Raw genomic sequence first — 72,089 nt, forward strand, 5'->3', positions numbered from 1 at the left:
ATTTTAAATTGTTGGAATGGATTTAGAGGACAAAAAGAACAGAGTGGGAACCTGGAACTATCAGTTGATTGCAAGTAAAATGCCAGTCTGAAAGTTTATCAGATATCTTAAGGGATTGAGCGCTGAGTAGGCGAATACTTAAGGTATTAAGGGAAGTGTAATCCCTGAGGAATTAGCCATGGTGGCAGTTGCTGGTGTCTTGTTAATGTAACGCGACCTAGGACATGGTGAAAGGTGAAGGATAGTGGATACTACTATTTGGCAATGGCTCAGAGAGGAAGCCAGAGAGGCTGTTGGAATTCTTAAGGCAGGAGTGTCTGCCTATCTGAAAGAATAAGGAGCTTGTGAATTGTTAAATTATGAGGAAATAAAGCTCCGGAAGGAAAGAATTGTATCTCTGCGTAATAACAGACGAGGATCTGTAAGGTGTCCAGAGAAAGAAGGGAGAGTTCGGATTCTTGATTCAGCATAAAATTTCGAAGTGGTACTAAGTGTTAGGCCAGCGGAGCCTACAAGCTGATCCCACCTTGTAGAGGTGATGACGTTTGAGTATCTATGGAATCAGGAATAAGACAATGAATTGGTCATTGTAATCTAGGCAGACCATGAGGCTTCAGCAGGGTTGCGGTGTAAACGAGAGGCTATCGAGTGTATGGCCGTTAGACAAGATCTTGTGGGGCAAGATTGTTGCGCCTGGAAGAGAGTTGTTGGAAACTAAAGTAAAGGCGGTGGACCTTGGGATTCAGGGTCAGAGTTGCGGGTTTGCTGACTGATGTGTTTGGATAAATTTCGAGGACGAAATTTTTATGAGGAGGGGATAGTTGTAACGACCCAATTTCGCTAATAAGGCTTAAGGGCCTTTATTAGTGTGCCAGGAGGGCAGGCTGGGATTTATGTGTGATTTTATGAGTTAAATGCATGGTTATGATTTAAAGCATGTTATTTGGCTATTTGTTTAACTGAGATGCATGGCTATGTTTACTAGTATGCATGTAGGCCCGGATCGTGTTAGAAGGGCGTAATTGTAATTTTGGCCATGTTGGGCATAACTGTACTGATATGTGATAATTGTATTCTGTGAATTGTACCACGTGGGTGTGGTTGTATTATTGTGATGCACGTGCCGAGACGGTCCTAGAGAGCTAGTTAACTTAAAAGTCACAACGGGATTTCTATACCCGGCTCGGGAGGAGCCTAGGGGTATCTCGGGAATTTTATGGCTAAGTTGAGATTTAGCGGGTAATGGTTATTGGAGATTTAGTAACCTGGGTAACCATTAGTTACTGCTGTGGGTAACAAGTTTTAAGGTAAAAAGTGGTAGAAATGAAATAGAAATGAAAAGACTTAAGTGTCCTTTGAGGTTTAGCTAAGGAGGATTAGTAGGAAAGGGTAAAATGGTCATTTGGCAAGGGTTATAGGCAATTCTCAGCTGGGTTTTTAGTGGGTCACGGTTTGGGCATTTGGGATATATGTTGGCTTTGCTAAAATGAAGAGGAGGAGAGTTAGGGCAAGGAAGAGAAGAAGAAGAAGAGGAAAATGGGCTGAAGTGGGAGCTTAGGAGGTGAATCAAGGGAGCTTGTTGGGTGGATTCTCCACTTGAGGTATGGATTTTATGAGCATTTAAGTTTGATTTCTGCTTTGAATTGTGAAATCTAGAGCTTGAGTTAGTGTGTTTGAGTTTTTGGTTTGAGATGCTGAAATTAGGAATCAAGGGGTGGATTCTTGAGTGTGTTGATGTTTTGGTCTTGTATCTAGTGCCTATAGGTTGTTAAGTTGTTCATATGAAGCTTGAAATTGGTTTTGGGGTTTGGGTATTGGTTTGGTATGATTTGGGAAGGTTTTAGCTCGGAGAAAACGCAGGAGAAAACCCAGAATTCTGGGTTTGCGATGGCGTGCCGCGACACAGGTTTTTCGTGCCGCTGCAAGGGAGCCCCTGTCTGATGGGTGCCGCAGCACAAGAAAGTTGTGCCGCGGCACAAGGCAAATTTCAGGTTGACATTTTTGGCAATTTTAGGCCTTTGCTCCGGGGGTTCGGAGGATGTCTCCGGGGTGTTGTTTTAAGGTTTTAGAGGTCCCGAGAGTGCGGGATTGGTCCCGGGAAGTGGTTTTGGGTTGATTAGTATTGAGGGATGTTTCTTGTGTGTTGTGACTAGGTTGTTGGTGAGGCTCGTGCTAGAGGACCGTGCTCGCGGCTTTAGTGCATCAGGAGGCTCGGAATTCAGGTAAGAAAACTATAACACCCGTAGGATAGGGCGTGGGCCCATAGTATGATTGCGGGGGCGTGGCCCTATATTGCATCACATGTTAGGGTGCAGACTTAAATGAATTAATATTTGATTGCATATTGTTGCGTTATATTATATGTGTGATTATGATGAAATGAACGGCAAGGGCCGAGTACGGCGTAGGCCGGGGCGGCCGTGGGCCGAAAGTAACACCTAGCACATGGGATGCTATATTCAGAGTGGGACCCAAGGGATACATGAGTTATCCTCGCGGTGAGAACCGATACCCCAGGGCTTTGGTAAGGGTCCTGGGGCGGCATGGCCGTGTTTGCTTAGTCTAATGATTGACTTGTTTATTTGTGGATTATCTGTTATGATAAACTGTATACATTGCATATGTTATGTTCTGCATGAGTTTTCTTGCTGGGCTTCGGCTCACGGGTGCTCTGTGTTGCAGGTAGGGCAATGACTGAGTCAACCAACCATGAGTACGGAGATCGTGAAGCGACGCGTACATGTTTGGCCTGCCCGACTGCTTTGGTTGGGGGTTTATTTGAAAATGGCTGTAATAATCTATGATTTTTATGATTTATCAACTGTGAACTCATTTTTAAGATGTAAATAGTTTTCAACCCTTATTTTGGGATCCCAATGTTTAATATTAGGAGTTTTATTGAAACAACGCATTTTTCTAATATTACAGCCTTAACTTTTAATTAGTCACACTTTCGTTTCAAAACCTCGGTTAGCGAGATCTTTGCACACTGATTTGTCTTAAAACTCACTAAGTAACGGCTCTAAGGAAGTAGGGTGTTACACCCCAGCTTTTCCACCAGCTAGCTTCAATGCAGTGCTTTTCAGTCTGCATTTAGTGTTGGAACAACAACTCCAACCTAATCAACGGTACCCATCGAGACCCCTAGCGGGAGAAAATGTGGGGAAAATGGCAAGGGTAAGAAGTCCAAGATAATTGGAGAAGCTCTCGAAGATAAGTATGCTCCCCAATACTCTAAGTGCACAGACTTGGTGGATACTCAGGAGAAGTTTCCTTAATGGGTTTCACTGCGGTGCTAAATGGGAAAAATATCTTAGTGGGCTCTCTGCCAAGTGGGGCACCGCTGCCCTTAGTGGTGGTCGTCGGCCTCTCGGCCTTGTGTGGGTTCGTGGCACAGGTGCAGGGTGTCGCGACGTTAAATGGGATATTTTTGAATATGTTGAGTTTTGGTTTTGGGAAACCCAAATCAAAGGGCTTGAGAATGATTCCACTCCCAGATTTAGTGGAATTCAAGGTTCCGAGGGCTAGGGCTTGGTCTTGAAGCCCTCCGTTGATTTAGTTCTTGATGATATTCCTTAATGTGTTGTGACTAGGGGATTCTCCTAGGTTACCCATCGTGTTGAACGTGGGGTTGGTTAGCCATCGAATTGAGCATGGGGCTAGTCAGCAAGCATGTGGAATGTAGGCCGTAAAGGCAAGTTCATTTGAGGGTGCAATCCCCACTTGCTCAGCACAAATCGTGAGCCGAATGCCTGAGTTAACATCTTGCTCGGTTGGGTCGCTCGATAAGCCTGTTTTCCTGGGCTGTGTAATTTATTATGTGATTGAAATGAATACCTTTGTAAATCGTGGAGCGTGTTTACAAGTTATATAATTGTAATAAATGCATTAGATGTTTGTGAAGCATATGTTTATTGCTTTTGAATATTTGGGACTATTGTTATGTCTTGTGAAGTTTTCTTGCTGGGCCTCGGCTCATGGGTGCTCTATGGTGCAGGTAAGGGCAAAGAAAAGTTGAACCAACTATGAGTTGGAGAGCTTCGGGGGTGATGTGTACATATGCGGCCTACATGAGCACCACGATCGAGACTTCTTTTGTGAATCTAGAGTTATGGGATGTTTTGCCCCTTAGGACGAACTTTATACTTTATTATTATTGTATTTGTTCATAAACTCTTTTCAAGGATCCCACGTATATACTGAGCTCTTTTAATGAAAAGTAATATTCTTTTGGCCAAAAAATTTAATACCTAACCCTTTAATTACACATTTAAGTCCAAATAACTCGACTATCAAGTTAGGCACTATTTGTAAACACACAGTGTAGAAGTCCCTGATTAGTAGGGCAATATAGTAATTATGTTTTAATTAACTCTTTTGAGATCCCATATAAATCTTTTACAACCCTCATGAATTTTTTTTAACCTTTTGACCAAAATTTTTAGTTAATAGACATTTACTTTAATTACACTTTTGGGTCCAAATGACTCGCTTAGCGAGTTAAACACTATTTTAAATACATGGTATAACGGTTCTGGATTAGTAGGACATTACAACTATGTCATCTTAGCGTGCTATATGGTGATGATATGTTGATTTTGAGTAATGAGATGGGAGGCATAATAAAAATGAAGAGGTTTCTATCTTCCACTTTCAAGATGAAGGGCCTTGGAGAGGTTGATCCCATCTTGGGTATAAAGTGAGAAGAAATAGTGGGAGTTATGCCTTAAGTCAAGCTCACTATGTTGAGAAAGTGCTTGAAAAGTTTAGTCAACTCAAAATCAAAGAGGCAAGTACACCATTTGTATCAAGCACAAAGCTTGAAAAGAATAATGGTAGAGCAGTGGCTCAACTTGAGTGTGCAAGTGAATTAGGGAGTCTAATGTACACCGCCCATTGTACAAGAATGGATATTGCATATGCGGTTAGTAAACTAAGTAGCTTTACTAGCAATACAAGAATGGAATATTGGAAAGTAATTGAGAGAGTTCTAGGGTACCTTAGGAGGACTAAGAAGTTAACCCTCCAATATTCAATGTTCTCAAAGATAGTTGAGGGATATTCCAATGCAAGTTAGCTATCAGGTGTGGGAGACAATCTCTCCACTATTGGTTGGGTGTATATGCTCGGAGGAGGAGAAGTTTCTTGGGGTTCCAAGAAACAAACATGTCACAATCAACACATGGAGGCCGAGTTTGTAGCTCTAGCGGCAACCGGCAAAAAGGTGAAGTGGCTTAGAGATCTCATGTTGGATATCTGTTATGAAAATTATATTATACACAAGTGTACATAGTCAACAAAACAAGTGATAAAGTAATAAATGAGAATCGTCTCCATAGGGATTGAATTAGCAACAAATTGGGAAAAATCAACACTTAACAATTTGGGCAAAAAAAAATGGGCGATGGTTTGATTTAAACTAAAAACTAAGAAATAATGTAAATAAAATAAAGAACAAAAGCGAGCAATATAATAGTGAATGTAGTGTCCCAGAATTTTACTTAGCTAGATAGTAGTAGTAGTTAGCATAGTTTGTAGTATGTTAGTTTCCATGGATTTTGGTTCAAGTTTGGACTTAGTTGGAAACTCATAGCAACAGTTATGGATTTTATAAGTTTAATCTATAGTTTACAAATATTAATTATAACATAAGGTTTGATTAATATTTCTGGTCCTAGAAATATTATTTATTATAATCTAAGGTTTAGATAGAATTATTAAGAGCATGACACTTGGCATAATCATGTTTATTAATGAGTTAAGTATTTTTTATGAATAGTTTAAATAAAAGAAAGATCTAGAAGCTCTAGAACCTTCCACAAGCTGTTAGGATTTCGTTTTGACTCAGTCAAAGCTGTTGAATAAATTCAAAATATGCTGAAAAAAGTGCAAATACGTGTTTGATATATCAATGATGTCGATATACCGCAGCTATAGGGGCCGATATATTGCTTACAGGAGATACAGAAAACATGTCGACTTTGCACGAACGAACAAACTGGGCTCGGGAAAATGGTCTAGGCGATATATCGCCCCTGACACTTTTTTTTTTTTTTAAGTTTGTGGTTTTTAATTTGAAAATAGCCTTAACCACTTGCACCCGCCTTTGAATGATTTTGACCGAGTTTTGGGCATTTGTTGAACAAAAATTCAAATCTTTTTCATTTTATATTCATTTATTTATTCAAATTAAAAGGGGTTAGTTTCACTCCTTAAATTCTATAAATAGGATCTAGTACTCAACCATTTTCTTCATTCTTCAAGCATTTGTTCAGAGCCTCCAAGTTGCTAAGGTTATTATAGAGAGAAACACTTGGGTTTTTGGGTTAAAAGCTTTATCATTCTAAGCTTTTCTAAACACTTGGGCAGTGAGATATAGTGTTATTTCAGTATCGAGGTATAGATCAAGTCATAGTTATCCAAGGTATTCTTATATTTAAGTTCAATTCTTCATGGCTCTTTAGTTTTCTTTTATTTTCTTTCAGATCCTAACTCTTGTTTATAATTCTTGAATAGGTGTTTAAGTTTCTTAAAACTTAAGATTCTTTTCGGTAAGTTTCTACTCGGATGGTTTAGTTTTCTTTTCATCTCTTTTTATTTAGAAACTCACCATTCTTACTGTTGGTTTTAGGAGTGTTCCAAATCCCGTTCTTGTCTCCATATCCTGGTTTTTTGTAAGGAAAATAGGTTAGATTATATGTGTTTGTATGTTCATGTTATGATTTATGATATGATATGTATATGTATAAATATGTTGTAGTCCTTGGGCATATGACTAGCTTAGATTTCAAGCCCCAAGAATATGTTTTGTAGTCGCTTGGGCATATGACTTTCTTAGATAGCAAGCCCCAAGAATTTTTATCATTTTCATGGTTTAGAGTTATGATTTACCGTACCTAGATTTGTAGATAGAGGACCTAGACGGGTTATCATATACTACCATGTGATCTAACCTACCTCGATTAGTAGACAGAGAACCTAGATGGTTTATCACATGCCATGTTAATGAGTTAATGGCCATTAATATTGTAGTCCTATATGTTATAAGTTTTTATAGTATATGTATATGATATAATCTTATGTTTATGATTTATGATATATGTTGTTAGTAGATTTTCCTTGCTGGGCATTAGGCCCATTCCTTTATTTTTAACTTGATGTAGGAAAATGAATATGGAAGGCGGAAAGATTCATGGCAGCTTGGCTTGTGTGTTGAGGATAAATGGATTGAAGGGACTGCGTGAACAATCGAGGATGACGTTATTTTTAAGTCTTTTGAATTATGTTTTGATGTATTTCTGTAATTAGTATATATTTAATTTAAGTTTTTTATATGTATTAAACAATGGGTACCCATACTGTATTTTATATTTCATATTTTACTTTGTATTTTGCACAATATTTATTTTGGGATTTTAAATAAAGTTATGTTATTTCTTATGTATGTTTCCCAAAATAGTAGCAATGTCTAGTAGTTTTAATGGTCCAAGGTCTTAGAAATAGGCAGCAGGTAGCAGGTAGAAGGTAGCAGTAGCAGTAGCAGTAGCAGCAGCAGAAGTAGGAGCAGTAGTAGTAGTAGTAAAGCGTCCCATAATTAGTAGTAGTAGGAGCAGCAGCAGCAGGAGTAGGAGCAGTAGTAGTAGTAGTAAAGCGTCCCATAATTAGTAGTAGTAGTAGTAGTAGTAGTAGTAGCAGGTAGAAGGTAGCAGCAGCAGCAGTAGGAGTAGGAGCAGTAGTAGTAGTAGTAAAGCGTCCCATAATTAGTAGTAGTAGTAGTAGCAGGTAGAAGGTAGCAGTAGCAGCAGCAGCAGCGGTAGTAGTAGCGGTAGCGGTATCGGCAGCTACGGCAACAGCGGCGGCAGCAACAGCAACAATATAGGTAGTAGTAGTAGTATTATAGGTAGTAGTAGCGATAGTAGCAGTGGGGCACATGCAGCAGCGGCGGCGGCAGCATCAACAACAGTATAGGTAGTAGTAGCGGTAGCAGCGACGGTGGCAGCGGGGGCAGCGGCACTATCAGCAGTAGTAGTAGTAGTAGCTTGTAGTATTTTAGTTTTCGTGGATATTGGTTCAAGCCGAGTAGTAATAGTAGCTTGTAGTATTTTAGTTTTCGTGGATATTGGTTCAAGCCGAGATTTAGTTGGAAACTCATAGAAACAGTTATGGATTTTATAAGTTTAACCTATAGTTTAGAATTATTATTTTTAACATAAGGTTTGATTAATATAGCTGGTCCTAGAAATATTATTTTTTATAACATAAGGTTTAGATAGAATAATTAAGAGCGGGACACTTGTAACAAGCATGTTTATTAAGGATTTAAGCATTTTGGATGAATACTTTAATAAAGGATAAATCTAGAAGCTCTAGAACCTTCCAGCAACTGTTAGGATTACGTTTTACTTAGTGAAAGTTATTTTAACAAACTTCAAATATGCTGAAAGTGTGCATAAACGTGTTTAAAATATCAACATTTACCGATATATCATAGCTATAGGGGTCGATATGTCGCCTACGGAATATACGGAAATCACGTCGACTTCGCACGAACGAAACCACAGAAGCTTAGGGCATAGGTAGGGGCGATATATCGCCCAGGGTAAGCGATATATCGGCTCTTTTAGCCATTTTTGAAACTTTGTGGATTTAAATTAGAAACAGCCCTCAACCACTTGGACTTGCTCTTGAAAGTTTTTGACCAAGTTCTGGGTATTTGTTGAACTGAAAATTCAAATTTATTCAATTATTATTTATTTATTTATTCATTTAAAAAGGAGTTTGTTTCACTCCTTGAACTCTATAAATAGGACCTAGTACTCAGCCATTTTATTCATTATTCAAGCATTCTTCAGAGGCTCCAAGCTTCTAGAGAGAAAACACTAGGGTTTGAGATTTAAAAGCATTTCAATCTAAGCTTTATAAACACTTGGGAAGTAAGATAGAGTGACATTTCGGTATTGGGGTGTAGATCAAAGTTCTAGTCTATCAAGGTATTCTTATCGTCAGATTTAGTTCATCATAGTTCTTTTATTTTCTTTCAGATCTTAACTTGATTTTATGGCTTCTTGGTTAGGTATTTAAGTTTTTGAAACTTAAGGTTCTTTGGTAAGTTTCTATCTTGATGGTTTAGATCTCTTTTTCATCTCCTTTTCTTTAGAAACTTATGACTCTTACTATTTGGTTTTAGGAGTTTTCCAATCCCGTTCTTGTCTCCAATATCTCGATTTTTGGTAAGGAAAATATGTTAGATTATATGTGTTATGATATGTTTATATGCTATGATATGTTTTGTGCTATGTATATATGTATGAATGTGTTTTAGTCGCTTGGGGCTTATAGTTGCTTAGATAGCAAACCCCACGATTTTTATCACTATCGTTGTTTAAAGTTATGATTTACCGTACCTCTATTAGTAGACAGAGGACGTAGATTGGTTATCATATATTATTTTGTGATCTAACCTACCTCGATTAGTAGACTTGGGACCTAGATGGTTTAATCACATACCACAGTAATGAGTTAATGGCCATTAATATTGTAGTCCTATATGATATACGTTTTTACATCATATGTTTTGTAGTATATGTTTTATGATATAGTGTTATGATTTATGATATATGCTTATAGTAGATTTTCCTTGCCGGGCATTAGGCTCATTCCTTTTATTTTAGATGGTACAGGAAAATAAACATGGAAGGCGTGATGGATTCGTGGCAGCTTAGCATGTGTATTGGGGATGGATTGATTGAATGTACTGCTGGATGATCGAGGATGACGTTATTTCAAGTCTTTTAATTTATGTTCTTATGTATTTCCGCACTTAGTTTTTAAACAATTAATTAAAGTTTATGTTTATGTTTTTATGTAAATAACAATGGGATCCCATATTTTTTATTCCGTACCATATTTTGGATTTTTAATAAACTTCTAATATTTTATGTATATGTGTATTCCAAAATAGTAGCTATGTCTTAGTAGATTTTAATGGTCCGAGGTCTTAGAATTAGTCGGGTCATTGCAAATAACTCTAAATCTTATAGTTATCACACCCCCAAACTTAATTCATTGCTCATCCTTGAGTGATGAACCTGAAAAGAAGAAAATAAACACAAGAAAAACTAACTCACTATAAGACACCACACACAAACAAAACAAAATAAAATAAAATAAAAGACACCACAACAAAGAGGAGATTCTTACTTAGTATTTAGCCTAACAAGGGAAATGCTCTAAGAATTTTATTGAAAATGATGATGAAATGATGCCTGTTGTAAGTTCTTTCAACTACATTCCTTAAATGTTAATGACGTTATCAAACAAAGAGTCAAGTGTTTCTCCCTAAAGTGTGCACATAGCTCTTCCAAACATTCTTAATTCTCCCTCAAAGCAAACTAAATTTTGATACTAAAGCCTAATAATTTCCTACATAGGTTGACATAATGATTCCCTCTCCACCAATGTAGACAAACACCAAACCAAAGATCAAAATGACTTTTCTAAGCTTGTCAAGTAAGGCTTAGATGAAGGTGGTTAAGAAAAGTCATTTTAGGCTCAAGTCATCCTAAAAGCGCATTAATTTTTCTAAGACCAAGTAAGAGCTCACCATCACTTTCCCAAAAGAATAACAAATCAAATTGAATATCTTTATGACCATCGTTCTTTATTAAAAACAAAGAAACAAGAAAATAAAGTAACCAAGTAACACAAATTTTTTGTTCTTCCTTAAACTTGCTTTTAACAATATTTATACAATTTGCAAACTCTATTTTTTTTCTTTCTCTTTTTTCTTTTATTTTTTTCTAGGGGTGTACTCTTTTTTTTGAATATTTTTTTTTATATTTTTGACTTTTTTTAATTATAAGTATATATACATGACAAGAAAACATTAAGATGAGACACACACTCCCCCCAAACTTAACGGTCAAAAGTTGGCTTAAATCATGTCCTTGTTTTTAAGTGTTGTCTAGGATTTCACCTCAAAGAAACCTCTAAGTAATTCTAGAAACTTAAGCTCTCCCCAAATTCTAGCTAGCCTTAAGGGTTCAAGAAATTATTGGTTGATCCATGCACACAAAATGGGGATTAACACTATCATTATGATTTTTCAAACTCCATTAACACTTGAGGACTATTAGCCTAGAGCACTAAATAGGAGGTGAGGTGATGGATTTTGTAACATCCCAATTCCCCTAATAAGGCTTAGTGCCTTGATTAGGAGGCCAAGAGGGCAATAATTGAATATTATGGGCATGTTTGTGATTATATGAATTATGTGAGTTATATTATAATATGACTATATTTGCATGTTTACGTGTATTAAGCATGCATATGGGCTTGTTTCTTATTAGAACGACATTTTTTTAATTTTGACTCGTTGAGGGCATATTTGAATATATATATATATGTGTGTGTTATATGATTGAGACCACATTATTATGTGGATGTATTTGGGTATTTGACACAAGGCGATCCTAGGGAGCTAGTTAGTGGTTTAGTCACAACCGGGAGAAATACCCGGCTCGGGGCGAGCCAATGGATATTTTGGGTGATCTAGAGAGTCACCGGAACTCATTGTAGCGTGAGTCGTATTTTGAGAGAAGTAGCAATATTTCGGGTTTAGTGGAATAATTTTGGGAGATTTGGGTATAGAGCGAGATTAGAGAGTGAAAATGACACTTTTACCCTTATGAGTGTTGAGAGAAGCAGGCTGAGTGGGGCCGTTTTGGTCATTCAAGACCATTCGAATATAAGGTTAAGGCTTATTTCATTAACTCAAGAAACACAAACCTCTCCCTCTCTCTCTCGTTCTCTCTCTCCTGTTATCTCTAAGCTCGTTGGTGTTTTTGAAGGAAACTCGAGTTTTAGAGCTTGGATTCAAGCAAGATTAAAAGCTTTATAGCATGGGGAATTAGCTAGAAAATGGTTTTATCAAAGGTAATTCGAGCTTTCAAGTTTTTGAGTTTTGGTTTTTAAGTTTCTTAAACTTTCCTTGAATTTTGTGATTTTGAGAGTGTTATGATTCGATTTTGAGTTGGGTTTTGCTGCCTGTGATGTATTGATGATGTTCTGGGACTCAATTATGGGTTTGGTAACGTTTTATGGTGAATTTTAAGAGAATTGGCTCAGAGAAAGTGTTTGAAAAACTGGGTTCGCAGGGTTGCGCTGCAGTGTTGTTCTTGGAGCGCCACGACCCTCATGAATCCAGAAGCTAGGGTAGTTCCCTGAATCGTCTTGGTGCTGCAATGTGTGTCCCCGGGATTGTTGGCTGGGGGCTCTCTAAATTGAGGCATGCCACGGCCCTTCAGGGGTGTGTCACGAAGCTAAATTGGAAAGTAAGCGATAAGAGGTTTTTGAGTGTGAGGACTCAAACCTAAGGGTTCAGGAAGGGTTCTACTACCTGGTTTAGTAGAATTCGAGGTCCCAAGGACAAGGACTCGGTCCGGAAGTCTTTATTTATTCGATATTGTTGGATATCACTTAATATGGTTGTGACTAGGGTACTGTTAGGGATAGAGACTGATCATGCTCATCAGTCATTGTTAATTAACTTGTGCTTGGACCAAAGGTAAGATTACTGCACCCAATACATGATATATGTCATTAGGGCTTTGTCAGGTTGTTAAATGTAGATATGATTGGGGCTCGGGCCCCTGTGAATGAGCATGATTATGATTATGATTATGATTATGCTTGTGATTGCTTGATTAAGCATGCTTGAATGCTCTGTATCTGAATAATTGTTAAATGATGTATGCTTATTTGCATTATCTGATTGAAAGCATTGACTTATAAGTCAAGGGTGGCAATAGCACGTTGAGCGCTGGTTGAAAGCATTGACTTATAAGTCAAGGGCAGCAATAGCGCACTGAGCACTGGTCATATGGTTAGGCCTAATTAGGAGCATGATATACACTTGACCGACCCTATGGTCGTTGGAAAATTAAAGTGTCAGGTACGCTAGGGCAGCTCTAAGGATGGTTATACAGATAATAGGGCAGTAGGCCCCGGGGTGACTCTATAGTCCCATACCATAGGGCAATGGGCCATGGTATGACTTATTAGTCATTTATTTAGGGCAACGAGCCCTGATGTGACACTGTAGTCACTTATCTAAATAGAATGCATGCATGAGTAGGGATATTACTGCTAGGCATGCTTATTATGATTCTATAATATGTTATTAACTGCTTATGAGCATGTTTAAGGTTTCTTGCTGAGCCTCGGCTCACAAGTGCTTTGTGGTGCAGGTAAGGGGATAAGAAAGTTGGACCAGCCATGAGTTGGATAGCTTCGATGGCGACGTGTACATATGTGGTTGCTCGACCACCACGATCGAGGTTTCTCAGAGGAATTAGGGTCAATCCCTATTTTGTCGCTTAGGTCGGCTGGTTGTAACTTTTGACTTTCTAATTAGCCTTGTAAATATTATTTTGGGGATCCCATGTATGAACTTAAACATTTTAATGCAATGATTATTTCTTTTAACAAAAAAATTTAACCCTAAATCGTTAATCACGTTTAGTTACACGTTTATGGCCAAGAAACTCGTTTAGGGAGTCTAGCACTATTTAAAATACACAGTGTGATGGTCTTGGCTATCTAGAGCATTACAACTTAGTATCAGAGTGTGTCAAGGTTAAGGGTTCCTAAAGACTGGATGGGCATGTACACTCGCCAGTAAAGACAAGCTCGACTCAGGGTTTGGTAACTATTTATGTGGTTATGCGTTTAACCGCTTAAATAGGATATAAATGTCTTATTAGTTTGCCTTATTATGGAGCATGAGATATTCTGATAGGGCCTAGCCCTTGACTGTTGAATGATTGATGAAGACATTCTTATTAACACTGATATTGCTTGTGAAATGTTAAAGAAATGCTTATTACCATTGCTATTTGTCTATAAATTCCAGAAAATGCTTATTAGCATTGTTATCTGCTCATAAATGTCAAGAAATGCTTACTAGCACCATGTTTGGGTATGAATATGAATCGACATGCATATTAGCATGATTGTTGAGTGTGAATGCTTGTTTATTCGGTCTTGGACTATAGGGCGGCAAGGGGTATTGTTATTGCTACCTAACTAGCTGAATTAATTATTGCAGCAAGGTATAAGCTTGGAAGTATGCTACTTGGGCAGTTAGATCTGCAAGCCGACCAAGGAATACAAGCTGAGAATAATAATCAGAGTCAAACCCCTCTGCCAGCTCCAGAGAATAGGCAGCAAATGCTTGCTGATATGCAAGTCAGATTATAGAGGCAGGAAGAAGAGATCCGCCTCCTAAGACAGCAACAAGTTCCTGCATGGAATGTTCAACCAAAGGTGCCACCTGCATTGGTGCCAGCAATAGTATAATCGTCAGAGGCTGGGAATAGATGGGAACCTCTCTATGAAAGGTTTAGAAAGTAGCACCCTCCAGTTTTTTAGGGCAGCGCAGATCTGGCCAAGGCCGAACAGTGGATGAGTATGGTTACCGCTATCATGGATTTCCTGAGGGTAGTTGGCAATGAGAGGGTGGCCTGTGCCACATATATGGTTCTGGAGGATTCCCAAATCTGATGGGAAGTAAAATACCAGACCAGGAACATGAATACCATGGATTGGGAGGAGTTCAAAATGGTATTCAATGAAAAGTATTACAATGATATAGTTAGGGCTGCCAAGGCAGAGGAATTCAGTAAGCTGCTACAGGCAAACATGTCAGTGACAGAATATGCACTGAGGTTTGACAAATTAACCAAGTTTGCTGCAGACTTGGTGTCCACTGATGGGACAAGTAAGGAAAGGTTCCTTCAGGGGCTACAACCTAGATAGCCCGGGATTTTCACATTACCACCGTGCCTAGAGTGACAACCTATGCACAGGTGGTAGGGAAAGCCCTTACTACAGAGGGCACAGAGAATCAAATTTGGCGCGAGAACGCGGCCAGAAGAGACACCAGAAGGATGGGACCTCCATTTATGGGTTCAGGTACGGGCAGAGGCCCCAGTGTCCAGAAAAGGAAGGATCCATATACCTTTTCAGCTTCAAGCTCCGACAGGAGGCCACGGGGAGAGAATGAGATATGGAGGACCTACCCAGAGTGCGCTAGATGTAAGAGGCGCCATGTGGGTGAGTGTCGGGAAAGGCTAGATTTCTGTGTAGGATAGTGGGACATTTGAAGAAAGATTGCCCGAGAGCCAGAAAGGAAGAACCAAGGAAGGCGGACAGCTCGACTCCAGCTCGAGTGCTCGCATTGACGCAGGTAGAGGCTGAGGCTAGTGTTGGATTAGCTTATACAGGTTCTTTATTTATTTTCATGTATATCTAATATTAAACAAATTAATAACAAGATAGCCTAAAATATGTTTCTAAAATTGAATTCAAAGATAAATAAAGAATAGAATACTTACAGTATACGCAGTGGAATTAAAGAGTCCTTCCTTCAGTTTCTCTAACTCTTGTATCCTCTCTATCGCAGAGTATTATCAAGAAACTGAACCGATCTTCTATTTTCTTCACAATCTTCCAATGTATCCTTAGAACCACCTAGACTAGTGTGGGCAATTCTCAACACATGAGATAGATATAGAGAGAATAAGAGAAAATAACAAAGAGGCTTAGAAAAGGACTTGTGTTTAGAGAGAATCTAAAACTATCAGAAAACCAGTGATTAAACTTATGTTTTGACTTCTCTCTAAGAACTCCTTTTATAGACTCAATCAGACCATTTAATTTAATTAAAAAATCAATAAAATAATAGTCATTTTGAAGCCCTAGGTCGAAATTATCATGGGCTATAGGCCCGTGAAATTTCTCATTTGATTAAAAGCACATTGAACTTAAAATCAATGCCTGTATTATTTTCTATTGATTTAATTAATTAAATAATTATTTAAATCCTTTATAAAATTATTTATTTATAATTTTAACCTTGATTTAAACTTATTTATTAATTTAGATACCAATTTATCTTAATTAATAAATCTGCCATAATTTCTCTTTTCTTCTCAAAATTACACAACTCTGTGAAACTATCCAAAATTGACCTAGTCAACTTTGATAATTCTAATTGATAATTAAATCAATTCATTGAGACTATCTAGATGATTTTATCCAAGGTACAATGGGGACCATGGGCCTATGAAATCAAGCTCCAATAAGTTATCATAAGTCTAACAAATAAATTTACTAACTTATTAATTCCTCATGACTCCACTATAGACTTGGAATCGCACTCTTGAATTCATAGAACGCTCTATAACAAATATAGATACGCTATTAATTATCCATTGTTACAACCATAATTGTCACTCAATCCTCTATAGACGGTCTACAATGAGATAGGACTAAAATACCGTTTTACCTCTCATTGTATTTTATCCTTAAAACACTTAGTTCCTTATAAATGATATTTCAGTAAACTAATTTAATTACTGAAATGAGATCTCTATCATTTAATACCTTGAACCAAACTAAAAGGAAACCATCGTTTCACTTCTTCATCAGAAGCTATAGATGTTCATATCTATGATTAACACTCCCACTCAATTATACTACCGAGTTCCCAAGATGTAAGTATGGGCTAGTCTGTAGGGTAAGATAGTAACGAACAAGTCAACGAACTCAAATAATACAATCAGTTCGAATACTAACCACTCAGAATTGAGATTGAATTGACCTATGGTCAACTATATGATATGACTAGAATAGATAATAACGGTATGTTTACTTATCTTATCAACTGTCAATATCGGTCTAGTCCGATGTAACAAATACGTCCGATCTTATCTACTTTGCTAATGTTCTGGAAAGAACATAACACTGTAATGTGTAAGTAGATCATATCGTAGATAGGCAAGTCAGTGCAAATCCTATGCACTGACTAATCTTAGGACTAATTTATTTTTAATATATAATCATATTTATATTCCATTGTGATTACGTCACTATAAATAAGATTAGCTATATGCTCGGGATTTAATAGAAGTTTATATTAAACAAATAATCATGAAAAAAAAAACATGTGAGCAAAGTGATTGACCAAGTCAAAAAATGATTTCTATTCTTTATTGATAATAAAATGAGATTACAAAGAATTTGGGATTTAATTAGGGCATAAAACCCCAACAAACTCCCACTTGCACTAATTGAAACTAATGCCTTAATTCTACTAATCCCATCTCCTTGATATGCTTATCAAATGTAGCTTCTAGTAGTGTCTTTGTAAATGGATTCGCAATATTGTCTTCAGTTGCAATCTTCATAACCTTCACATGTCCCCTGGCCACATATTCTCGAATAACGTGATACTTCCTTTCTATATGCTTACTCCTCTTATGACTTCGAGGTTCTTTCGAGTTGGCTATCGCGCCTGTATTGTCACAAAACAACACAAGCGGTTTATCCATTTCTAGAATAACACCAAGATCTGAATAGAACTTCTTTAGCTAGACTATTTCCTTAGCTTCTTCTGACGCAGCTATGTACTTAGCCTCCATGGTGGAATCTGAGATTACAGACTGCTTTACGCTTCTCCAAATCACAGCTCCACCCCCAAGAGTAAACACCATTCCAAAAGTAGACTTCTTGTCATCGATATCAGTCTGAAAATCTGAATCGGTGTAGCCTACAAGGTTCAGAACACCACCCTTGTAGACCAACATATAATCCCTAGTCTGTCTCAAATACTTTAGGATATACTTAACTGTTATCCAATGTTCTGGTCCTGGGTTTGACTGATACCTGCTCACTACTCCCACTGCATAGCAGATATCTGGTCTAGTACACAACATGGCATACATCAGACTTCCAACTGCATATGCGTAAGGAACTTTTTTCATTGCATCTTCCTCTTCAGGAGTCTAGGGAGACTGCTTCTTTGAAAGATGAATTCCATGGCGGGACGGTAGACGCCCTTTCTTGGAATTTTTCATTGAGAAACGTTCAAGCACTTTATCTATGTAAGCTGCTTGAGATAGAGCTAAGAGTCTATTATTTCTATCCCTGATGATCTGGATACCTAGAATATAACTTGCTTCACCCAACTCCTTCATCTGGAATTGAGTGCTCAGCCAATTCTTCACATCTGATAATTTCTTAGCATTGTATCCAATGAGTAAGATATCATCTACATAAAGAACCATGAATACCACTATTTAATTTTCCTTCAGTTGGTAAACACAGGGCTCATCAATATTTTTTTCAAAGCCATAGGTTTTGATTATTTCATCAAACCTAAGATTCCAAGAACGAGAAGCTTGCTTAAGTCCATAGATGGACCTATTCAACTTGCAAACTTTTCCTTATTGTCCAGATACTTTAAATCCTTCTGGTTGATCCATATAAATGACTTTGTCAAGCTTTCCATTAAGAAAAGCTGTCTTGACGTCCATTTGCCAGATCTCATAGTCGAGACCGGCTGCTATGGATAGGAGGATGCGAATGGATTTGAGCATGGCTACCGGACTAAAAGTTTCCTCATAGTCCATGCCTTCTCTTTGGGTATAACCCTTTGCCACTAATCGAGCTTTATAAGTCTCGATATTTCCATCAACACCTCGTTTCTTCTTGTAGATCCACTTGCACCCAATGGCCCTAAAGTCACTAAGTGCTTCCACAAGATCACAGACGGAATTTGAGTACATGGACTCCATTTCCTGTTTCATGGCTTCGTGCCATAGTTCCTTTTCAGGGCTAGCCATTGCCTGTTTGAAAGTCAATGGATCATCATCACTAGTGTCACCAACAACCATATTGGTTTCACCATCCAAACCATAGCGAACTGGGTTCCTAGAAACCCTCCCACTACGACGAGGCTCCGTGACTGTTTGCTCAGGAACAGTGGTACTTTCTTCATTTAAATCGACTTGCGTCGATTGTACATGTAGAGTGGGAATTTCATCATTAACTTGAGTTGATAACGATGGAACATTGGTTGGAGTCAATTCTTTAACCATCTCCTCTAAAACTACTTTGCTGGGAGGTTTAAAGTTCTGGACATAGTCATTTTCCATAAAAGTGACATTTGTAGAAGTAAACACTTTCTTTTCTGAATGACTATAGAAAATTCCACCCCGAGTACCTTTAGGATAGCCAACAAACATGCAAACTTCAGTTCGCGATTCTAGCTTTCCCACCTTTTTCCTCAGGATGTGAGCGAGACACCCCCATATTCTATAATGGCCTAAACTAGGCTCACGACCATTCCAGCGTTCTAAATGTGTTTTGGGGATTGATTTTGACGGCACGACATTGAGAATATCGTTCGCGGTTTCAATTGCATGTCCCCAGAATGAAGTTGGTAGAGTTGAGTAACTAAGCATGCATCTAACCATTTCCAATAAAGTTCTGTTTCGGTGTTCTGCTACACCATTTTGTTGCAGAGTACCTGGGGCAATAAGTTGTGATAAAATCCCAAGTTCAGTTAAATGATCTTGGAACTGCATATCCAAATATTCTCCACCCCTATCAGATTGCAAGATCTTTAACGTTTTACCTAATTGATTCTGAGCCATTGCTAGGAATTCCTGAAACTTTGAAATTTTTTTTGATTTCCTACGCATTAGGTAAAGACATGAGTATCTAGAGTAATCATCAATGAAAGTGACGAAATACTCAAAACCACCCCTGGCTTGTACATTCAAAGGTCCACAAACATCTGAATGCACAAGACCAAGTGGTTCTTTGGCCGTATCACCCTTTGCAGAGAATGGACGCTTGGTCAGTTTGCCTTCTAGACAAGATTCGCAGACAGGTAATTCACCTAAGGTGAGTTTCCTCAAAGGTCCGTCCTTTGTAAGTCTTTGAATCCTATCATAGCCAATGTGACCTAGTCTCAAATGCCATAAATATGTCATATTATTGTTATCGGTATTTTGACGTTTATTGGTCCTAGGTTTAGCTACTTTGAATAAATCATTATTAAGAGCGAGGGGTTCATTAGGTCGTAGAATATAAAGCCCGTTTTCCAAACATGCAATACACAATTGTGATCCATTGAAAGAAATAGATATATTAAAACTTGTGAAAGTCATAACAAATCGTTCTAATTGCAACATGGAAACTGAAATTAAATTTCTACTAAAATCCGGAATAAAAAATACATCTTTTAAAATAAAAAATTTATTTTCAAACTTCAGACGAGCTCTTCCTCTAGCTTGGACCGCAACGAACGCTCTGTTCCCAACTCTAACCTTTAAGCCGCCTTCGTTCACTTCCTCCCACGATTCAAGAAGCTGTAAAGAATTACAAACATGGTTAGTAGATCCAGAATCAATAATCCAAACGAATTTATCATTCTCTAAAACACATGTTTCCAAGATAAATGAACTATAATCATTACCTTTGTTTTTATCTGCTAGAAACTTGGGGCAATCTTGTTTCCAATGCCCTTCTCTTTGCAGTGAAAACATTTACCTTTACCGTTCTTGTTTTTCTTGTTTTTCCCCTTAGGCATCTGTGCACTTGGTTGTGCACTCGCCTTTACACCACCCTTCCTCTTGTTTCCAGCTTTCGAAGACGAAGCTTGGTTAGCTTCAGCCTTATCTAGATGAGCAGCAACATCAGTATTCTTATTTTCACCTCCTTTACTAGGTCCACCCATGACAGGTTCAATAATTTGAAAGCTCGTTCATGAGCTGCATCAGACCATAGTTGAGTTGAGCACGAACGTGCAGACACGGTGCCATCTGAGAATTTACGGTGCCATCACGAACGTGCAGAGATGGTGCTATCTAAGCATTTACGGTACCATCACGAGCATTAATGGTGCCATCACTAACGTGCGAACACGGTGCTCGTTCTGGGGATTCCTCAATCATGACGAATTAGAGTTGTCACCAATCAACTCTATGTTGATATTCTGCTTCCAATTAAGGAAGTTTTCTCCAGTGAGTTTTTCCATCGAAAGTTGAAAAAGGATGGGAGTAGACACAAACACTACTTAGCTTAAAACTACAAATTATCAATAAAATAGAAATCAATCACATTTGCTCAATTAAACTTCTATTCACACAAATTTCAAGAAATAGCACAACATATACAAAAAATATGTAAGATATGAGAAAAAATACCAAAAACAATCATATCTCTATTTCTTTAGGTTTTTAACTAATCTATGATATCCTTGTCCCGGTTGGCGAGAGTCAAAAATACCACTAGTTAAATAGAGTTGTAAACTCATTTAATAATGGACACCACTATTAACAACCTGCTATTCGATCAAAATAAGAAAACAAAATCTCTTATTTTATGAGCTAGACCCACGGTTTCAATAATCATAGATTTAGTCCTAGTAGTCACCGTAGGGGTGAGTCTAGTAGAATTTGACCTATAATTATCTATCTTTCGAAATCTAACCTTATCAAAATAACTAATGAACACCTTCCATAGAGGGACGAATCAAAGCGCCTCGAGGCCCCATTAAGCTATTGACTATGTTAAACCACGGTGGAGATCGAATACAATTCTTCAAATAAGCTCATTATAAAATTAAAAAAAACAAGTACTTTTATTATTTATTTTAGAAAATGAATGACTATGGTTTTCCAAAAAAAAATTAAACAAATTAAAAATTTTAAAACCAAAGTCCTATAATTTCCTATTAATTCTAAAGTGTCACATTGAAACAAATTCAATTAAGTTAGAATTAATTTGTTGCTAATCAATATTTAGGTTTAACTAATATAATGAACCTGTACAATTAAGTCCAACGTAAATGGGCCTTAATAATTGGGCTTGTATGGAGGAGGGTTGGGTCCAGTATGTCGTTCCCACTACAAAGGCCCCCTATCTTCCATACAAGGTACAAAAGACAAGAATTTAAACCTTCGTTTTATTAATTGTTATTAATTGATTAGGCCCACTATAGTCATGCAAAGAAAATGGGCCTTCACAAGTGGAATCACCCACAAGAGAGGAATTTAAACATTACATTTTCTAATGAGCCCAAATAAAACCTATCATTTTCTGAATATTTTATTTGGCAAAATATCATATATCTTACAAACATATGGGCCACTATATGCATCTAAGCCCAATTGCAAAAATACCACATATAGTGCAAACAGACATGTTATAATTGGATGTGCCTAATCATGTTACTATATGAGCAGTTTTATGAATTTATGCAAAAATACCACAATTTATTTCATTTGCAAAAATACCACAATTAATTATCTAGAATTTATCAAAAAATTCAAATTAATTAAATTTGTACAAAAAATAAGTCAATTTAAATGAAATTTAACAACAATAAACAATATTTAATTTAAATTTCATTTATCAACAATCAACTTGGTTTTAGGTTAATTTGAAAAAAAAATTAATTTAATTTAAATAGGATTTATCAACAATTAACCAAAGTTAATTTAAATCCCATTTATTAAAAAAATATTTTATTAATTGGCTGAAAAAAATGATATTATTCAAAATTTAACCAATTTTAAATTTTAAAATCAATATCTAAACTATTTCCAAAAATATCTTGTGTTGTTACAACTATTAGCTAATATTTTAACCATTTAAATATATATATATAAATAGTTATAACAACTCTAAAATATCTCAAAATAGTCAAACAAATTCAAATATCCATAAAAATATCTAACTAACAATATTCAAATTTTAAATAATTTAAATATTAAAAACTATATAATAAAAAGATATTTATATTTTCAAATAAAGATTTAATAAAAATATCTAGAATTTAAATGAAAATATCTTAAATATCTGATATCATAATTGTAATATTTTAATATATTAAAAGAGTTAAAATTAAGTTGTTAGTCTATTTTTAAATTTGAATTTGAATGTTTGTAGAAAATATCTAATTATTTAAATCTCAACTAACAAAAATATCTTTTTTTAAAAATAAAAAAATTAAATGATAAAACAAAAAATATATTTTTGGTTTTGATTATAAATAATTTATTTCTACAAATTTTATTTTATTTTATTTTATTTAAAAAGATGGATGAATAGTACTCGTGGTATTGTTCACGGGTTACTGTTCATCGTGCTGGTGGCTGGTGTGCGCAGGCGGTGCGCACGGGGCGCGCGCGCACATGGGAGCCAGTGCAAAAAAATTTCGAAAATTTTTTTTGAGCAATTTTTCAAACCAAAACTATTTTCTAATTAATTTTTAACATGTTTTACATAAAATAAAGCATATATAAAAATTAATAGCATGGAAAACACAACAAAATAACCTAAAAATTGCTAAAATTCACATAAAATCAATATGCTTCATAAAAACATGAAAAGCATCCAATTATTCAAACATATCAAATAATTCAATTTTAAACATGTTCATGCATGAAAATAAAGATTACCAAAGGCTCTGAGGCCAGTTGTTAGATTAGCTTATACAGGATCTTTATTTATTTTCATGCATATCTAATATTAAACAAATTAATACGAGATAGCCTAAAACATGTTTCTAAAATTGAATTCAAAGAGAAACAAGAATAGAATACTTACAGTATACGCAGCGGAATTAAAGAGTCATTCATTCAGTTTCTCTAACTCTTGTATCCTCTCTGTCGCAGAGTATTATCAAGAAACTGAACCGATCTTCTATTTTCTTCACAATCTTCCAATGTATCCTTAGAACCACCTAGACTAGTGTGGGCAATTCTCAACACATGAGATAGATATGTAGAGAAGAAGAGAAAATAACAAAGAGGCTTAGAAAATGACTTGTGTTTAGAGAGAATCTAAAACTATCAGAAAACCAATGATTAAACTTATGTTTTGACTTCTCTCTAAGCACTTCTTTTATAGACTCAATCAGGCCATTTAATTTAATTAAAAAATCAATAAAATAATAGTCATTTCGAAGCCCTAGGTCGAAATTATCATGGGCTATAGGCCCGTGAAATTTCTCATTTGATTATAAGCCCATTGGACTTAAAATCAATGCCTATATTATTTTCTATTGATTTAATTAATTAAATAATTATTTAAATCCTTTATCAAATTAATTATTTATAATTTTAACCTTGATTTAAACTTATTTATTAATTTAGATACCAATTTATCTTAATTAATAAATCTACCATAATTTTACTTTTCTTCTCAAAATTACACAACTCTGTGAAACTATCCAAAATTGACCTAGTCAACTTTGATAATTCTAATTGATAATTAAATCAATTCATTGAGACTATCTAGATGATTTTATCCAAGGTACAATGGGGACCATGGGTCTATGAAATCAAGCTCCAATAAGTTATCATAAATCTAACAAATAAATTTACTAACTTATTAATTCCTCGTGACTCCACTATAGACTCGGAATTGCACTCTTGAATTCATAGAACGCTCTATAACAAATATAGATACGCTATTAATTATCCATTGTTACAACCATAATTGTCACTCAATCCTCTATAGACGGTCTACAATGAGATAGGACTAAATTACCATTTTACCCCTCATTGTATTTTATCCTTAAAACACTTAGTTCCTTGTAAATGATATTTCAGTAAACTAATTTAATTATTGAAATGAGATCTCTATCATTTAACACCTTGAACCAAACTAAAAGGAAACCATCATTTCACTTCTTCATCAGAAACTATAGATGTTTATATCTATGATTAACACTCACACTCAATTATACTACCGAGTTCCCAAGATGTAAGTATGGGCTAGTCCGTAGGGTAAGCTGGTAACGAACAAGTCAAAGAACTCAAATAATACAATCAGTTAGAATACTAACCACTCAGAATTGAGATTGAATTGACCTATGGTCAACTATATGATATGACTAGAATAGATAATAACAGTATGTTTACTTATCTTATCAACTGTCAATATCGGTCTAGTCCGATGTAACAAATACATCTGATCTTATCTACTTTGCTAATGTTCTGGAAAGAACATAACACTGTAATGTGTAAGTAGATCATATCGTAGATTGGCAAGTCAGTGTAAATCATGTGCACTGACTAATCTTAGGACTAACTTATTTTGAACATATAATCATATTTATATTCCACTGTGATTACGTCACTATAAATAAGATTAGCTATATGCTCAGGATTTAATGGAAGTTTATATTAAACAAATAATCATGAAAATAAAACATGTGAGCAAAGTAATTGACCAAGTCAAAAAATGATTTCTATTGTTTTATTGATAATAAAATGAGATTACAAAGAATTTGGGATTTAATTAGGGCATAAAACCACAACAGATAGTCCCTATAACAACCCTCAAAACATACAAGACCAAAATCATGCATAAATTTAAAATTTTTACTTTTAACTCATTTGACCAAAAGTCCATAAAAACACTTTTAAAAGATCGTGTGCGCACACTTTTAGTTTTAGCAAACAGAATTACAACTACCCTTTTACATAATTAAAGCAAAACAATTGTCATAAAAGAAATAGCAAGCTCCTAGCGTTTCTTTTCAAAATGGTGTTCCATCAAAAACCTCCCCAAGTCGGGCCACATGTACATATCCACAAGCAGACTCTGGCGCTCACTGCTCGACTTTGCTTTTGCACGTGCCTACAACATGAAACAACTAGGTAGTAAGAATAGCCTTGCACACAAATATACTAAACCCAGTAACGGGTTTCCCTAAGGTAGGTATCACTACCGATCATTAGGGTATTGGATAAATCCCAACCCTATCATACAATTCTCAAACAATAGCCAAAACATAATCAAATACTTTGATTGTACCTAACAAACAATGTTACACATATCATGATAACCTGGACGTAGAAAATCCCAAAACATTCATGATATATAACACATATCATAACTAATCAATAAATTAACAGCAAGAGATCCGGGCCTAAACCTGATTCTAGCAGTTATGTCCTGGCTCCAACCCGGACTATATTACCATTGTCCTGGCTCCAACCCGAACTATATTTTTACCATGTCCTGGCTCCACCCCGGACCGTATTACCATTGCCATGGCTCTAACCCGGACTATATTACCAGTGTCTTGTCTTCAACCAGGACTATTTTACGTTAGGGTTCTGGGTTCAACCTGAACCTACTCTCCATTTAGCCGTAGAATGCCAAAGCATTGCAAGAGTAGACATTAAGCATACCCTGGTCTTAATGACCCAAAAAAAACTAGTGTAATCTACTACTACAAGCAGACACTAGTATATTCATGTTGCATCCAAGAAAGAGAAAGGCTAACTTACTTGGAGTCCTTAGCTCCCAGTTGGATCTTTAACACTACTATTCATTTTCCTTTTTCGCGATTACTGTAATTAATACAGTGTACTCGGATTAAAGTATGACATATTGTTATAGCTAATATTCTATGATAGCTACATGCAATAATGTTCTCTTAGAGACTCTATATTATAGCCTCTTATACACCTTACAGTGTGTAAGGCCGAATTTCGTTTCGATCTTTACAATATCATGAGAAAACCGCCCTCACCACAACACGTTCTCCGTGTCGTGCATCTTAATATTCTTTAACTAGAGAAATCTCTTATTGGATAACTCGTATTTTGGTTTTTGGAAAAAGGAGTTCTACTCAACTTCTATCTTAGAAAAATACCAACTTGTCATCCTTTCACGAAAGTTTATTGTTTTCTATCATTTACAAAAATACTGCTTTTTGACCCTTTACAAATAATATATGACAATGTTATCTCATTCTCTTAAAGATTCTACAAAAACCCAACTTCCATTCCTACCATTTTTATCCATAACCTAGGATCCTTTTTTACGTTATTTTTTAAAAGAAGGGAAATTGGACCCTTAACATGAAAATGGTAAAAAATCAACTTTTAAATTAACTCAAGCTGATTCGGGATTGGTTAAGTCTTCAAATCCTTAGTTATCTTTACAAATGATTATTTCTTCTCATTTCCAAAACTTTAATTCCACTATTTAATTTATGAGGTAAAATCTCCTTTTTAAAGTTTTGCCCTAAGTTGAGCTTTGGGCAAAAAACCTTAAACTATCATTCACGTGTTTTGTGTCATAAGGACGGGAACTAGGCAAAAGTCTCAAGTCAAAACTTGTTTTAGGTTAAGGGAACTAACCTCCCAAAAATCATTTTTCATTACAGTTTGAAATTACTACCTTTTAGGTTTTAGGGTAAACTTAGAAAATTATTTCTCTTAAACCGTGATACATTTTTCTCTAAAAATTTACAGAAGCCCTTATACACATCTTAACTAATTCCCCTCAAAATTTAATAATTGTTGGGATGGCAAAACTCATTCAAATTTGTAAAGAAATCTGGGCAGTGCCTACTGCCAAGAAGTTTTTCCTAGATTTTAAGGTAACTTTGAAAATTCACTTCTCCTACACCTTAGCCCAATTATTTCTAAAATTTTATAGAGATATTTATACATGTCTAAATTAGCTTCCTTCAAAATTTCATAATTTTTTAAATAATAAACATAGAAAAATGTTTAAATCAATCTGGCCAGTGCTTGTTGCCCAGATGTTTTGTTTCCAGATTATAGGAAAAACTTTGAAAAATCATATCTCTTAAACCTTAACACATTTTCCTCTAAAATTTTATAGTTACCCTTATAAATGTTTTGATCTAACACTCTATCAAATTTTATAGCTTTTAGATTAGTAAAACTTTTTCAAAAGTTAAAACAGTTTGGATCGTGCATGCTGCCCAGAAATTTTCCAAATTTACATCGAAATGTCAAAACATTCATAACTTGGGTTTAAAAATACCTTTTTATAATTTTCCAAAGTCTATCAAAAAGTAATCACAAATAAATACGCAAATACACAAATATTTCTAACAGAAAGAGGGAGTAGAGTGCATTTGACACGTTGGAAGTCAGGCCACGAAATTTTGGCAGCATGTATTTTTACACAGCCTAACATCAATAAGCATTTCTAGCATAACCCTAGTTACATGCATGCATTCAAATCATCATACCACACATAAATCTCAACCTTAAGCATAAAATAAGCTCAAAATCTATTGATACACCCTATATAGTAGTAGATCTATAAGAATCACCACAAAACATAAAGAACTCAACCATAGATTTTACCTTTCGAAGCCCTAGCTTGGAGATGTGTTCCTTAGCTCTTCAAGACCTTCCTTTAGTGCTCCAAACTCTAAAAACCGAGCCCCAAGCTCCACATGCAGATTTTTAAGAAAAGGATTAGGGTAGAAAACTTAGATGAGGAAGAAAACATGCAATTGCCAAGATTTCTTACCTTGCTTCCACTAGATCACCAAAGTGCTAACTCCTTGAGGTACTACCCATACAAGCCTCTCTTGAAGCCTAGAACACAAGATCAAAGTCATGCCTAGCTGTTAGATCACATGCATGCAACATAAATCCTTAGGATTTCGGGTTTGAAGAGGAAGAGGGGAGAAAAAATAGAGTAGGGTTCGAAACTTACTCTTCCTTAGTGTGCTCTTGAGTTTCTCCCCTCCTTCAATGGGGAAAGAGTGCTCTTGCTATTGGAGGGAAAATGGCAGCAATGGAGGGTAGATAAAGACTAGGGCTTCGGTTATGGGGAGAGAGAATGGAGAGAGCTATTTTCTTGAGGAAAAAGAATTTTTTTTAAAAATGATTGGGGGTTTAGCCAATGGGTGGGTAAGTCTCTTATTCTTCCTAGGGTAGGTTTCCTAGGCTCTTGAGAGCCCTAGGTATAGCTCTTGCCGCCCACCCCTCTCTTTCTCCTCCCTTGGAAAAGACATTTATGACATTTCTCATCCTTACTTCTCTCCTTAGACACTCAAGGGCCCTTTGGTACTTTTACTTATCTAAAATTCCCTAAATTTTACCTATAGCTTTTAAATATCTCCAAGCTTAATTAATTAAATTAAATGTGTCCTAAAAATAAAAATTTTCACATATCACATAATTTTGGTAATTTTATCAAATTGACCAAAATGCCCTTAGTGGTCCGAGCAAGAAATTCTCATTCTTAAGCCTGGTTGATTAGAATTCAAACCTCAATAAAAAATTTCTTAACTTATTGGCTCGACTATAAAATCCCAGGTTGCCAAAAAAATTAATATTTTTATGCCATAGTATTTCCTATTTTATTTAATCCGAGATTTTTCTCCCATTAAGGTTTATTCCTTGGTCCGAGACCAATCTTTCTTTGCATAATGCTAGATCCATCACCGGGTCATTACAACAGCTATAAAATTCACTAATCATCGTAAATTCATATAATATCATTTATAAAAATAATATTTCAAATAATTCTTCACCGACTACTAACGGGTTTTCAAAACACGGGATGTTATAGTCCCTCAGTAATGACATGTCATCTTTCTAGTGCTGGAACCTCTTATGTTGTTTGATTGATTCTGGTGCTACACACCTTTGTTTCTAGTAGGATAATTGATAGACTGTGTAAACCATGTGATTATTATACTGTGGGCTTTGGATTTAAGAGTTCAATTCTGAGTCTATAGTAGAGTCATGAGGAATTCATAAGGCAGTAAAATTATTCATAAAAAAATTCACTGTAACTTATTGGAGCTTGATTTCATAGATCCATGGTCCCCACATCACCTGTGAGTAAATCACATAGAATATCTCAATTAATTGATTTAATTATCAATATGATTTTTAAAGTTGACTAGGTCAATTTTAGAAAATCTTACAGAGATATGAGATTTAGATAATAAAAGAGAATCTTTGGGTAAATTTATTAATATTGATAAATTGGTGTCAATATAAATAAATAATATTAAATCAAGTTTCAAATTATAATTGGTTAATTTGAATAAGGATTTAATTAATTAATTAAAAGATAAATAAATAAAAAGGTTTTGAATTTATGCCCAATTGTGATTTAAATTCAAATTGTGATTTAAATTCAAAACAAAGAGATTGAGTCCAAGTCCATTTGTAGGAGCCCAAGGCTTTATTATTATTATTATGAAGAGGAAATTACATTTTATATGAGATTTTTAATAGAGTGTGCAAAAATATTGCTTTTTTCATAAAAAAAATAAAATAATAATCTATGACTTTTTTTTTTAAGAATTTTCACTTTTATGAGTTTATTTTCCATTTTTGTATAAAAGTTGGTTTATGTCATAGTTTTGCTCTTAATCAAGTTTTATTAATTTGGAAGGGTATGTTTGTAATTTGATTATTATTGTTTTAGCTTATTTATTTTTTTATATTATCTTTATATTACTAATTTTATATTAAATTTTTTATTTTGGTGTTTTGCAATTTTTTTGTAGTATGAATTGTGATTAAAATTATTTTTTATTAATTATAAACATTTTTTTCTTTTTTTAGAATGTACGTTTCTTTTTTAAAATCCTGGGTAAAGTAACGAGTTACTTGGTTGATCTTTGAGAATTATGTAAAAAAAAATCCTAGAGCTAGGTTAAATAACATGTACCATGAGGGGTAGCCAATTATCCTGAGAGGAGTAACTTTCTGTCATAAAAGGGATAACAAATTACCATAAGAGGGGTGATGTGATACTCATTTTAAATATGAAAAAAAACATCAAATTTGAAGGAAAAAGAGGAAGAACACTTCATTAAAAAAGGAAGTAGAAGTAACTATGATTTTAGTAACATAGGTAACCAGTTACCATAAAGAACCCAGAAATATACACACACATCAGAACGTGAAGGTAACCAGTTACTCCCAAAAATATACACACAAAGAACGTGAAGGTAATCAGTTACCTCCAGAAATATACACTCAAAGAACGGAAATGTAACCAGTTACCACAGATCTGAAGATAGAAAAAAAATCAGATCCACCCCCTTTCCCTTCTCTTTCATCTTCTTCATATAATTTGTTTTCTAGATTTGAATGTTCTCATCAGGGTAATTGGTTACCCATTCACGTTTTCAAATTTTTATTAGTTTTCTTTCCAAATTTTGGTGTTCCTACAAGGGTTACAATAAAAAGAAAATGCTGAAAAAATTTATTTGAATTTTTTTACATATAGTGAAAAAACTATAAAAAAAAATACAATAATAAAAGATAATAAATAAAAAAATTATAAAATAATCATGTAATGTAAAAATATATGAGTGAAAAAAAGGGGGGAAAAAGAAAATGGAATGAGAAAAGAATAATTACAAAATTGAAGAAAAAAGAAGGAAAGAAAACAAAAAAATATGGAAAAAAACAAAAAAAATGATGTGGGAAAAAAGCAGATAAATGAATAAAAATGAAAAGAATAAGAAGAAGAAAAATAATGGAAATGGAAAGAAAAAAATATGAATGAAAAAATTGGTAGAAAAAAAAGAAAAAAAAGGAAAAGAAAAAGGAAAAATAGAAGAAGAAAAAAGAAATAAAAAAAAACATATGTGTGAAAAAGGGGGAAAAAAAGGGAGAAAATAATAAATACACAAAAATGAAGAAAAAAAAAAAGAGACAATACAAATGAAAGAAAAAAAAATAGATAAATGAATAAAAATGAAAAGAAGAAGAAGAAGAATGGAAAAATAGAAAGAAAAAAAAAGGATGAAGGAAAAAATTAGTAGAAAAAATGGAAGAAAAAAAGAAAGAAAAAATAATTAAAAAAAATTGAAAAAAAAACCTTCAAAATCAAAGAAAACATAACTACGATAAAAAAAAAAAGGTGGTATTTCCATATTTTAGTTAGCTACTAATTGTGTTTTACATACTTTAATTTTTTCTTTAATAAATTTTCCCATACAAATTAAGAAAAGTATAATTCCCATATTTTTGCACATTAATGGTATAAAAGCCATATTTTTTAAAAATTTCCTATTTTTTATTAATTTAAATAAACTCCATTAAGTTATCTATATAAGGAATATGATATCTAGAGTTTTCATGAAGTTAGTCTCAGTTGATTCATTTGATAAGTGAAAACCTAGACAGTCTAATCATTTCTTGGCCACTCACTCTCTTCTTCTTCTATTCTATATCTCTATCTCATGTGTTGAGAACCAACCCACACTAGTTCTATGTTTATCAAAGGCTTGGTAAGGAAGACTGTGTTGCTGATCTAGTTCAATATCTTGATAATACTCTACTAGAGAAAGGAATCAATGGTTATAGAGATTGAAGGAAATAGTTGTTCCAGTTCCACTGCGTACATGTATGTTTCTGTACTTTACTATATTTTGTATCAATTTCATAGGAGCACGTTCTAGGATTTTACATGTTTGTTTGATATTATGTAAATTACATGAAAATAAATAAAGATCTTGTTATATGCATGAAATTTCCCACAACTAACCTCAAAGTCATAGGTTGCTAGTTTATTTTCATAAATGAACATGTATGAAAATGATAGATATGTTAGGCGTTAATTGGATGGTACATGTTTAATTTTTTTTTATGTAAATTTAGCAATAATTTAGTTGTTTTAGGATTGAAAAACTGAACAGATTTTTTAATTTTTTTTTTGGACTTATTGGGCAATTTGTGTGTCGGGCACACAGTAAAAAGTTGATGGGACCCCGAGGCCGTACAATGGTCCCGCATGAGGCCCGCATCGAGCTTTTTCACAAAAAAAAAATATATTATTTTTTAAAATTGGATATTTTGTGTAGTTAAACTTTTGATATTTTAGCTTTTTTAAAATATTTTGAATTGGTTATATGATAATCATGATATTTTAAGATTTTTTTTTATTTTGTTATCATTGAAATATTGAAATTGGTTATCCGATTATTCAAGATATTTTTGTTGTTTAAAATATTTGAAATTGGTTATTTGATAATTCTGGATATTTTAAATATTTTAAATTTTATTAAAAGATATTTTGATATTTTAAAATCGGTTAAAATATTTTATCTTGTCATTCCTAGCAACTTAACAACCTAGTTTAAATTAATTATTTAAAGTTGAATTTTGTTTGATAAATTCTATTTTAATTAATTTAATATTTTGCAACTTGTTTAATTATTATATTGAATTTTGTCTGATGAATTCTATGTTAATTAATTATGGTATTTTTTCAAAATAATATATTATTGTGGTATATTTGCATAATTTAAAATACATGCTCATATAGCAATATGTTAGGCTCATCCAATTATTAATATATCAAGCGTCATTATTATGTTATTTTTTGCATTCTAACTTTAAATATAAGTGTAATGATGGCCCAATTTTTATTTTGAAAAATGTGGGATAACTCAAATAAAACTTTCATAAAATGTTAGGTTTTATTTGAGCCTAATTGAATATGTAAAGTTTAAATTCCTCTCTTTTGGGTGGTTCCACTTGTGAATGCTGATTTTCTTTGCAATACTAGATTAGACTTAATCAATTGAATAGCAATTAATAAAATGAAGGTTCAAATTCCTGTCTTTTTGGACTTTGTGTGGAAGTTAGGGAGCCTTAGTAGTGGGTCCAATATACTGAACCCAACTCTCCTTCATGCAAGCTCAAATTGTTAAGGCTCATTTACCTAAGTTGGACTTAATTGTATTAGGTTATTCTTTTTAGCTGAGCCTAATAATTGATTAAAAATAAATTAATCCTATTATTTTGATTAATTTTCAATGGTAATTTTAGAATTAATGGGAAAATTATAAACTATGGTTTATTGATTATTTTAATAATTTGGAAAACCTAAGTTGAGTTATTAATTATTTTAATAATTTGGCAAACCTAAGTTTGTTTATTGATTATTTTAATAATTTGGTAAACCAAAGTTGGTTTTTGGAAAACCTAAGTTGATATTTTCCAAAAAGAATAAAATATTAAAAGAGTTAATAATGAGTTTTAAAATTTGAATTCGATCTCCACCATTGATTTAACAAGGTTAGAGTTTAGTGGGGCCTCACTACGCTTTGATTTCGTCTCCTTACGAAAGGTATTCACTAAACTTCTTAACATGGTTAAATTTCATAGGATAGATGGTTATAGATGGAACTTTTATAGACTCATCCCTACGGTGACTATAAGAATTAAGTCTATAACAATCAAAACCGTGGGTCAAACTCTTAGAGTAAGTAATATTTGTGACTCTCGCCTAGAGGGACACATGAGTTTTTGTTACTTTGATCAGATGGATGGGTTGTTAATAAAAGTCTACGACGTTCTATTAATTGAGATGTTTCTCTATTTAACTAAGTGGATATTTGTGACTCTCGGCTATCGAGACACATGGGTTCATGTCTAGTTAAAGTACCTAAGAAATAGAAGATAAGTGTTTTAGTATTTTACTTATCTCAAAATATTTTGTATGTTATGCTATTTCTAAAATTTTGATGAATAAATGTTTGTCAAGCAATGCATTAATTTCTACTTAGTTGATAATCGTAGCTTTAGGCTTCCCACCCCATACTCTCTCTAATATCTAAACAATTTCTTTACAATGAGAACCTCACGAAATGTTTGTCCAACATCAACATGGTGTTAATTATGAAAAACATTGAGTTTGTGATAATAAAAGATATTCCTATTTTTCCTATGCAACAATCACCAAATCCTTTAAAGAGAATTGTTGGGGGTGGACTGAGCAAATGAAAAAAGGCTAATACTATCAAACATGCTCAAGGAGAAGCTGCCTTAAGCTTCTTCTTCGAAGAGAAAACAAGGAAGAAATTCAAACAAAAAGAACAATAATACCAATGGCAAGGCACCAAATGCTGCAAAGCATCCTGGAGCAAGGCCTGATTATAAGTACACTAATGGTAGATGTTAAAGGGGAGTGTTTCCAACTGCAAGGAGACTGAGAATTGGGACAAGATTGTGTAGTGTCCCAGAATGTTTACTTAGCTAGCTAGATAGTAGTAGTAGTAGTTAGTATTAGTTTGTAGTATGTTAGATTCCGTAGATTTTTGTTCAAGCCGGGACTTAGTTGGAAACTCATAGCAACAGTTATGGATTTTATAAGTTTAACCTATAGTTTAGAAATATTAATTATAACATAAGGTTTGATTAATATTGCTGGTCATAGAAATATTATTCATTATAACCTAAGGTTTAGATAGAATTAATAAGAGCATGACACATGTCATAATCATGTTTATTAAACATTTAAGTATCTATGATGAATAGTTTAATTAAAAGAAAGATCTAGAAGCTCTAAAACCTTCCAACAACTGTTAGGATCATATTATGACTCAGTCAAAGCTGTTTTATCAATTCAAAATATGCTGAAAAAGTGCAAATACGTGTTTAATATATCAATGTATGTCGATATATCATAGCTATTGTAACGCCCTACTACCTTAGAGCCGTTACTAAGTGAGTTTAAAACAGAAATTGTGCATTTAATTGACTCTAAGTGGTTTCTAAAACCAAAAGTGTGAATAAACCAGAGTTTAAGGCTGTACTCTTCGAAAATGTTTAATTTCATTGAAAACGTTAAGTATAAAACATCTGGGATCCCAAAATAAGGTTTACAAAATATTTACAACTCAAAAATAGATTAACACTTGATCAACTATCAAAAGAATGGTTTAATACAGCCATATACAAAAATGCCCCCAACCAAAGCAGTCGGGCAGGCCGAACATGTACGCGCCGCCCCCACGCTCTCCATACTCATGGTCGGTTGACTGACTCCTTGCTTTTACCTGTCACACGGAGCACCCGTGAGCCGAAGCCCAGCAAGAAAACCCAAATAGTACATAACATATGCAAATCATATAGCTGGCATAATTCACTGATAAATAGGAAAACCATCATAATAAACAAGTACGGCCATGCCGCCCCAGAGGCCTTACCAAAGCCTGGGGTTTCGGTTCTCACCGCGAGGATAACTCATGTATCCCTTGGGTACCACCCTGACTATAAGCATCCCATGTGCTGAGTGTTACTTTCGGCCCCACGGCCGTACCCGACCTACGCCGCACTCGGCCCTTGCCGTTCATTTCATTATAATCACACATATAGTACATTCGAAATAATCATTCACACACATCATGATTCATTTAAGGTTAAACATTTGAACATAATACAATCTAGGGCCATGCCCTGCAATCACACAGTGGGGCCATGCCCTAGTCTCGGGTGTTACGGTTTTCTTACCTGTATCCCGAGCTTTCCGATGCACCACGGTCACGAGCACGGTCCTCTAGCACGAGCCTCTCCGAAATCCTAGTCACAACACACATAAAACACTTTTAATACTAACCAACCCAAAACCACTTCCCGGGACCAATCCCGCACTCTCGGGACTCCCAAAATCCTAAAATAATTCATTGGAAACATCCCCCGAACCCCTGGAGCAAAAGCTCAAAATTGGAAATTTTGGTGCCCAGAAAATGGCCTAGCGCCATGGCTCAGCCCTACAGGGCCGCGGCGCTTAACAAGTCAGAGAGCCACCCCTCCTGGAACCAGCCTCGCGCCGCGGCGCCCAAGAACAGGGCCGCGGCGCGCCCTTACGAACCCGAAATTTCTTGGTTTTTCTCCTTCAATTCCTTCATCCAAAATACCTCCAAACCAGCCCAAACACATATCTCAACCCCAAAACTAAATTCCAAACTTCATATGAACAATCTAACAACCTATAGACACTAGAATCAAGATCAAAATATCAACACACCCAAGATCCACACCTTTGATCTCTAATTTCAGCCACTCAAACCAAAACCTTGAAAAGCTTAACTCAAGCATTAAAATCCTCAAATCAACACAGAAAACAAACTTAAGTGTGTATAAAATCCATACCTCAAGTGAAGAATCCTCCCAACAAGCTTCCTTGATCTCCTCTTAAGCTCCCAATTCAGCCCTTCTACCCTTCCTCTTCTTTTCTTTTTACTTGCCCTAGCTCTTCTTTCTCCTTCTCTTTCTTCTCTTCAATTTCTATCAAAGCATCAAGTGACCCCAAATGCCCAAACCGTACCCCCTATATCTCAGCTGAAAGTTTCATAATCCCCTTGCCAAAAGACCAAATTACCCCTTCCTAATAATCCTCCCTAACTAAACCTTCAAGGGCACTTAAGTCTTTACACTTCTATTTCAATTCTATCACTTTCTATCTTAAAACTTGTTACCCACAGCAGTTACAAACGGTTACCCAGGTTACCCAATTACCAATAACTAACCACTCATTCTCAACTCAACTTATAAGATTCCCGAAGTACCCCTAGGCTCCTCCCGAGCCGGGTACAACATCCCGTTGTGACTTTTAGACTAATTGGCTCAGTAGGACCGTCTCGATGCGTGCATCCTGATAATAACACCACACTCACATGGCACAATTCACATAGTACAATTATCACAGTTATGCCCTAACATGGCCAGATTACAATCATGCTCATTCTAAGACAATCAGGTCTACATGCATACTAATTCACATAGTCATGCATCTCAAATAATCAAATAGTCATATAACGTGCAATAAATCGTAATCATGCATTAAGCTCAATAAAGACACACACCAAATCCCATCATGCCCTCCAGGCACACTACTCCAGGCCCTTAAGCCTAATAGTGAAATTGGGGTCGTTACAGCTATAGGGGCCGATATATCGTCTACGGAAGATATAGAAAACACGTCGAGTTTGCACGAACAAATGAACGAGGCTCGAGAAAGTGGTCTAGGCGATATATGGCCCAGGGTAGGCGATATATCTCCCCTGGTGTTGCATTTTTGAATATTGAGGATTTTTAAATTTAAAAACAACCTTAACCACTTGGACCTGCCTTTGAATGATTTTGAACGAGTTCTGGGCATCTGTTGAATGAAAATTCAAATCTTTTTCATTTTATATTCATTTATTTATTCAAATTAAAAGAGGTTAGTTTCACTCTTTGAACTCTATAAATAGGACCTAGTACTCAGCCATTTTCTTCATTCTTCAAGCAGTCTTCAGAGCCTCCAAGTTGCTAAGGTTACTATAGAGAGAAACACTTGGGTTTTTGGGTTAAAAGCTTATTCATTCTAAGCTTTTCTAAACACTTGGGAAGTGAGATATAGTGAGATTTCGGTATGGAGGTTTAGATCAATTCATAAGATCATTCAAGGTATTCTTATCCTTAAGTTTAGTTGTTTATGGTTCTTTAGTTTTCTTTTATTTTCTTTTCAGATCCTAACTCTTATTTATGATTCTTGGTTAGGTGTTTAAGTTTCTTGAAAACTTAAGGTTCTTCTTGGTAAGTTTCTTCTTTGATGGTTTAGTTTTCTTTTCTTCTATTTTCTTTAGAAACTCACCATTCTTATTGTTGGTTTTTAGGAGTGTTCTAATCCCATTCTTATTCTCAAAAATCTCGGTTTTTGGTAAGGAAAATAGGATAGATTTTATGTGTTTATATGTTTATGTTATGATATGTTTTATGCTATGTTATATATTTAAATATCTCTTGTAGTCATTTGGGGCTTATAGTTGCTTAGATAGCAAACCCCAAAATATTTTTATGTCACTTGGGGCTTATAATTGCTTAGATAGCAAACCCCAAGAATTCTTGTCATTTTCATGGTTTAGAGTTATGATTTACCCTACCTCGATTAGTAGACAGAGGACCTAGATGGGTTATCATATACTACCATGTGATCTAACCTACCTTGATTAGTAGACATAGGACCTAGATGGTTTATCACAAATGGCTATTAATATTGTAGTCCTATATGTTATATGTTTTTATAGTCATATTTTTTATAGTATGTGTTTTTAATAAAGTCCTATGTTTATGATTTATGATTTATGTGTTAGTATATTTTCCTTGCTGGGCATTAGGCTCATTCTTTTATTTTTAGCTTGATGCAGAAAATAATTATGGAAGGTGGAAAGATTCATGGCAGCTTGGCTTGTGTGTTATGGATGAATGGATTGATTGGACTGCGTGACGATCGAGGATGAAGTTATTTTTGAGTCTTTTGAATTATGTTTCTTTTGTAATTCCGCATTTAGTTTTAAACAATTAAAGTTTATGGTTTATGTTTTTATGTATTATACAATGGGTACCCATACCGTATTTTATATTTTACTTTGTATTTTGCATAATATTTATTTTGGAGTTTTAAATAAAGTTATTTCTTATGTATGTTTCCCAAAATAGTAGCTATGTCTAGTAGTTTTAATGGTCCAAGGTCTTAGAAATAGTTGAGTTATTAGAGATTTCCCAGTATTCAAAGCATATGAAACCCAAGGTAATGAAATATTCATCTTGGATGCATGCGACTTTAGAGGATGATTCTTCAGTTTTGGATCGCTGAATCACGATCTACTATACATGCATATACTTTTTTACACATTTTTAGCATTAGGAAAGCCACAAAGGATAAAAAACCAAAGCAAAATGATAAACTTGAATGAATTTTGGAAATAAATATATTATTTTAAGAAAATGTTTATTTTATTCCGATTTTCAATGGAAATTTTAATTTCAGTTTTTCTTATTACACCAACAAAAATTTGTAGTTACTTTCACAAGTAATAAAATCATATTTAAAAAAAAAAAAGGGATTTGAATTATGGGGTGGATGTATGGAAAACGTGATATACCTATTGCAACCAAATGAACCATATGTACTAAATAATGAGTTGTTTAAGATAGCTAAATCTAGGACCGTTAAACGGCAAAAGGTCAATAACGTTATAAATGACGTACCTTTGGCATACTCGCTTTGGCCATATTTTCTATGATAGGATTCAAAGACTAACAAAGGTTGGGCCTTTGAGGGATTTCACCTAGGGTGACCTGCTTGTTTATTAATCTAGTCCAGATGGCAAATTGACAAAGTGTCCATTCTCTGTGATAAGAGAAAGGACCATAGAACCACTACGGCAGGTATATTAAAATTTCTATGGACAAATGAATGTTCAAGCAATGGGTGGTTATGAGTGTTTCACCACATTCATTGATGATTTATGTAGAGACTCATGTAAGTACCTAAAGCATAGGAACTCTGAGAATTTGTGAAGAAGTTCAAAGAATTCATTACTATGGCTCTAAACTATGTTAGGTAAAATGTTAAAAATCTTGCGATATAATTAGGGTAGAGGATATTTGGATAATCAGAATCAAGATCATTTAATTGAACTTGGAGAATTGTCTAAAGGAACTGCCCTAAGGACTCCGCAACAGAACGGTGTTGCTGAGCGGCGTGAATCGCACGTTTATGATATTGTGTGTTCTATGATAAGCTATTCAACTCTACCGACTTCTTACCCAAATCTTTTATGGAGACATACTACCAAGACCGCATGCGATATTTTTTAAATGTTGTGTTGTCTCAAAGTTGTCTCCAATACACCACTAGAATTATGGAATAGTCGTGAACCTGGTTTATGTCATTATGGAATTTAGGGGTGACTTGCTTATGTCCTGAGGAAATAGGAAAGATAGAACAAAAAACTGTGGTTTGCTTGTTTGTTGGCTATCTTAAAGGTACTTAGGGTGGCCTGTATTATGGTCCAGTAGGCAAGAAAGTGTTTGACTTTATAAATGCTACTTTTGTGGATAAAGATTACATTATGAATTTCAAGCCTCGTAGCAAAATAGTGTTAGATGAAAAATGAAAACCTATTGTTCCATCCTCACCGACACAAGTCGATGAAAATAAGGTAGATTTAGAAACCACTAATCCAAGATAGAAGGTTATGGTGCCTCGTCATAGTAGGAGGATTTCTTGGAAACTGCTACTTATGAGATGGATGGAAAAACCCACAAGCTGGTTGGGGACATAAGTAACAATGATTTGTTGGCCTTTAAACAGGCAATGGGTAAGTCTGAAAAGAATCTTTTACTCAAAGCCAAGCACCCGGAAATTGAGTCTAAGCACTCTAAATTTATCTGAGATCTTGTAGAAGCACCATTGGACTTTAAGCCCATGGATGCAAGTGGATCTATAAGAAGAAGAGAGGAGCTAATGGAAAGGTCGAGACATTTAAGGCTCGACTCGTGGCAGAGAGAAAAGTTGACTTCGGGAAAACCTTTTCTCCGGTAGCTATGTTAAAATTCATCAAGTATACTCTTATCCATAGCTACAACTCTTGATTAAGAGATAAGGCAAATGGACATCAAAGAAGCATTTTTAATGGCTATCTTGATGAGACCATTAACATGGTTCAATCAGAAGGATTTAATTAGTTGGACTAGAAAGTCGGCAAGCTGAATAGGTCAATCTATGGACTTAAACAAGATTTTGATCATGGAACTTAAGGTTTAATGGAAACATTAAGACCTATGGTTTTTGTAGTTGAGCCTTGTGTTTAACCAAATTAGGGAAAAAGATATTGTGGTTTTCTTAATCCTTTATGTAGTTATATCTTACTCATTGGAAACAATGTTAAGAAATCATCATACATAAAGAACTGGCTGGAAATGAAATTCCATATTTCGTTGTAGCAAGTCGTGTTCTTGGTATCCAGATCATCAGGGATAGAAATAATTGAATTTTGGCTCTAACTCAAGCTACCTACTTAAGTGGGGTGCTTGGGCATTACTCTGTAACAAATTCCGAGAAAGGATGTTTAGCGTCTTGACATGGAATTTATTTTTCTAAGCAATAGTCTCCACAGACTCCTCAAGAGAAAGAAAAGATGTAACAAATTCCTTATGCATTTGCAAAGTCTAATTCATACTATGTTGTGTGCTATGACCGAAGATCTGCTATCCAGTGGGAGTGGTGAGAAAGTGCCAGTAAAACATTCGAAATGAACAATAGATGAAGGTCGGTATCTTTGATGGACTAGAGACTATATGTTAGTCATTTTAGGTGGATCTTTGAACCTATTAGGCTACATAGATTCAGATTTTAGACTGATATAGATGACATGAAGTCTACTTCTGCAAAAGGTGTTTACTCTTGGGGTTGGAGCTATGATTTGGAGAAGTGATAGGTTGTCTACCATCTCAATAGCTGTGATTTGGAGAAGCGTTAGGGTATCTGCCATTTCAGAATCCACCTTGGAGGCTAAGTACATAGCGACATCTATGGCGGCTAAGGAAATAATCTGGCTGAGGAAGTTCTATATGGATCTCAGGTTTATTCCAAAAATGGATAAACCACTAATTTTGTCTAATGAAAATAACGAGGCAATAGATAATTCGAAAGAACCTCGAAGCCACAAAAGAGCAAAGCATATAGAGAGAAAGTACCACATTATCGAGGATGTGTGGAAAAGGTGTGATGTCAAGGTGATGAAAATAGCATTGGAAATCAATCTTTCATATCCCTTTACAAAAATATTAGTAGAGAGCATAATTGTGAAGCATGTAGAATGAATGGTTTTGAGAAACATGCCCCATTTGTTTTAAAAGGCCAAGTGAGAGTTTGTTAGGTTTTATGCCCTAATGAATAGGTTTTATGCCCTAATGAAACCATGTCGGACATGTAACACGATTTTATATTGTCTATAAAAGTAGTAGAAATCATTTAGTTTGACATCCATGTTGCTTGCATGTTTTATTACATGATTATTGGTACAAACATTTATAAAATCCTGAACATATGGATAGTTACAATTATACTGACTAGGTCATAGTGGATTATAGTTGTAATTATATGTTCAAAAGAACGAGTCCTAAGATTAGATCAGTGCATTGGATTTTCACTGATTAGGCAATCTACGGTATGATCTACTTACACATTTAGGGTGTGCTGTCTTGTCAAAGGCATTGACCAAGCAGAAAAGATCAGATGTATTTGGTTACATCGGACTAGGACCAATATTGATTATTGATAGATAAATAAGTATAGTTATTATCGAATCTAATCAATGTAACAATGTTGACTATAGGTCGAGTCGATCTTAATTTTGAGTGGTAATATTCTGCTAATTATATTATTTAAATCTTTTGACTCTTTCATTACCAGCTTACCCTTCAGTCTAACCCATACTTACATCTTGGAGATTTACTAGTGTAATTGAGTGGGAGTATTATTCATAGATATGAAATCTATAACTTCTGTATGAGAAGTGAAAAGATGATTTCCTTAATTGGTTTGTTTAAAAGGTTGGATGATTGAAATCTCATTTCTTTGATTAAGTTCACAGAAACATCACTTATAAGGAACTTAGTGGGAGTTAGGGATAAAATACTGATGAGGGGAAAGACGGTAATTTGCACCCAACTCGTTATTAAGTCATCGATAGAGGATTAACTGACTGTAATAGTCATAACAATGGATAACACTTTGTTGTTTGCAAAATACGTTCTATGAATTCAAGAGTTCAATTTTGAGTTTATAGTGGAGTCACAATGAGTTAATAAGGTAGTGATATTATTCGTAAATAAATTTACGGTAACTTATTGGAGCTTGATTTCATGGATCCATGATCCCCGCATCACCTTTAGCTAAATCATTTAGAGTGTCTCAATTAATTGAATTTATCATTCAAATGACAAAAAGTCATTAAAGAAGGAGATTTTGAAAATAAAGTTAATGGTTAAAATATTTAAGAGGCCATTCTTCACCACTAAATATTCATTCAAGCATTTTAGTAATAACATTGATCTATATTCCCTATCAAATTATCTACCCTGCAGATAACACTTATGCAAACAATTATCCCAGTTTTCCTATCACAATTAATTAAAGCTAAGTACTCATTAATTCATTCTTTTTACCAAGCAATAAACTCATTAAGCATTGGATCTATTTAACTCAGGAATAACATTACATTCAATGGAAACAAGTTAATATATGCAAAAAATTCATTAAGCATGAAATTCATTTAACCTTGAATATAAACTTCATCATAATTAAAATATCTGTCACAATACTTAATTGCAATTTATAACTCTACTTAGAACCCTAAAATATTAGGTGAATAGAAATCCTAAGATGATAATAGAAAAATGCAAAATCCTAATTAGTTGGCCACCTAACAAGATATCACACTAATCATAAAATTAAGCACAGAAGAATATAAGCAATTTGACATACGTGAATAAAAGAACAATGAAAATGATTAAAACAAAGAAATCATATTTAGAGCTTTGAAATCACCCTTAAAAATAAACACAACAATAAAAATTAACTAAATTTATAAAAAGAGTAGAAGAGAATGTCTCTCTAGAAGAGAGAGTAGAGTCTTGTGTCAAATAGAGACAGACATCTATTTATAATAGTCTCATACTAACTAAAACTAATCAAAATAAAATTTAAAATATAAATCTAAAACTTAAACTAATAGATATTAATTTATTTTTAATATTGATGTGATATCTCTAATTTTTGAATTTGGCGTAAAAATATTTGGCAATTTGTTGCAAAATTGGAGGTTGAATAGGTTATTTTCGTATTCGTCAAGAATCTAATTTTTCCAGCACAACTAATCGTATTTTGGTCATATCGCTCTCAATATAACTCAGAATTAGACAGTTCAATATGAAATGGAAACCTAAGAAAAAGATCTACAACTTTAAATTTCGGCAGAATTTTTGAAATATGACTGAAACAATGTTAAAATCGCTCATGAAGTTTCGACTTAAACTTTGGCTCAGGCTCAGGTTGATACTTCATCTCTTTTATTTTCTTCATGAAAATATCACATTAACCTATAAAACCAAATAAATTAAATATTTCCAAATAAGAAATATATTAAATTAAATCCAAAGAAATATTATTTCAAACTCAATTTATTTTTATATTAATAAATGTGTATTTATACTCTTAAAATTATTTTTAACCCACAAATCACAAAATTATTTTTAACCCAAAAATCACAAAATTAAAATCTTTAAAATAACTAAAAGCTAACAATTTCTAAGCCTAAGGAAATTAAGAATATATAATTAAAATTGCACTTATCAAATTCCTCCACACATAGATTTTCGTAGTCCCTTAGCAAAGACAATGAACAAAAACTAAACTAAACACATAAACAATAAAACTTTAAAACCATGATCTTGTCAAAAATAATACTTGTCTCAAAGATTGTACAAATATATAATTATAAGAAAAATCTAGATTTACACTCCTTAGAATTTCAATTTAAGTATGATTACTTCCTAAACCCAATTTTTGTGTATGTGTGTGTGCATAATTAAATTCATCATATCACTCGCACCCAAATCAATTTATACATGCCAAAATTAAATTAAAATTGTCTCAAATATATAGATTTATTATTAAGAACATCCACTCCATAGGCTCATTATCAAATCATTCTCCACTAATATAAGTACACATAATCAAAGGATCAATAAGACTTCATAAGCTTGTAATGTATGGGCAAGGTTAAATGTAGATGAGAAAAAAAAATTAGGTTAAAAGCACAACATAGCATACACTTTCTTCTACAAAGACCCTTACAAATATTCCCCAATAAGTTCCGAATTAGTTCTTTTTTTTTTTGTTTCTTTCAAACATATATCTCATTATTTCCCCCACACTTGAATTATTGCAAGTATTCTTTCTTTCTTTTTTCATTGAATTTCTCTTTTTTTTTTCAACTTGCAAACTTTTTTTTCTAGAGAAATAAGAGTTTTATACTTTTGAAGTACAACCCCAATGCAAACCCTTAATCTCAATATTTTCTCAATTCATAACTCCCTTCACAACAAACAAATAATCAAGCACTATATACCTATCGTGTGACAGGTTTAAAGAAAGGATATATATATGTATATATATTCTTCTTGTTTCATAAGGATCATATACAATGGTTTAAAAATAAAAGAAAACAAAGAGATATCAATAAAGCTCAAATTGGGTAGCTGAGGAATAAATAGACAATGTTAGCTTGAAAGGCTCAATCGGGTCAAAGAAATTGCCTAAATCATCTCCCTAATCATGTGTAACTTATAAATTTCGCCTCAAATGAGTTATAGAGTGGTAGAGACTAAACAAAAATATTATCATAGCATGCATAAATATCTCTATGTACTAGTAACTAAGTAAATTCAATTGTGTATAAATATAAAATCAAAAATCAAATCTAAGCAGTAATCAAAACAAAAGTGAAGCACACAATTCATGTAGAATCTATCATTTTCCTAAAATCATATCAATCACAATAAAAGAACTTGTCATACACTAATTATTTTCAACTTAACCATGATTTACTACTCAAACTAATAAAAACAAAATAAAAAACAGAATAGAATACGACAATTATCTTCTCCCCCCACACTTCATATAAGTATTGTCTTCAATGATTAAACAAACAAACATCAATGTGAAATAAAAAAGAAAAAGGCTAAGAAAAACTCTTGCATGTGCTTTGTTTAACGTTGTTAGCTCGACTGAGTCTTGCTCATGTGGTCATTATGTTGGGAGACACTAAATAAATTGATAAATTATCAATTGTACATCGCCATGCCTCCAACTAAATTATATGAAAGTCCTGAAAACATAAACCACAACTAATAGACAAAGTTAGTAAAAATAAAAAATAATAACAAATTGAATAAAATAGTCATCGGCAACGATGCCAAAAGTTTGATGAGTGTCGTATGTCGTATAAAATTTACTAAAGATTTTATTTTTAGTATTATCAATTACTTAGTATAATGGTATATACAAGTCGAACCCACGATAACTACTATTCAATTTATTATTCAAATGACAAAAAGTTAATAAAGAATGGGGTTTTAAAAATAAAAATAAGAAAGAAAAATAATTGAAAATAAAGTTAATGGTTAAAATAGTTATGAGGCCATTCTCCACCACTAAATATGCATTCAAGCATTTCAATAATGACATTGATCTATATTTCTTATCAAATTATCAACCCTACATATAACACTTAAGCAGTCAATTATCCCTGTGATCGTGAAAATATGATACGCAAATGCACGCAATCGATTCAAGTAATATAGATAGTAAATAGAGTATCGTTCCCACAAGGACTATTAACCAATTACCAATAATTGTTTTCTATTTGGAAAACAAAATTTAGATGAATTAATCTAATTATAAAATTTTAAATAACTATGAACAAAAATAACTAATCAAAAGATGAAAATTAATAATAAAAGGACCTAGGGTATTAATTTCATCAACTTTTCATTGTACTAATTTTATTAATCAGTTATACATTTCTTTCTTTCTATTATAATAGCAAGTTAACATAAATCGATTTCTATTTTTTTTCAAGATATAAGATCTCATCCTATATGCAGGTTTTCTACATCTCTGTGATAAACTTAAGCATATAGCAGATTTTAAGCATAGAAACCTAATTACTACACAAGCCATAAATGTACTTTCATCCAATATATAACCTATGTCTATATAACGATAGCAAATTCAATTCTCATCTTTCAAATTTTTAATCAAAATCATAAATCAAGCAAATATTGATCAAGTATTCACTAGCATTAAGCAAACATTATATAGATTAGAATAAAGAAGAAATATCAATAGAACATCATAACTAAATTAAATAGAAATCCAAGTGACTACATTAAACCCTAGATAAAAGTGTTTAATTCATATCAGACATGACTAAATCAACAAAATAATAATTCAGAATCAGAAGACTCAAAGACTTGTAGAAGAAATAAGAAAATATAAAAGTGCAAAAAAACTAATCTCAGAATCAAAATTAATCTCTAAACACGTAATTAAAATCTGACCTAATCTCTAATTAAACCCTAAAATCAGAATTAATACTAAAAAATCACGAATTTCATAGGTGGGCCGTGACTTAGCCTTCCCTAGGTCGCGACCCGTGTTTGTTTAAAAGGCCTTCCAAGTCTTCGTATGTCTTCAGGCCGCGAGATGTCCTCATAATTTAGCCTCTGACTTCGACTAGCGTCGCGACTTATAAGGGCAAGTCGCGACACTAATTCCCTTCAACAGCATTATGTTTCTGACTTGACTAGAGTCGCGACTCTAAACTCCCAGTCGCGGCCCTAATTCCATTATTTCTCAATTTAAGCCTTTCAACCTCATTCCTTCATCAAAAACTGATTTTAACTTGTCCTTAACACCATTTTGAGTTGAACAACCACCAAAAGCTTCGTTTTTCCACCATTTTCTCTTCTTTTTACATTTTTCTCATGATTCAACTCACCAACCTACAACAAAGACAAACAAAAGCGCAATCTTTCACAAAACAAACATAAAGACTCAAGATTACCACAAAACACATTCTAAAATGACAATAAAATGAAGTTATCAAACTCCCCCAAACTTACTCTTTGTTCACCCTCGAACAAACGACTCAAAACAAACCTAGACTCTAACAACTAAGACAACTTCCACAACATGAACTATACCAACAACCACAATTATGCCTCAAAATCATGAATGTCAATCATATAATTCTCAGAAAACTACTCAATAGTTTATTCAATCCAGAATTTCGATCAAAACACTCCATCAACATACTTTAGTCTACTAACATTTTGGATGACCAAGTCATGATCATTAAATAAACGTATTTGAAATCAATTATGCTAACCAAATTCTTTCCAATCAATCCATTCAAATAATTCCATAAGCTCACTTACTTGTTATTCTCCACTAATATAAATCATGATATGCATAAGAATCAATAGGACTTGTATAAGCTTGTAATGATGGCTTAGGTAAAGGTAGATGAGAAAGTTCTCTTTAAGCTCATTCTACTATAAGCACATGAAAAAAAATCATCGACTTTATTCCCATAGTAATACAATCCCATAATCCCCTTCCTTATTTAGAGAGATGTAATTTTTTTTTCAGATGATAACTACACTCCCCCAAACTTGAATTTGTTATATATTCATATTGGGGGTGTAGTTTTTATTGAACTTTTTTTTTTCAATATAGATACTCTCTTTAATCTTTTTTACTTTTCATTTTCTAATCCCACTAAATTCACAAATAAACCCCATTACAAACCATCTTCCAATCACTTTTTCAATCATATGCTCGTAGTATATTAGGGACGGATATATAACCAAGTTTCAAGTATTAGGCTTAAATAATGGTGTTTACCCAAAAAGGATTCATCTGATGACGTGGCAAGTCCAATGCGCACGCGGGATGGATGTGACCATTTAAGCAGTTGCATTTCCGGTCGACCACAGACCAGAGGAGAATTCACTCAATAGAAGGCCTGTTTCATAGTCAACCAGGCTGGTCGTAGTATATCAGATATTTTCTAAAGATATCTGATCTTGCATTTATGTAATAATTGTAATTTCCATTATTATTTGACATACGATTGTATTAAATGTATTCAAGGCCTACCGACCCACGAGGAGATCATTGAGCCTATAAATAAGAGAAAAATGGCTCATTTGGGGGATCTTTTTGGGTTTTAGGGAGAGAGAGTTATTGTTTTTACATAATACCTTATATCTTTGGTTGAACTTGTGAAACTCAGCAAACCTTAGTTTGCTGATCACAAGTTTTCATACATCAATAAGAACACTAAGTGGACATAGGTCATTACCATCTCTGGGGTCGAACCACTATAAACCTTTGTATCATTTATCTTTTTGTCTTGAATTCATCTCATTTCTATCGTTTTACTGGACTCTGTGTCGTTGACCAAATCAAGGGTCAAAATTTTGGTGCTTTCATTGAGAGATTGAACTCAAGACCTCCGAGAAGAAAAATGGCGGGAAAACTGGGCAAACTTCTGGCACTGCACCAACCCAACCTCCTCAGCAAAGGGTGGCTGAGGATGAGCCACAAGTGGAATTTGAAAAGGAAGAGATGGATGCTGAAACTTTGAGAATGACTCTGATTGTGCTGCAAGAAGAATTAGCCAATATGAGGGCTAATCAAGAGAATGTGGCTGAAACAATAGTGTTGCAACAAAGGGAAATTGATTGGCAACGCCAGGAGCTGAATGAGCGGCAGGGCGACATGGACTGCCGACAGAGGGATGCCACCGCTTCCTTGGAGGCAGCCATTTAGTTGGCCTGGGGACAGCCAACGCCTGCCTCCCAACCAGATCAGCCACCTAGAACTCACCCGCAACAAAATCCACAATCAGATCATCCCCAACATCACCACAATCCACCACAATTGGCAAACGCTCAGGGGCCAAAACAACCCCTTGCTGCTCAACAGGAGAGGCCATTCTAGGATCTTGAGCAGTAGCCACCCTCTCATGCTAGTCAAGATAATCCCCAATAACAAAGGAAGAATAGGGCCGGGCAACGTCCTAGAAGCCCTAGACGCCAGACGGCTGAGGAACACAATCCCTCGAGCAGTGAACATCTTCCTTCTGTGAGTAGCAGGCAGGTGGAATCAGGTTCTGCGGTCAGGGGTACCCCATGACATAATAATTCCTGGGGACCTACCGACCAACGCAGGCCTCCACCTACCTATCGGGACATTCCAGTAGGGAGAAAGGGAAATAGTGCGAACAACAAATCAAACCGTCATTGGTCCCATTTAGAGATGGCCATGACTATAATGAGGCGGATTCTTGCAGGAGGAATGCTGGTCAGTGGCAAGAAGAGAGAGGTGAAGAGAAAAACCCTCCACCAAGGGAGAACCGACCAGTAAGCCAAAATGCTGGGGGGCATCCCAAACAGCCCAACGTCTTTGATCAACTAGACGCGAGCGAGCAAAGGCGTAGGGAGGAGGATCTAAGGGAAGTCCTCAATGATAGAAGGGAAAGACATGATAAGTATTTCCCCCCTGCGCCGATTGCACCAACAGTACCAGATGTTGTACAGGCCCAGCTTGGTGCTTTAAATCAGGCCGTCCAGCAACTAGTTGGGAACCAGACATCTCATATTGAATTTGATCAAAGAAAAGGCACTGCATTTGTGCAAAGAATCGCGATGGCAGAGACTCCAAGCAAGTTCAAAATGCCGGTCTTGCCCAACTTCACTAGTTTAGAAGATCTTGTATCTCATGTTAACAAATTTGAGATATAGATGGACATTCAAAAGGTGTTAGATGATACTCGGTGCATAATTTTTCCACCAACTCTATCCAAAATGACTCAGGAGTGTTTTTTTAAATTCCCTCTGGCCAGTATAGTCTCTTGGGAAATGTTCGTAAAGGAGTTTTATGGACAGTTCTATGCTGGTCAGGTGCATCCAACCGAGGCCAATCAGCTGGTCGAAATACGCCAGAAGGAAGGAGAGACATTGCAGGGTTATGTTCATCGATTCATGCGAGCAACTACTGGGGCCAAGACAGTTGGGGATGAAGGGAAGATGATGGCTCTTATTGCTGGGGTATGACGCCACTCATCTCTTTGGAAAGTTTGCGAAAGAATGGAGTCAAGAGTACTTAGGAAATTCTGGATCGAGCAGACAGGTACATCAAGCTCGAGGAGGCCATTTCCAATGAAGGGAAGTCTCCCACAGATGATCAGGGCCCAAAAGAATCTCCCACCAAAGCCACCAGTGAGTTTGGGAAGACCAATGGCAACAACAAAAATAATGGGAAAATGGGGTAAAAAGAGTGAACCACAGCCGACGATGTCCGATAACAAGCGCTCGAAGAAAAATAGATATGAGCCAAGGTTGACAAATTATACGGCCCTAGTCGATAGCCAAGCGGAGGTGTACCAGGCCACTCACACTACTGTTCCCTTCAACCAACCAGCCCCAATCAGGAAAGATATTTCCAAGAGAGATACTACCAAGTTTTGTCATTTTCATAACGACTATGGCCATGACACCAATGAGTGCAATTAACTTAAGGATCAGATTGAGTTCCTTATTAGACAAGGACACCTGAGGAAGTATGTGCGAGCAGCTGGAGGTTCTCAGCGAGAGGCTCAAGGAGGCAACAACCAGGCACCTGTACGCTAACATTCGCTCCCTTTACAGCCAACTCTAGTTGCTGGTACATTGCTGGCCATCTGCGGAGGACCACACATAGCAGGTGATAGTGGGAAGGTGAGGGAAAGATACGCCCAAACCTTACGTCACGACTGGGATATTGAAATGCTGAACGTAGAAGAGTGAACTCCCAAAAAAGCTCGAACGAAAGAAGAATTGATAACCTTCTCCGAGCTTGACGCTCAGCATGTTCGATTTCCCCATTCAGATCCTCTGGTCGTGGATGTCCATATTGCCAATATGATGGTCAAGAGGGTGTTAGTAGATACAAGAAGCTCAATCAAAATTCTGTATAAATCTTCACTGGAAAGGATGAAATTGTCAAAGCAAGATCTGGAACCATGCAATCAAACCATTTATGGTTTTTCCGGCGAAGGGCTCGCACCAACTGGGTCTATCAGGCTTTCTGTCACACTAGGGGCTGCACCTGCGAATAAGACATTACTTGCTACTTTCATAGTAGTTGATTGTCCTTCTGCATAAAATGCAGTGATTGGAAGGCCTATTTTGGTCGACCTAGGAGCCGTGACCTCAGTCTGACACTTAGCCATGAAGTTTCCAACCAACGTAGGAGTAGGAAGTGTATTGGGAAACCAGCGAGAAGCGTGAGAATGTTATAATTCCTCGATCACCAAGGCGAAGAGAGGCAGATCAGGGGAAAAAGATGAGAAAAGGTTGCTGATGGCAAATGAAATACAAGCCCAATTAGGTGAACAGGTCACCAAATAGGGTGTTGCCCAAAGTGAGGATAGAGACTTAGGTCCTTACTTTGGGGATTTTGAAGAAAATGTTGGTCCCGTGGAGGACCTCGAGGAGGTCCAATTAGAAGAAGCAGATCTGACCAAGGTAGTGAAAGTCGGTAAAAACTTAGAGACAAAAAAAAAAGCTGGTGGAATTTTTTAAGGAGAACCAGGAGGTATTTTCCTGGTCGCATAAAGATATGGTCGGGATAGACCCAGCAGTGATCAGCCATGTCCTAAACATAGACAAAAACTTTCGACATGTACAACAAAAAAGAAGGCTTCTCAACAAAGACAGATCAAAGGCTCTAAAAGATGTAGTCGAGAAGCTGAAGGAAAACGAATTCATAAGGGTAGCGTTTTATCCATCTTGGGTCTCTAATCCTGTACTGGTTCCTAAGACGAATGGCAAGTGGAGGACGTGCGTGGATTTCACAGACCTTAATAAAGCCTGCCCGAAGGATTGTTTCCGACCAGCTGGTCGATGCTACATCAGGGCATGAGATTTTATCATTCATGGACACATAGTCCGAGTATAATCAAATTAGTATGTATCCACCTGATGAGGATCACACTAACTTTCGAATAGATACAGGACTTTACTGCTACAAAGTAATGCCCTTCAGTTTGAAAAACGCTGGTACGACTTACCAACGACTGGTCAACCATATGTTCAAAGAGTTGATCGGAGTTAGCATGGACGTATATGTCGATGACATGCTGGTTAAGTCAAAGAAAGTTGAAGAACACATCGAGGACCTTCAGAAATTCTTCAACATCTTGAATAAATATCAGATGAAGCTAAACCCCCTCAAATGTTCCTTTGGCGTTGGGTCAGGAAATTTTTTGGGATTCATAGTAAACTTGCGAGGAATCGAAGCTAATCCCGAAAAGATTCAGCCCCTTATCGAGATGCAGTCTCCTACGAAGATTAAAGATGTTCAAAGCCTAACTGGGAGGATCGCCGCCCTGAGTAGATTCATATCCAAGTCAATGGACAAGTGTGTCCCATTTTTCAATCTACTCAGGGGAAACAAGAAGTTTGAATGGAAAGAAGAGTGTGAACAGGCTATTCAGGCGTTAAAGTCCCACATGTCACAACCACCAATCTTGTCTAAACCAATTGAAAAGGAAACTTTGTTCATCTATTTGGCAGCCACAGAGTATGCTGCTTGTGCTGTTTTGATCAAAGAAGAAGACAACGTTCAAAAAGCAGTATATTATGTGAGCAAGAGGTTGGTGGGAGCAGAATTGCGATATCCACCCATTGATAAGTTAGCCTATTGCTTGATTCTGGCTTGAAGGAAGCTGCTACCTTACTTTCAAGCTCACCCCATCGTGGTGCTCACCGACCAACCGTTACGGCAAGTCTTGCAGAAACCAGAAGCCGCTAGTCGGTTGTTAAAATGGGCAGTCAAATTGGGGCAGTTTGACATTTCTTACTCTCCACGAGCAGTTGTGAAAGGACAAGCTGTAGCAGACTTTGTCACAGAGTTCATCAGGATCACAATTAGTGAACCGGTGGAAGAAATGGAAAGTCAAAGTCAAACTCCTTCATGGAAGTTATTCGTAGATGGCTCTTCCAATGAGCATAATCCAGGAGCAGGTTTGATCCTAATCACACCCGAAGGACATTGGTTCCATTGTGCAATCAGATTTGACTTTACGACGTCAAACAATGAAGATGAGTACTCGCAGGATTAAGACTAGCTGAGGACATGGATATAAAGTCATTGGAAATATATAGCGATTCCCAGCTAGTAGTTAATCAGATTACGGGGGAATATCAGGCTTGAGGTCTCAAGATGGTGGCTTATTTGAACAAAACAAAGGACTTACTGGCACAGTTTGAAAAGTATACTCTCCAACAAGTTCCTCGCGATTAGAATTTGAATGTTGATGCTTTAGCTAAGCTAGCAAGCACTAAAGATGCTGACACCTTGAACATAGTGCCAGTTGAACACTTGTCGGCACCAAGCATTCAAGCAGAAGAGTCTTCACTGATGATTCAAGCGACAGACACATGAATGACGCCTATCGTTGAATATCTTGAGCAGGGATTGCTACCAGCGGATAGAAACAAGGCGAGGATGCTTCAGAGAAATTCAACTCGATTTATTCTGGTTGACATAATTTTGTATAGAAGAGGATACTCAATGCCTTTATTGAGATGTTTTTCTAAGGAGAAACCCAAAGAGCTGATGCAAGAGGTCCACGAAGGCTTCTGTGGGGATCATGCTGTTATATTATTTTAAATAATATAATGTTAGATTAAATAATGTGACATAATGTGATTTTTCACACCTTGTAACATATTATTGAGAGTCATAAAAATTGGATACATGTGTGTGGCAAATGTGACATATTTTGGAGTTACAAAAAAACAAACTTGTAACTCCCAAATATTACCCAATAATGTGTAGAATTGATATTACACATTTTGATTTGAATTTCTCAAAAGTCATAAGAGATATGGCTGTTAGAGATGTGATTTTAACTCCCATAATGTGTATGGAAGTTACAAAATCAAGTGGGAATGAATTTGGAACGTTTTGGAAAATTTGGAAAACTGGTTGCTGAAAAAACGACTTGAGTCGCTGCCTATGTTTTTTCAGGCCACAGCCTAAGAGGCAGAAAACATCGTGGGTCGCGGCCCATGTTTTTCAGGCCGCGACCTGAGTGGCTGAAAGAATTTTCCAAACTTCGGTTTTATCCAATTTTGAACGTTTCCAAGTGCCAAGTAACTCCCAAATCTCTATTTTAATTCCATAAACATCCAATTAATCATTGGTAACAGCCATGGGGGTTGGTAGAATTTTCAATTTAAGGCTGTCTCAAAAACTCTATTAATAGGAGCCTAATGCTCACTTGTAAGACACACCATTTTCCATCCACAAAGCACTTGGCTGGAAACTACACCATAGAGGCTTGACAATTCCAGAGAGCTATTTCCTTGAGAGATCCCTTAGTGCTTAGAGAATAGGGGGAAATAAGCTTTTGGACAAAGGTTTTGAACTTTGTTCAAGTTGGTGATCCCCACTACTCTACACTTTGGCTGTGTGAGAGTTTGTTCTTTTTATTGATTTTATTTTCATTCTTTTGATCTTGTTGATCTTATTTACTTGTATTATTATTGTTTTGAGTTTGTAATCTTCTTCTTCTACCTCTTTATATTTACTTGTATTTTGAGCAATTGAGTTGTAATGTTTATTTAATCAATTACCTTGTCTATTATATTTTTTTGCATAGAGTTGTATTTTGGTTTTTCCATGTTTCCATTGAGTATAAATATATATTCTCTAACACATGCTGGGGGGCAGAGTTTGTCGAAGAAGATCTTAAGGCAAGGGTAATTCTAGCTTACCATGAATGAGGATTCGATGGATTTTGTTTGAAAATGTGACAAGTGCCAAAGATTCTCCATGATACCATGAGCAGCCCCAAATGAACTCAAACAAATGCAAAGCCCATGGCCATTCACAGTTTGGGGGATTGATTTGATCGGGTCTTTACCCACAGGGAAAGGGAATGTCAAATATGCAGTGGTTGTTGTTTACTACTTTACAAAGTGGGCTGAAGCTGAGCCACTAGCAACAATAATGACCACGAAAGTTTTGGACTTTGTTGTCAAAAACATCGTGTGTCGAAACGGGCTGCCAAGGAAAATTGTCTCGGATAATGGCACACAATTTGACAGTGACCTTATCATTGATTTCTGCGAGAGGCATGGGATTATACGTTTTTTTTCATCAGTGGCTCATCCGCAAGCAAGTGGACAAATTGAGGCTGTCAATAAGACTCTGAAAGACACACTGAAGAAAAGGCTCAAAGAAGCAAAAGGCGAATGGCCAGAGCAATTACCAGAAGTACTCTGGTCGTACAAAACATCCCATCAAACAAAAACAGGCCATACTCCATTTTCCTTGGCTTATGGGTATGAAGCCATGTTGCCTGTTGTGCTCAACCCACCATCACATAGAAGGCTAACATTCATTCAAAGCTATAATGATCAATTATTGATGGAGTCCTTGGACTTGGTCGATGAAAGGCGCGAGCAAGCTCAACTTCGAGTAGCATCTTACCAGCAAAAGGTCACTCGATATTTTAACTCTCAAGTACGCGAAAGAAAGTTTAATGTGGGAGATTTGGTACGTAGAAGAGTTTTTCTCAACAATCGCGACCAAGCTACCGGAGTGCTCGGACCAAACTGGGAAGGTCCGTATTAGATTGAAGAAGTTCTTCAACCAGGTACATATAAACTTGCTCGCTTAAACAGAGATCTCATTCATCGCTATTGGAATGGAGAACACCTGAGCAAGTATTATCAATAAACAACTCTTTTTAAAGAATTGGCTTGTATTAATTTCACTTTTTACAAGTTTATGAATAAGGGCTAGTCAATTATCAGACTGGTCGCTTACAAGTGTAAGATCAATTTTTGATAACTCGTACAGACACAGTTTTATCCATTTATTACAAGAAATAAAAGGAACTGTGCGTAGCCAATTATTCTTGCCAATTATTGTATTTACTACAAGTATTTGCTCATTACGTGTGTTGTTTTGTTATATTACCATTCTTGATTATGAGTATGCGAGCAGTAATGTTTGAACAGGACTTGGTCATGGCAAGTGACCGAGAACCCTAAGCTCCTCAATCACTTGGGGGCATATAAGATACTAAGCAAGCAAAGCATATCAACGGGCATATGTAAGCACACGAGAAAAATAAGGGAAAGCATACTACGATACTTAGAGTATTTTTCAAAAAATTTAGTTTAAATTTTATAAAATCAAAACAAAGTGCAATGCTAAGTTCGGTCATACGAATAGATGTTATAATAATAGCAAATATTTATAATATCAAAATGAAATTTTTTACACCGTGAGTGGTTAATTCTCGGATGTAAATTAATAAATTAAAAAGGATAATTGCCTTGAGCAGCAAAATTGTCTTAACATTGCGAACTGTAGTTTGCATGTTCCAGTTACAAATATACAAAAATAAAAATAAATGTATTAATCACTGAGCAGCAAGAGGGTCTGGCTAGGATTGCTGGTCGACAGTGGTCCCCGCACCCTCTTCAATAGATTCGGTGCCAGTCACCAAGGAGATTTCAGGGGACTCCTAAGCTTTCTTTTCCTCTGCCAGACGAGCGACACACTTTGCTAGTTCAGCCTGCTTTACCTGCTCGGGAAGATAGTCAAAGTTTGCCTCTGAATTGTTCTTCCAGAACAAGTAGAAGCAGTTGAAAGTCGCTCCTTTGAACTTCTCCAGATTATGAGAGTTGGTTCCCTCGAGCAGTTTAATTCACTCCTCCAGCTCGGCCATTTCCTTCCGACTGATCACCAGGTCATCTTGGAGTTTGGTTGCCTCTTTGAAGTTAATCTCCGAAGCCTCCTTAAACTTCTTCTTGACAGCAGTAATTTTGACCACTAACTCTTGGCATCTCTGTAACTCCTTACTTCCTTAGAGTCGTTACTAAGTGAGTTTAAAACGTGCATTTAACTCGCTAATCGAGGTTTTAAGGCAAAAGTGTGAATAAACCATAATCAGAGTCATAAACTTTGAAAATAATTCTATTACTGAAAATCATAAAACATTTAACATTTGGGATCCCAAAATACTGTTTAGAAATATTTACAACTAAAAAATATAATCAGAGTCGGCTAAACGACAAAATCTAGTTTCAGTACAAACATCTCCCAAAATACTCCTGGCTATGGCAGCCAGGCAGGCCAAACATGTACGCGCCGCTTCACGCTCTCCGTACTCATGGTTGGTCGACTTTCCCTTTGCCCTTACCTGCACCACAGAGCACCCATGAGTCGAAGCCCAGCAAGAAAACCCTCACAAGTAGATATCATATGCATATCAAACACTTAGCATATAAACAGGCCATCAATAGGCCATGCCATCCCAGGCGCTTTACCAAGCTCTGGGTTCGCGGTCTACACCGTAAGGATATCCTAGGTATCCTTTAGGGTCTCGCCCTGGCAACTCGCACTCCGCGTGAGGTGTAACGTCCTGCATTTCGGGTACCTTTAAACGACTCGGGTCGGGATTTTTCCCCCGGGTTAAGAATATTATTTTAAATAATATTATATTTTGTTTGTAAGTAGTCCATGAGTTATTGCTAGCCAAAATATGAATTTTGTGATTTTAAAAGTCAAGATAAGACTTTCGGTCCTGGACCGACACAAAAACCCTGATCGGGTAAAAATCTCGGAAAATAAAATGAAAAATCATGGCAATTATATTTTGGGCATAAAAATACATTCATAAAAGTTAAAGTTTGGTCAAAAATAATAAACCTAAAAGAAAATGGAAATTTTAGGGCATTTTGTGTTAAATGCCTAATTCTACCGAAATGGGGAATTTTATTCCATGAATGGACCTTAGGTTAAATTTTATTATGTGATTAATTAAATTAAATGTGAGAGACATTTAATTTAATTAATTAATGTTAAGTTTGGTGATTAAAACTTAATAAGAGTGAAAAAGGTGTCAAAAGCCAATTTGGACTTTTCTTCTTATGAAACCTTTTTTAACCTTTATTAAAAAAAAAAAAATGAAATGATTATATATATCAAGGGTTGGCCGGCCATGTGGTGTTTTAGGTGGTGTGAACCCAACTTAATAAAGATAAATCTCATTTTAACTAAGTCAAGTCAAGTGGGCAAGTGGGAGGAAAACACTTGAGTGTTTTTGAGATAAATTAGATAGTATACAACTCTTCCATCCCTCCCCAACCGACCACACCACCCTCTCTCATTCACTCATCTGATTTTTTTAGACCATTCAAAGTGTTCTCTCAATATTCAACCTCGAGAACACCAAGGAAAACTTGGAGGCTAAGTCTTGGTCTAGGAAGTATTTTCCCTAAGGTAAACCTTCACTAATCTAGGCTTTTGTAAAGTTTTAAGCTTAGAGTTTCAAATAGCTAATTAACTATGTTGTTGGGGGAAGTTGGTTAGGGTTTTTGAAAGGTTTTGGAGGAGCCAAAGCTAATAGGAAGGTCCAAACCTTAAGCAAGAACACCAAAGAGGTAAAAAGTTTACTTTTGATGATTTTGTTGTAGGGTTTTTAGTTTTAAGCATTATTTTGTATATTTAATGCTTAAAGTTTCTTTTTGGTGATGTAATAAGGTTATGGTAGTTGATTAATAATTTTTAAGATGCATGTGTATTGATTTTTGAAAATGGGAACCAAAACCCCCAAGGGTTTTGTAGGATACCCTAAAACAAAACATGTTTTAAGCTGTGACTTCCAAGGGTTCAAGCAGCCACTGTATATTGTTTTTGTAAAATTAAATTGTACTGTGATATTTTTGAGATTGAGTACATAAAATTGAGCTTTTGAAACACTAAAAAATGTTTAGAAATGAGTAAGTTATGCTATTTCAAAGTTTAGGTAAAAAACTGTTTTTTCGTATTCTCATTTTCGGAACCAAGTTTGGACAGCCACTGTATAGGGCAAATGAACCCAGTTTTTTCTAAAATTTTGTGGACATATTTCTGGCATAACCTATTAGTCCACTGTAAAATTTGGTAAGAAAATATTAAATGGTTTGAAAGTTATTAACTGTCAAAGTTTGGAAAAAATAAGGACTTGAAAATAAGGTCATTTTTACCTCATTGTTGGAAAATGATTTCACCAATCAAAAATGCTCATTTTGACCTAAGATTTTACAAAGACCTAAATGGCATAACAAAAATAGAATTGGGAAATTTTGGTAACAATTGGGTAAGTAAATTTCAAGTTATGAACTAACGAAATATGTAGTTAAAAATGTGAAAAATAGGTTTTTCACACTTAGTGTAAAAATGAGATTTTGGAACATAAGGTAAAAAGTAAAATTTTGCTTATTTCAATATATAAATTGGTAAGTCTTGAAATCATATTTTCACTAAAATTACCCATTTGAGTTTAAATGAATTATTTTTATTAAAGAGTTTTTATTCTTTTTAAAAATAAGAGATTTAATTTATTAATAGTTAATAAATTAAAAGAGGGTTTAAAACCTTATATTTTGAGAAAATAATTAAATGAATTATTTTTCTAGTAAGTAAAAATTGATTAATTGCTTTTGGAAAATTAATTAGTCAAGATGAGAAATTTATAACGGTTTTCCTAATTAAGACAAATTAGGCAATTTTCTTAAATCGGTTTTTAGATATTAAAACCTTAAGAAAAATAAAAGGAAAATTTAAAGAGTTTATTTTCTTTAAAAATAATTAAGGAATTTATTTGTATTTTCTGGATATAATACCGGCTAAAATCTTACATATTTTAACCGACTAGTCGAAAGTGCGGGTTAATAGCAATATCTTGAAAGAATAAGATTTTTAGCGGGTTGTGGGGAAATACCATTGTGATACCCGAGCCTAGGTATCGAGACCTTAGGATAGGTCTCCCCGAGACTTAGGGTTTAGTCTCGAATATTTTGTATGACTTTCCTTAATAGGTTTAAAACCAAATAAGGATTATAAATCCTTACAAATGACTTTTATTAAAATGACCAAACTGCCCAAAATAATAATAATGAATTATTAGTGCCATAATTAATCCGAGTATACTGTATGGATAACTACAGTATTGGCTAAGCGTAACTGGACTGAACGTTGGAGGGTGAAAACCTGCTGAGCGCTAAGGGCTCCAAGTAAGTCAACTTATATTGTATGGCTGCAACATGAAATGATTATTGTCTGGTATGTTAGTATAGGGATACATGCATATATATAGGCTGTCATAGAAAGTTGCTTAGAGACGTTAGTCTAGTGAGTGCTGATTTAGAAAATATGAATGGTAGAAGTCCGTCATATCCTAGACGGTTGATCCCCGTCACACTGCTTGATTTTATTTATGTCCGGTTCATTACCGCGACGAGTGGCCATGAGATGAGGATAAGCTGGTTAAACCTAGGGGCGCCAAGATAAATGGGACCTAGGGGCCCCCATGCTTACTTAATCATTGGACGGTTAGAATCCGAGCAAGTGCTCTGATAAGTTATTCCCGGATAGCAGCCGTGAATATTGGCCATTCATTAAGAGTGCCTAGAGACACTAGGGGTTGCCAAGATTGAGTGAGGCTGAACACCCTAGGGGAAACTGCTCACCAGCACCGTGTAAATTGGATTACACTCTTGAATAAGTAGCGATGCCCTGGGTAACACGATAGTTACCCTTGATGAGAATATTTATTGGCTAGATCTTAGTGTGGGGACTCGGTTCTCTTTTACAGATTAGCAATTATGTTGGAGGGTGCGTTACGCATGAATTGTTGGAAATTGTCGAGCGTTGGTCTCGAATTATGTTGTGATATAATATATCTGCTTGCTCTGGGATTTTCTGAGTGCAGGGATATATTTGTTGATAAGATATAGTTGTGATATAATATATCTGCTTGCTCTGGGATTTTCTGAGTGCAGGGATATATTTGTTGATAAGATATAGTTGTGATATAATATATCTGCTTGCTCTGGGATTTTCTGAGTGCAGGGATATATTTGTTGATAAGATATAGTTGTGATATAATATATCTGCTTGCTCTGGGATTTTCTGAGTGCAGGGATATAATTGTTGATAAGATATAGTTGTGATATAATATATCTGCTTGTTCTGGGATTTTTCTGAGTGCAGGATTTTTATCTAGTTACGAATTAATTTATCATTGGTTATCAGGCATGACCATAAGTTTGCCAGGATGCTTTAGCGTTCTTGAAATTGATTGTGTAGGGTCCGGATTGGTCCGGATCCCTATTTCTCTATCTGCTTTGTTTGGAAGTTGATCTTACTAAGCGTTTTCGCTTACCTAGTTGTTTCATGTTGTAGGTAAGAGCAAGGGCAAGGCAGAGCAATGAGCGCTGGAGTCTTCCTTGCAAATGTACATGTGGACCGACCTTTTGGGAAGTCTTTTTATTTTTGGAAATGTTGTGTAATTTTCCTAAACTAGGCTCACTCTAATCTTTATAAAACATGTTTGTAACTAAATGTTAAGTATGGCCATACGACTTTTTAAAAAAAAAAAATTCTATGGGTTTTTGAGACATTTTGTTAAATGAAAACATTTATATTTCCGCATTATCGAGTCTTGAAAATCCGGGCCGTTACATGAGGCCCCTTGCCACACTCGGCCTTACACTCCACGTGCTTTACGCCGTTCTCGGCCCCTTGCCGTTCCCGGCTCTTGCCGAACATTCACACAATTTCATACATAGCATAATAAAGCAGATACTGAACATGAATAAAATCGTTCAAAGGGCTACGCCCTGCAACACAATCATATAGGGCCCTGCCCTGCATACAAACTCTATGGGAACAGCAGTTTTCTTACATGTGTCTCGAGCTTCCCAAGCACTGCGATCACGAGCATAGTCCTCTAACTCGAGCCTTGAAGAAATCCTAGTCACAACACATGAACCATAATCAACCATCATGTTCTAACCCATTAAATAGTTTCAAGTCATAATTCAAACCTCCGGGACCTTGGTTTCTTCCAAACTGGGTAGTAGGAACCTTCTTGGGCCTGAACGTTCAAGTTCCCGAGCTAAAAACCCTCATTTTGCCAAAAATCCACATTTGGGCCGTGGCTCAACCTCCCTTAAGTGCCGCACTGCGCCCCTAGATAGAGACAAAATTTTCTCACATCTGCCAGCCTAGGGCCGCAGCGCCCAAACCTTGCGCCGCGATGCCTGGGAAATTCCCTCGAAGGCCACTAGCCTCAAAACGAAAGCAGGCTGCGGTGCGAGCCCGAAACCCAGAACTTCCATGCAAACTTTTCAAGCTAACTCCCCTAAAAATCATTCCAAACACACCCCAACAACATAATTGAATCCCATAATCACCCCACTACACTTTAAGCAGCACATAATCCCAGAAAAACCAACCAAAATCCTACTATAACTCAAGAATGATCCATCACTCAAAACACATGCAACACTCTAATATTCAGCTTATAATCAGTGTGATAAACCAAGATCAAAGCTTACCTTGAGCTGAGTTAAGTCTTTGAATTTGGTCCTTAAGCGTCAAGCTTCTAGCTCCCAAGATTTCCCATCTCAATTCCTTATTTTGATTAGCTTCCACCACAATTTTCCTTTGATATGCCTTAGAGAAAAATAAAGGGAGAGAAGAGGAAATGCTTGGGTCGGTTTCTACAAGTTTCTAAGTGTTTCCCTTTCTTTTGTTTTATTTAACTTAACCTTTAAGGTTACCTTAAGGCTCGGGGTACCAAAACGTCCCCGAGGGCAAAATTGTAAATTTCCCCCATATTCCCCTCTAAACATTCTAACCTCAAATATATCTCCAAATATTTATTTCCATAACCCGATAACCCCATAAAACATCTAATACCTGAAATACCCCTCGACTCGCCCCGAGTCAGATATTCAACCCCGTTGTGACTTTCTGACTAACGGCTTCCTAGGACTGTCTCGGATCGTGCTACACAGATATATCACAAACATATCACATTTATGCCCTCAACGGGCTAAAATTAAAAACATACCCCTAATATCAAAACGGGGCCCACATGCATATTTAATTCAACTAAACATGCATATCTATCACATATTCACATAAATTCACATATTATATCTATAATTCACCCATTGCCCTCCAGGCATGCTAATCAAGGCCCTAAACCTTATTAGCAAATTTGGGTCGTTACATTGTTGTTCTTGGAAGTGTTGCATAAGGGGTGGTGTTGGGTTATCATCTAGCATTTATGCACTAGTTTGCTCAAAAGATTTCTCTGCATCTTGGGTAGAGATAGAATTTGACACAATTGAATGTACTATTGTCTCTCCCTTTGTTTCATCACTTTGGATTGAAGAGGCCTCCATTTCATGCTCAACTTCTTCCCTTGTCAGCTCCATCTCCTTTCCACTCCCCAATGGCATGACATTCCAGTAATTTTCCACTCCGAAATTTTTTATGCAGCTAGGAAAAGTCTTTAGGGGAGTAGTGTGCAACTCCTTAAACAATTCCTCAACTTGAAATTCTAAATTCTTTAATGATGTAGCTTGGCTTTGAATCCAAGCATCAGTTTTAGCCATGAACTCCTTCATCAACTCCTCCAATGAATTTGATTGATCTACTTGTTGAGGTTCTTCTATGATGAAATCTTGAAAATCCTCCAATTTCTCCTCCCATGGTCCTTGAGTGCAATTTTTAAAAATAGGCTCTAAATGGATAAAATTGTTCTCCCAAACTTGATTGGTTATTGGAGAATTTAAAACCACTCATCATACTCTGCCATGTCTTCCAACATCCAATAGGCTTCATCAATGGATATTTGGTAGAAATTAGTGGTACTATCTCCTCTTTCTAGCCACTCTCTTGTGGTGACATGCAACCCATTGAGAAAGACTTCAAGTAAACACTCTCTAGAAAACCATGGTAAGGGAACCTCATGAACAAATTTTTGTAACTCCACCATGCTCTATGTAAAGGCTTCGAGTCATGTTGAACAAAATTCATGAAGACTTGCTGATGAGACATAATAAGTACCTCTCAAAAGGACCAAACAAACAAAAGCATTAAATAGAACAAGGAAAAATAAAAATAAACAAATGAAAAATAAGAAACCAAATTGAAAAGCAATTGATTTTTAAAAAAAAAATCACAAAACTCAATCCCCGGCAACGGTGCCAAAAACTTGTTGTGAATTATATTATATGCAAGTGTACCTAGTCAACAAGACAAGCGATAAAGTGATAAGTAAGTATCGTCTCCACAAGGATTGAATTAGCAACAAATTGGGTAAAATCAACACTTAACAATTTGGGTAAAAGAAATGGGTGATGATTTGATTTAAACTAAAAACGAAGAAAGAAAGTAAATAAAATAAAGAACAAAAGTGAGCAATATAATGGTGAGCTAGAATTATTAAATCCTCCCACAATGTAAATTCAGTATAATGTCATAAAGGAATGCATTAACAATTAAACTTTGTCAACTACAAATTTAGAAATAAACATATGATTTTTACAAACCTATATGCTATGGGCTCTCAAAATTAAATTAAACATATTCCTAAGAAAATATAGAAGTAAGTGTAATATTTGTTCCTTTTAAAAAGTGGTATTTTCATAATATAGTAACAATTAGTGGTATTTTTGTAATTTTATGTAAAAATATAATTCTGTGTCTATTTGAATATGTTATGATTTGAAATATTATCATGTGAACAATTTCTGAAATTTTGTATGTTTATGAGTAACAATAATGATTCCTTCATCTTGTAAGGGCATAAATGTCACAAATTTGGTAGTTAAGGGCCATAGTGTAATTTAGAGAAGGGCCATAATGTAATTTAGAGGAATTTTAGGTCATAAGTTAACTAAGGGAATTGAAAACTATAAGTTTTGTGTGAAATTACTAAAAGGACTTGACCCTAATTATGAGAGGGTTAGAATTAGGGGCAAATTGGTCTTTTGTGTAGCATCCTGGAATTTTACTTAGCTAGATAGTAGTAGCAGTAGTAGTAGTAGTAGTAGTAGGAAAATATATATTTGCCTCAATGGAAATGGTAAGAAATTACAACTCTATGCAATATATTACAAATAATAATGATTGATTTAAAAAAAGTTACAATTCTATAACTGAAAATTACAAATAAAAGGAGAAGGAGATATAAGATGATAGAAATAGAAAATACAACTCTATTACAAAAGATACAAATAAACTATAAGTGTTTGAACAAAAGGAAATAAAAGGATTACAACTCTTAAACAAAAGTACAAATTAATAGAACAAGAAGAAATAGTAGAAAAGCAAATAGAAGAAAATAAGAACAAGAACAAAAACAATAAGCTCTCACTCACACAACCAAAGTGAAGAGTGTTGGGGATCACCAACTTGAACAAGGTTTGAAACATTTGTCCAAAAGCTCATTTCCCCCTAACTCAAGAACTAAGAGATCTCTCACAGATTATAGGAAATGCTTTCTGGAATTATCAAGCCTCAAGGTGTTTCTAGCCAAGTGCTCTAATGGATAGAAATGTTGTGTCTTACAAGTGAGCTATAGGCTCCTATTTATAGAGTTTAGAGACACCCTTTGAATTTCAAATTCCACCAACCCCCATGGCTGTTACCAATGTTTAATTGGATTAATATGGAATTAAAAAAGAGATTTGGGAGTTATTTGGGTTTTTTGAGCCGTTCAACAAAGATTGAAAAAACTAAAAAATTAGTCAGTTTTTAGCCTGTGACCGCGGCCAGAGACATTGGTGGTCACGGCCACTAGTCTCTGTCCCACAGGTTGCGGCCACTGACCATTTTCAGCACTTAAAATTGTGTTGTTTTTCCAAATGGTTCCAAACCCTCCCAAATGATTTTGTAACCCCCTAAACACATTATTGGGGTTAAAATCATATCTCTAACAGCCATTTCTCAAATGGCTTTATGAAATTCATCTCAATATTGTGTAACAACAAATTTACACAATAAAGGGTAATATTTGGAAGTTACAAATTTGTAACACCAAATATGTTACATTATTTGGATATATCTCATATATCAAAATATTGTAACTCTCTATTATATATTACAATATGTGACACTCTTTGTCACATTTATTTAATCTAAAATATTATATTATAATATAATATAATATTACATTATATTATAAAATAATATAACAAGTAGTAGTAGTAGTAGTAGTAGTAGCTCTAGAATTTTAGTTTTCGTGGATATTGGTTCAAGCCGGAATCTAGTTAGAAACTCGTAGAAATAGTTATGGATTTTATAAGTTTAAGCTATGGTTTAGAAATATTAATTTTATCATAAGGTTTGATTTATGAATATATTCCTAAGAATATTATTTATTTTAACCTATGGTGTAGATAGAATAATTAAGAGCTTGACACTTGTCATGTGTATGTTTACTAAGGATTTAAGTATTTTTGATGAATAGTTTAATTAAAAGAAAGATCTAGAAGCTCTAGAACCTTCCTTTATCTGTTAGGATCACGTTTTACTCAGTCACAGTAAGTTTTAATCAATTTCAAATTATCCTGAAGTGTGCAAACACGTGTTTGAATTATCAGCGTATGTCGATATATTGCAGCTATAAGGGCCGATATATCGCCTATTATTGGTACGAAAAACACGTCGACTTCGTACAAACGAAACCACGGACCCTCAGGATCATGGTAGGGGCGATATATCGCCTACCCTAGGGGATATATCAGCTCAAGTGGCCAATTTTTGAATTTCTTAGAATTCTGAACTAGAAACAACCCTCAACAACCTTGACTCGTTCCTGAATGTTTTTGACTGAGTTCTGGGCATCTGTTGAGTAGATAATTCAAATTTATTCATTTTTAATCATTTATTTATTCATTGAAATGGGAGTTAGTTTCACTCCTTGAACTCTATAAATAGGACCCTTCACTCAGCCATTCTATTAATCATTCAAGAACAGTGCAAAGCCTCCAAGCTGCTAAGTTCATTCTAGAGAGAAGCACTAGGGTTTTGAGGTTAAAGCTTTCAAATCTAAAGTTTTTATAAACACTTGGGAAGTAAGTATTTGTGTGATTTTCAGTGTTCGAGGTATAGAACAAGGTTCTAAGCTATCCAAGGTATCCATTGTCTTCAGGTTTAGTTCACTATAGTATCTATTATTCTTTCATTTTTCTTCAAATCCTAACTTGTGATAGTTACTTTTGGTTAGGTGTTCAATTCCTTTGAAACATAAAGCTTTTGGTAAGTTCTTATATCAATCGTTTAGATCTTCTCTTCAACTTCATTTCTTTAGAAACTTATTGTAGAGTCCAAGAACTTTACTTAGCTAGTTAGATAGTAGTAGTAATAGTAATATCTAGTAGTAGTTATAGTATGTTTATTACTGTGGATTTTGGTTCAAGTCGGGACTTAGTTGGAAACTCCTAGCAATAGTTATAAGTTTAACCTATAGTTTAAGAATATTAATTATAACATAAGATTTGATTAATATTGCTGGTTATTAATATGATAATTATTGTAACCTAAGATTTAGATAGAGCCAATAAGAATATGACACTTGTCATGAGCATGGTTATTCCTAAGGTTTAGATAGAGCCAATAGGATTATGACACTTGTCTTATGCATGATTATTAAGGAATTATTATTTTAATGATAAAATAAGGGAAATATAAGACTTAGTCTTCACCAGAATCTGTTAGGAGCATGACATTTTTCACAATATTATTTATTTGTGGATTAGGTTGTTATTTAGATAATTAAATAGATTTTTCGTAACTTTATGGTACTGTAACTTCCGACCTATTTTTGACCCAGTTATGTTATAAATTTCGAAAAATAGTATTTCTAGAAAGCTGTAGATAATTGAATTAGCTTTCTAACGTTATAAATATGGTTTAAATCTTAGTCCTAAAACTTCAGTTATGTTGATTTTACTGTAGGTGAGTTTAGAGTTATGAGATTTAGGGAGTTAGAAGTTAGGATTCTATTTGTTTTTATTATTTTTGTTTTTAAAAATCAAGATTTGACTCTTTAAACCTCTCTCTGAACAATTTGACCAAGTCCTAAGCCTTTGACTGAAGAATATTCAAATATTTTCAATTAAATTCATTATTTTTATTCAAAGCCAAAAAGAAGATTTTTATTCTTATAACTCTATAAATAGGACCTAGCACCAAGCCTTTTCATTCATTCTTCAAGTATTGATCAGAGCCTTCCAGGTGCTAGTGAGACTATAGAGTGATAAACACTTGGGATGGGGGTTATAAGCTTTATCATTCTAAGCTTATTAAACACTTAGGAAGTAAGGTTCATAGTGTATTTCGGTTTCGAGGTATAGTTCGGTCATAAAAGCATTCAAATGTATTCCTATTCTTAGTTCCTTTCAGTATTGTTTCATTAGTTTTATAGTCCTAACTCAGTCTTCTCTATTCTTGGTTAGGCATCTAAGTTCTTCGAACTTGAGGTTTCTTGTCGGTAAGTATATTCTCGGTGGTTTTTAGTTCATTCATCTCTTTCTATTAGAATACTCACCTCTATATTAATGGTTTTTAGGAGTGTTCCAAAATCCCGACCTTGTTCTCATCATCCCAGTATTTTGGCAAGGAAAATAGGATAGTTCTTATGTGATATGTGCTATGTTTATATAAAAGTGTTATAATTATGCTATTGTATGATTGTATGTGTTATGATATATGTATGTTTGGGGCTTATAGTTGTTATATAGCAAACCCTATCACATTTATGTTTTGGGGCTTATAGTTGCTATATAGCAAACCCTAATTGTTATATGTTTTGGGGGCTTATAGTTGCTTAACTAGCAAACCTCATTGTAGTTCGAGGCTTATAGTTGCTTAGTTAGCAAACCCCAATAGTCACCATGTACATGGGTTAGAATTATGATATATGTGTTATAGTATATGATATATGTTCATAGTTTATGTGTATGATTATGTTTCATGCTTGTAGTAGATTTTCCTTGCTGGGCATTAGGCTCATTCCTTTATGTTTTGTATGTGCAGGAAAATAGTTATGGCGGCGGGAAGATTCTTGGCAGCTTGGGAATGTGTATTGAGGGAGAATGAAAATCGGTGGACTGCGCAAACGATTCGAAGTGGAAGTTGTTTAAGTCTTTCAATTATGATTTATATGTCTTTTTTTCTGCACTTTGTTTTGTAACGAATTTTAAGATTTAAGTTATGTTCTATTTTATTTTCAAACAATGGGATCCCATACCCAAACCGCATTTTTATGAATTTAACCTTTGCTTTACATTTTATAATAAAGTTATGGTTATTTCATATGTGTGTTTTCCTTAAGGTTAGTGTCTATGTATAGTAGTTATTAATGGTCCAAAGTCTAGAATAGTTGGGTCGTTACACTTATGGTTTCTTTATGTTTGGTTTTAGGAATTTCAATCCCGCTCTTGTCTCCAATATTCCGGTTTTAGGTAAGGAAAATTAGGTAGTTTAGTATTATGACTTAGTTTATGTAGTTTATGATATAGTTTATGTTTGTATGACCTAACATTTCAGGTACAATAAAGGGGTAAGTGTGTCTGGACCTAAGGTGTCCAATGATGTATGACGGACTATGTCCGGCAGGCTCGGTTGCCAAAACTGTATGACGGACCTAAGTGATGTCCGGTGTATGATGGACTTATGTCCTAGGCTTTATTGCCACCCCTGTATAAACACTTATCTTTTTATTATATCTGACTTGTTATTATGACCCATAGTTACGATTATGATTATGACTTATGACCCATAGTTATGATTATGAGTATGACTTATGACTTATGATTTATGATCTATGACTTATGACTTATGACCTATGACTTATGACTTAGAGTATGATTTATGACTTAGATTATGATGTAGAATTATGACTTACGCTATGATATGACCTAGAGTTTTGTGTTTGTATGACTCATATGAATTTATGTTATGTTTGATTATATGACTAACTTTTGTTTGTATTTTCCTTACTGGGCTTTGAAGCTCACTCCTTATGAAGTTGTTATTTCAGGCAATTAATGATAGAAAGGCTGGTGGCGAGTGGGGACCTAAGAGCTTCGTGATGTACTCGTGGGGACCATATAGTCGAGGAAGATCAATCGGGCCTATTTATATTAAAGAATGATTAATTTTTATTTTTATTTAAATGTTGCTCGTATTTTTTTATGTTAAAGACAATTATTTTATTTTTGTCAAAAAAACCATGGATCCATGTCATTATTATCAATTTTTTATTTAATAAAAGAGCAATATTTACGATTATGACTCAATTCTGTGTTCTCGATAATTTATGAGAAATTAGGGCGTTACATTTTGGTTTTACGGTTAGTATTTGCACACTAAAATGACGATTAGGTTAAGTCTATCGTATAATTGAATATTGTTGTATCAATCAAAGCAAGGATCTTTGGAGTTTAGGTCTAGAAGATTGGAGAACTAAGAGTCAACTTGAAGGTAACACTAGATTACTCTATAGAATTAGGTTTTGATTATTAATTGTGTTTTGGGAATTTGAACTAGAAATCATGATTTAGTTGTTAGCATTACTTTTGGGATGTTTTGATTGTAATTTAATGGTGGAAACATGCTAGGGATTGCATCTTGGGTAATGATTTATGGGCTATGGTAAATAGGTTGTCTAGACGTTGAAGATAAAGTTAGGGTTCTTGAACCCTAACCGTGCATATATGATAACTTTGAATGACTGCATGAATTGATGACAAATTATTGATTAAATATGTTTGGGAATGTTGTTTATCGATTTTGGAATTATTGTATATTGAAATATGGGTATGGTGATCTTTAAGTTCGAGTTTTTGGAGAAATTGGGGTTAAAATTGCATCTTGCGATTTCTGAGAAAGCAAAGAGTGTGACCAGGCCCATGGAAAGCACGACCATGATACTAGTCCAAAAAGCCATAACTTTCTTTTAGTGTGACCACGCCCAACCCTGGTGTGACCACGCTACTCACCCAGAAAGGAAATTTTTGTTAGTTTTAAATTTTGATTATAAATCATGTGTCTTCGATTAGAGGTTCTGTGTACAATGGTTTTTTTTTTTTACTTTTATATGGAAATTTTGAGTATGAATCAACATTAGGAATGGTGTGGGTGCATTTGTGATATAGTTTTTGTTTTGTTATGAAATTAAGACTGTTTCATTCTATGTTGTGACTAGGGATTAGTAAGAAAACTTGAGGGGAACGTAATTATTGTTGCTGCTTGGACCCGAGGTAATAAGAGTGGATACCTGCACGTAGGGTGTACGCTTGACGTACTTAAGAATAAGTTGGTTTATATGTTATAAGTGTTATTTATGCTTTGAGTTA

General features: G+C 35.1%; 1 long non-coding RNA gene across 2 annotated transcripts; it reads right to left on the reverse strand.

The window, feature by feature from the left end:
* Nucleotides 1-25,161: 25,161 nt before the first annotated feature.
* LOC133816526 (uncharacterized) lies at nt 25,162-28,497 on the reverse strand. 2 transcript variants are annotated; one of them, XR_009885303.1, is made up of 3 exons: nt 28,360-28,497; nt 28,002-28,238; nt 25,162-25,503 (listed from the first exon to the last, which is right to left on the reverse strand). It is a non-coding gene; the product is annotated as an uncharacterized LOC133816526 (long non-coding RNA). The 2 variants fall into 2 exon arrangements; XR_009885304.1 differs by having other exon boundaries at nt 28,002-28,267.
* Between the last annotated feature and the right edge of the window lie 43,592 nt (nt 28,498-72,089).

This window comes from Humulus lupulus, chromosome 2, assembly GCF_963169125.1.
Source record: "Humulus lupulus chromosome 2, drHumLupu1.1, whole genome shotgun sequence".
NCBI lineage: Eukaryota > Viridiplantae > Streptophyta > Magnoliopsida > Rosales > Cannabaceae > Humulus > Humulus lupulus.